We start from the raw sequence: 72089 nt of genomic DNA on the forward strand, positions 1-72089 counted from the left end.
TGCATTATGATTATCTAGCCAACCTTTGAGTCAGGAAGCCCTGGGTTCAAATCTCTAATAGATGTTGGCTGGCTGATCTTTGCCAACTCATTTAACCTCTTGGTGCCCTAGTATAATTCTCTGATTATAAACTGCAGGAGTGGGATAGCCCCCTCTGCCTGTGAAATCCCAGGTCAGGATCAAATAGAATAACAATAATAAAAATTAAATAATGAAGATGGTGATGATGATGATGATGATGATGATGATGATGATGATGATGATGATGATGATGATAGGCTAGTTCCAGTTTCACTTTCTCCAGGGAACCTTCCCAGCCCTCAGTGGTCTCAGACTCCTCTGAATTCTTATGAAGCACTTTAGTCCATATGCTGAATACCCTTCAGTTCCTTCGAGGTTAAATCCCAGAGCCATTTCAAAACAGAATGACCCATGAGTTCCTGACACCAAATGTTTTGGATGGTTGCCCACAGTGTCCTTTTCTCAAAGCTCTTTGAATTCTTGTGAATGTATCAAGGAAAGAAGCTCAATTAGTTGCTAATTTTGTTTTAATATATATCTTTTGATCCTCTCCAACCAAAGAGGGCTGTCCATCTGCCTTGGAAACAGTACCATGTGCCTGCCTTAATGGGTCTCCAGGCAGTCACCCAGGCACCAGCAAGAAGAGGGAAAGGGATGAGTTGGAAGGGGATAAAGAAATGTTGGGGGAAATTTTTCCCAAACACTGAAGCACAAATACAGAGGGTTTCCTCTGAAATGCATTTGGCAATTTATCATGGACTTGCATTTCTTTTCTCTTATAATGACATTTATCTCACCCACTGTCATAACCTGACCTTTTGATGAAGCTTATTCGGCTCTTGGGCTCTTTGCCTCCAAGTGAGCACCCCTTTCTAAAAGCCCACAAACCACTGCCCTAATAAATATGTTCTAGGCTCTGGCCAGGAGCTGAAGTCAAATTGCTAGCATTTAATTTAATTTAATTTGTTGAATTGAATTGACTAAAATGGACATTTTTCCTCCCTCCTCTTCACCTATTGGATTTCTTACTAGCCTTTAAAGCCCACAGCCAAAGCCTCTTCCTCCAAGGAGTCTCTTCTGAGCTCCATATGACTCCATCCCAATCCTAGACAACTCCCCCCTCACCTTGAACTTCATCTAGCATCTCGCTTTGTCTTCTCTCTGATGTAGCTTGGTTATCTGTGCTGATGCCATTTCTCCCTAACTAGGACAGAAAGGCAGCTAGGTAGAATGGTAGAGAAAGTGCCAGACTTGGACCAAGAGATACCTGAGTTCAAATCCTGTTCACCTTACTAGCTGTGTGACCCTGGGCAAGGCATTTACCTCTCTCAGCATTATTTCCCTCATTTGTAAAATCAGGATAATCAGAACTTTTATCTCTGGATTGTAAGGATCAAATGAGATAAATTCTAACTAAATACTATCTAAAAGCTATGGCTGGGAGGAGAAGTAAGAGGAGAAAGATAGTTCCATGAGGACAGAGTCCACATCTTATCTAAACTTTGTGTCTCCCCCAAGATCTAGGGTGCAAATCAACAGACAGCAAGAGCAACATATGTCTTGTTGAATGAATAATGTATGCAGTATGTAAAATACACCTCCATGGATGGGTATATAAGTATGTATATGTTCACACATATATTTCTATGGGAATCAGAAAAAAAGACCTAAATAAGGACAGTAATCACTCTTCCTTGAAGAGGTAAAACTGAGAAGAATCTTGAAGGATAATTAGTGATTAGGTAAGGAAAGATGACAGGAGCAGAAGCAACTTGGAGAAGGACCATGGCATGTGCAGCGGATGGGAGCATGGAGTGTGGCAAACCCTATGACTTGGGCTTAGGAAGGTCTGACCTCTGAACTTACCTTGACACCTATTAATTGTGTGACTAAAAGATAATCTTTGAGTCTCATTTTATCCTCTATAAAATGGGGATAGTAATTCCTAAAGTAAAGGTGGCATGGAGTGATTCCTGAGGACAGAATGAAATAATACTTACAAAGAGTCTTTGGATACTTGAAATGATACATATGACTGTTAATATGGAGGTTCTTTGGTTGTCAGAAAAATGCCTGAGAGAGGGAAAGGAAGAGGGTGAAGGAGAGAGGGAAGGGAAGAGGAAAGTGGAGTGAGAGACAGACAGAAAAAGAAAGAAAAAGAAAGTGAGGAGAGGGAAAGATGGGAAGGGGAAAGTGGAGACAAACAGGGACAGAAAGAGACAGAGACAAAGTGAAAAGGAGAGAGGGAGGAAGGGAAGGGAGAACTGGAGAGCACCAGACAGAGAGAGAGGGAGAGAGAAAGGGAGAAGGAGAGGGGAAGGCAAATAAGGGAAGGAGAAAGTGAAGAGAAAGATAGAAAGAAAAGAAGCCAAGAGCCAGTACATGCAATCAGGTGGTCAGGTTCATAGAGTCCGTGTTCCACGAAGGAATTAAGTTTGGATGATTTAAAGGCCGTTTCTACAGAAACCAATAAATCTAATTTGTCACCAGACAAATAACTGCTCAGTTTGTCTTGCCTGTGTCAATTATTGGCAAGTCACCTTGGCACACTTCCCCCCATTAATAAGCACAAGTGTGAGGGGATGGCTCAGGGCTGGGGCCAACAGAGGACACACATTTGCCATGAAGCAGGGTATCCCTTAAGAAAGGAAGCCCAGCATGCTGGAGAGGAAATATGAGATTTCAAAAGAGGAGTCAAGGGTTCTGGTTTTCTGTGAGTAAGCTATGTGACCATGGGAGAGTCACCTAAGCTCTCTAAAACTCCATTTCCAGTTCCAGTTCCAAGAGCCAAGATGGCAGAGTGATTGGTAATTGCTATCTCCCTCCCCTTGTTGACCTTGACAAGCCCAGAGAATACCTCCCTGGGAAAAATCCTGGAACAGTGGGAGAAGCTAAACGGGTAAACAGGCTCTTAGCCATGAGGCCAGGAAGATTGCTAAGGAGGGTCCCTCTTGCTGTGGCTGAAGGGGACCAGTGCAGGATCAGAGCTATCCCAGACAGCCCCACCTCAATCAATTTGGAGAAGATCCTGAGTCCTGGGGAGGGTGAAGCCAGCAAATGCCAACACCAGGAAACCAGGTGTGCCTCAGAACCCCAGGGGAATTGGGAAGACACTAGAGAAGACAGGTTCACCAACTGCTGAGTTTGCCTATGTTCTAGCTCAGCAGAGGAAACCTCCTGTAGCCAGACCACCCTTCCCCCACACTTAATGAGCTAGCTCCAGGAAAACTTTGGGGAAACCCAAAAAGACCTCACCTGGCCTCTGTTTTCCAACAGCAACAGGTAAGCTGCAGTATTTTAGCTTCTAGCTGAAAGAACCAGAGGCCACAACACACAAAGCCTCAAGTTTTAGGCACAAGAACTGTGGGACAGAGCCCCCTGTGCACCAGATGCAGAGATCTACTTTAAAAGGCAGGAAAAAGAGTGATTATCATGAGTAAGAAGCAAAGCAGAAAAGAAAAGACCACAGAATCTTTCTATGAGGGCAATGACCAAAACAAAAATATAACAGAGGTCAGCATTGAAACCGCAGTCCCAACTGAAGCTTCAGAAGGGAATATGAACTGGTCTGAAAGAGCCCTCTTGGAAGAGATCAGGAAGGATTTTAAAAGCCAAATTAGAGACATAGAAGAAAAACTGACCAATGACTTTAAAAATATGATGAAAGAAATCACAGAAGAATTTAAAAGGACAATTGGACAAATGGAAATGGAAATACAAAACCTAACTAGAGAAAATAAACTCCTTAAAAGGAATAATTGGACATATGGAAAAGGAGATGCAAAAATTAACTGAAGAAAACAATTTGATGAAAATCAGAATTGGTCAAAAAGAAGCTAATGAGTCTATGAAACATCAAGAATCAGTCAAACAGAATCTAAAGAATGAAAAGATAGAAGAAAATGTAAATTATCTAAGTGGAAAAACAACTGACCTGGAAAATAGATACAGGAGAGAGGTCTAAGGTTATTGGTCTACCAGAAAGCCATGATAAAAAAAAGAGCCTGGACAATATCATCCAAGAAATCATCAAGAAAATTGTCCAGAAGTCCTAGATCTAGAGGGCAAAATAGTCATCAAAAGAATCCACTATTCCCCTCCTGAAAGAGACCCCAAACTAAAAACACCAAGGAATATTGTTGCCAAATTCCAGAACTGTTAAGTGAAGGAGAAAATACTACAGGCAGCCAGAAATAAACCATTCAGATATTGGGGAGCTACAATCAGAATCACATAGGACCTTGCAGCTTCTACATTAAAAAAATGAAGGAATTGGAATGTCATATTCCTGAAGGCAAAGGAGCTGGAACTACAACCAAGGATCCAGCAAAGTTCAGCATAATATTTCAGGCAAGGAGATGGACATTCAATGAAATAAGGGATTTCCAGACCTTCCTGTTAAAAAGGTCAGATCTCAAAAGAAAATTTGATCTTCAAATGCAGATCTCAAGAGAGGCATAAAAAGGTAAACAGGGGAAAAGAAAACTTGTTACTCAATTTGGGCAAACTGTTTATCTCCCTAAAAGGAAAATGATACTTGTTCATCTTGAGAATTGTATATCTAAGGGTGAAGCCAAGATGGCGCAGTAGAAAGACACACATACACAGGGTCTCCCCCCACAGCCCATAAAATACCTGTAGAGAAGGACTCTCAACAAATTTTGGAGCAGCAGAAATGGAGAACAACAGAGTGGAGGAGATTTCCAGCCCAGGGTGAACTGAAAGGTCGACAGGAAACGTGGGTTGCACTGGACATGGAGTGGAGCATGGAACCCAGCCCAGCCCAGCCACATGGCATGGCTCACGATCAGCCCTTGTGGGCAGAATCTCCAGTCAAGGAATCCCCAGTCCCAGCAGCAGCAGGTTCGAAGATCCTTCAACCCACAGGTGCCAAAGGTCAGTGACGGGGTTTTTCCAGCTGGCCAGGAAGGGAGAAGGGCCTTCCCATAGCTCTGGCAGCAGGCAGCCACTGCAGACATTTTTGGAGCATAAAAACCCCTGGGGGCACTGAAGAGCTGAGTCTTACCTCAGCCCTGTGTGGAGGCCCTGGGAGAGCTGGTCTTTGTCTCACACTGAATGGCAGCCCTGCCCATGCAGCTTATCTGAAAATCAGCCCCCAGTGCTGACTTGGCAGAACTGTAGCTGTGGAGAGGTAGCTGCTAAGATTCTGGGCACAAAAATCCCTCTCTGCGTCCAGACCAGTACACGCTTGATTGTGCCACATTGGAGGAACTGAGATATTACAGATTCCCAGAGTATACCCTACTCTTGACAAAGGACCCAAAAGTCAAGTAACTGGTTGGGAAAAATGCCCAAAAAAGGGGAAAAAAATAAGGCTATAGAAGGTTACTTTCTTGGTGAACAGATATCTCCTCCCATCCTTTCAGATGAGGAAGAACAATGCTTACCATCAGGGAAAGACATAAAAGTCAAAGCTTGTGTATCCCAAACATCCAAAATAAATATTCAAGGGGCTCAGACCATGGAAGAGCTCAAAAAGGATTTTGAAAATCAAATAAGAGAGGTGGAGAAAAAATTGGGAAGAGAAATAAGAGAGATGCAAGAAAAGCTTGAAAAGTGGGTCAGCACCTTGCTAAAGGAGACCCCAAAAAATGCTGAAGCAAATAACACCTTTAAATATAGGCTAACTCAATTGGCAAAACAGGTTCAAAAATCCAATGAGGAGAAGAATGCTTTAAAAAGCAGAATTAGCCAAATGGAAAAGGAGGTTCAAAAGCTCACTGAAGAAAACAGTTCTTTAAAAATTAGAATGGAACAGATGGAGGCTAATGACTTTATGAGAAACCAAGAAATCACAGAACAAAACCAAAAGAGACTTGTATATCTATTATGAAATATAAAAGGGATATACATAGATAGAGGGAATGGGTATAAAGTAAATTATGTGACGACAAAAATATGATTTAAGCATGCGAAGGTATTGTAACAGGAGATGCAAAAAAGGTGGAAGCCAATATAGTAAATTACATCACAGGAAGAAGTGCAAAATTATATTACAGTAGAGGGAAAGGGGGGAGGGAGATGAGCATTGTTTGAGAGGTACTCTCATCTGATTTGGTTCAAGGAGGGAACAACAGACTTAATTAAGTATATAAATCTAACTAGCTCTATAGGCAGTAGGAGGGGAAGGGGGAAAGAAAGGGTGGGGGAGGATAAAAGGGAGGGAAGAAGTAGTAAGGTTAAAGGGTAGTAAAAGGGAAGGGAGCTGAAAGAAAGGAAGGAAAACTGCAGGAGGTGGTGGTCAAAAATTAAAACTCTGTCGTGGAGGAGAAGAGAGAAGAGAAAACTGAAAGCACAAATGGTGGGAAAGAGGATGGAGGGAAAGACACAGATAGTAATCATAACTGTGAATGTGAATGGGATGAATTCTCCCACAAAACGGAGATGTATAGTAGAATGAATTAAAGGCCATAATCCAACAATATGTTGTTTACCAGAAACACATTTGAAACGGGAGCATACACACAAGTAAAAGGTTAGAGCAGAATATATTGTACTTCAGCTGATGCAAGAAAAGCAGGGGTAGCAATCCTAATGTTAGACAAAGCAAAAGCAGAAATAGATCCAATCAAAAAAGATAAGGAAGGAAACTATATCCTGCTTAAAGGCACCATAGACAATGAAGTAATAGCATTACTAAACATATATGCTCTAGGTGGTATAGCACCCAAATTCTTAAAGGAGAAGTTTAAGGGAGTTACATGACAAAATAGACAACAAAACTATATTAGTAGAGTACTTCAATCTCCCCCTGTCTGAACTTGATAACTTGATAAATCTAACCTCAAAATAAACAAGAAAGAAGTTAAGGAGGTAAGTAAAACTCTGGATAAGGTAGATATGATAGATCTCTGGAGAAAACTGAATTGGGAGAGAAAGGAATATATCTTTTTCTCAGTGGTACATGGCACACATACAAAAATTGACCATGTTCTAGGGCATAAAAACCTCACAATCCAGTGCAGAAAGGCAGAAGTATTCAATGCATCCTTCTCTGATCAAAACGCAATAAAAATTATATGTAATCAAAGGCCATGGAAATATAAACCAATAACTAATTGGAAACTAAACAATCCAATCCTAAAGAATGAGTGGGTTAAATAACAAATTATAGAAACAATCAACAACTTCATTCAAGAGAATGACAAAAATGAGACAACCTACCAAATCTTATGGGTTACTGCAAAAGCAGTTCCTAGAGGAAGCTTTATATCTGAATACCTAGATGAATAAAATAGAGAAACAGGAGATCAATGAATTGGGCATGCAGCTGAAAAAGCTATAAAAAAGAACAAATTGAAAATCTTCAAGTAAATACCAAATTAAAAATACTGAAAACCAAAGGAGAGATTAATAAAATTGAAATTAAGAAAACTTTGAACTAATAAATAAAACTAAGAGTTGGTTTTACGAAAAAAACAATAAAATTAATAAGTCTTTGGTCAATTTGATAAAAAAAAAAAAAAGAAAGAAAGAAAACCAAATTACCAATATCAAAAATGAAAGAGGTGAATTCATCTTCAATGAGTAGGAAGTTATAACAATAATTAGAATTTACTTTGCCCAACTGTATGTCCACAAATTCGACAATGTAAATGAGGTAGATGATTATTTTAAAAAATACAAACTGCCCAGATTAACAGAAGAAGTTGTGTACTTAAATAGCACCATCTCAGAAAATGGAATTGAACAAGCCATCAATGAACTCCCTAGGAAGAAATCTCCAGGGCCAAATAGATTTACAAGTGAATTCTAACATTTAAAGTCCAATTAATTCAAATACTATATAGACTATTTGGGGAAATTGTCAAAGAAGGAGTCCTACCAAATTCTTTTTCTGATACAAATACGGTTCTGATACCTAAATCAGGAAGAGCCAAAACAGAGAAAGAAAATTATAGACCAATTTCTCTAATGAGTATAGATGCAAAATTTTTAAATATTAGCAAAAAGAATACGCAACTGATCATAAGAATAATACATTATGATCAGGTAGGATTTATACCAGGAATGCAGAGCTGGTTCAATATTAGAAAAACTATTAGCATTATTGATCATATAAACAACAAAACTAATAGAAACCACATGATTATCTCGACAGATAGAGAAAAAGCTTTTGACAAAATACAACACCCATTCCTATTGAAAACACTGGAAAGCATAGGAATAAATGGAACGTTCCATAAAATAATAAGTAGTATCTACCTAAAACCATCAGTAAGAGGTATTTGCAATGGGGACAAGCTAGATGCATTTCCTATAAGATCAGAGGTGAAACAAGGATGTCCATTATCATCACTGTTATTCAATATGATATTAGAAATGCTAGCTTTAGCAATAAGAGAAGAAAAAGAAAGTGAAGGAATTAGAATAGGCAAAGAAGAAACTATGTTATCACTCTTTGCAGATGATATGATGATATACTTAGAGAATCCCAGAGAATCAAGTTTAAAAAAACTACTTGAAATAATAAACAACTTTGGCAAAGTTTCAGGTTACAAAATAAACCCACATAAATCATCTGCATTTCTATATATTACGAATAAAGTCTAATAGCAAGAGATAGAAAGAGAAATTCCATTTAAAGCCAGGGTAGACACTATAAAATATCTGGGAGTCTACCTGCCAAAACAAACCCAGGGACTATATGAACACAATTACAAAACACTATTCGCAAAAAGAAGGTCATATCTAAGCAAATGGAAAAACATCAGTTGCTCATGGATAGACTGAGCTAATATAATAAAAATGACAATCCTACTTAAATTAATTTACTTATTCAGTGCCATACCAACCAAACTACCAGATAATTATTTTCTAGAGGTAGAAAAAAAATTATATTAAAATTCATCTGGAAGAACAAAAGGTCCAGAATATCAAAGGAACTAATGAAAAGAAATGCTAGGGAAGGTAGCCTAGCTCTATCAGATCTCAAATTGTATCATAAAGCAGTAATCAACAAACCCACTTGGTACTGGTTAAGAAATAGAAGGGTAGACCAGTGGAATATGTTAGGTACTCAAGATACAGTAGTTAATTAATATAGCAATCCACTGTTTGATAAACCCAAGGACCCCAGCTTCTGGGATAAGAACTTACTGTTTGACAAAAATTGCTGGGAAAACTGGATAACAGCGTGATGAAAACTGGGCATAGATCAATGCCTGACACTGTACACAAGAGTAAAGTCCAAATGGACACATGATCTAGGGATAAAGATTGATACTGTAAACAACTTAGGGGAGTAAGGAATAGTGTATTTGTTAGATTTATGGAGAATGGAGAAATTTATGACCCAAAAAGAGATAGAAAACATTATGAAGTACAAAATGGACAATTTTGAGTACATTAAATTGCAAAGGTTTTGCATAAACAAACCCAATGCAACCAAGATTAGGAGGGAAGCAGAAAACTGGGAAAGAATTTTTGCAACTAGTTTCTGTGATAAAGGCTTCATTTCTAAAATATATAGAGAACTGAATCAAATGTAGAAGAATACAAGTCATTCCCCAGTTGATAAATGGTTAAAGGATATGAACAGGGAATTTTCAGAGGAAGAAATTAAAGCTATCTATAGTCATATGAAAAATGCTCTAAATCACTATAGATTAAAGAGATGCAAATCAAAACAACTCTGAGGTACCACATCACACCTATCAGATTGGCTAACATAACAAAACAGGAAGATGATAAATGTTGGAGAAGATATGGGAGAGTTGGAACACCAATTGATTGTTGGTGGTGCTGTGAGCTGATCCAACTATTCTGGAGTACAATCTGGAACTATTTCCAAAGGGCTACAAAAATGTGCATACCCTTTGACCCAATAATACCACTTCTAGAACTGTATTCCCAAGAGATCATAAAGATGGGAAAGGGTCTGACATGAACAAAAATATTTATAGCAGCTCTCTTTCTGGTGGCTAAAAACTGGAAGTCAAGGGGATGCACATCAGTTGGGGAATGGCTGAACAAGATGTGGTATATGAATGTAATGGAATAGTATTGTGCTATGAGAAACAATGAACAGGAAGACTTCAGAGAAGCCTGGAAAGACTTATATGAACTGATAAAAGGAGCAGAACCAAGAGAATTTTGTGCACAGCAACAACCACAGTGTGTAAGGAATTTTTGTGGTAGACTTAGTACTTCATTGAAATGCATGGACTTAAAAAATTTCCAATGCACTCTTGAGGCAAAACATCTTCCACATCCAGAGAAAGAACTATGGAATTGAATCTCAGATAGAAACAGACCATTTTCTTTTGTATTATGGGTTTTTTTTGTTTTATGATTTTCCCACTCATTTTAATTCTTCTATGCAATATGCATTTAATAAGAATGTACGTGTAGAACCTAAATAAGATTGTACACTGTCTCAGGGAAGGAGCTTAGAGGGAGGGGGGACAGAATGGGAGAGAGTGGGAAAAAAATCTAAGATGTGGAAATGATTGTGAAACACTGAAAACAAATAAAATAATTCAATTTTTAAAAAGAACAAAAGATAAAACTCCATTTCCTCATCTGCCAAAAGGAAGGAAGCATCATCCCTGCACTATTCCATCTTAGAGGAATACTAGAAGACAGAATGACCTCATCAATAGCTGAACATGTCAATTTCCTCCAAAGGGCCCCTTCCTAACACTGAAATCAAGTTAAAGGCTCATGCTTCTAGAGAATTTTAAATTCATCGCAAATGGGATCATAGATTGAGAGCTATAAGTGGCCTCAAAGATCACCAAATCAAAATCCCTCATTGTAGAGAAAAGAAAATAGAGGGTCAGAGAGCATCCTACGCATAGTAAGCATCAGTCACAATTCAAATCCAGATCCTCTGCGTCCCAATTTTGCACCTTAATCATTCAATCTCACTCCCTCTTGTGACAAAGAAAAAGAGAGAGAGAGAGAGAGAGAGAGAGTATTCTGGGTAATTAATAATCAATTCATTAATTAAGCTAGTCAGCAATCAATAAATTGATGGTCATTGGTTTCTCTCAGTAACCAAAGATCCCTAGTGGAGACCCTGAGAGCCTTAAATATTATTTTGAAAGGGAATGCCTCTGACAAGTGAAAGTCAACTCTGATTGGCAGACATTTAATGAAGAGGTGGACTAAAAGTCTTCAATTCCTCCTGCTGAGAACCTGACTTGGTCATGAGACTAAAACACCTCTAGCAATCTGGACAAGGGAACCCATCTCTGCTAACACCATTCTGGTTGCTTTTCTCCTTCATGAGCTGAGTCACCCTAAAGTCTAATGGAGGAGTACATGGACAAGGAATCTTTTCCCCAGGGTAAAGACTCTCCCAGACTAGATTCTGTTTTATAAACTGGTTGATTGGCTGTTGTCCTTCATTCCTGAAGATGGCCAAAATGACATCACCATGATAAAGTGAAATTTCAGTATGTTCGACTGTGGCTGATCAGACCAATATGAGCTCAGAATGCTCTACCACAGGCTGGGCACAGATAGTCGGTGTGAATATTTGGGGTGGATACTCCAATTTTTGCATCCTATGTTTACTTTGTGCTGTCTCGATTCTGCTTTACTCATAGAGCACAGCAACGTTTCTGATATGGGCACTCCATGCTGAGCAATCCTGTGCCAGTGTCTCCCATGTTGCATAGTCAAATGCAAGGTGTTATACACACTAAACAGAAGTTAGAAGGCCTAGAGGCCCTTCTCATCAATGTGTCAAAAGAGGACAAGCTTACAATTCCGGGTGACTTTAATGCTAAAGAAGGCTCAGACTACCAGACTTGGCAGGGTGTCCTAGGAAGGAATGGAGTTGGAAACAGCAACAGCAATGATCATTTACTGCTGAAGACCTGCACAACGTATGACCTCATCACCAACACTGTTTTCCATTTACCTAAACGCAATAAAACTTCATGGATGTACCCTCACAGCAAACACCGGAATCTAATAGACTATGTGATTGTAAGGAGGAGAGACAGACAAGATGTGAGAGTGACAAAGGCAATCTGTGGTGCAGTGTTGGACTGATCATAGACTTATCCTTTCCAAGCTAAATATTCACATTCATCAAAAGTGTCACCCCCAAGGCAAAATGACTATGAGAAGAATTAATGTCAACAAATTAGAGCTCTTATCTGAGCAGGAACAGTTTGTTGTTAACTTGGAGGGAAAGTTGAGTCAACACACAGTTGACCACAGTGAAGCAGAAAAGGAGTGGGCAGCATTCAGAGATTTGGTGTACAGCACTGCATTTGCTCATCTGGGTCAGAACACTCACAAACACCAAAACTATTTGATGAAAATGATGGGGAAATTCAGAAACTGCTAAAGGAAAAATGAGAATTCCACAAGATTTACCAGTAGGATAGTTCATCCACCTCTAAGAAGGCAGCATTTAATTCCATCAAAAGCAAAGTACAAGCAAAGCTTAGAGAGATGCAGGATCCCTGGCTCAGTAAGAAGGCAGATGAAATTCAGTTTTATTATGATAGTAACAATTCAAAGAGCTTTTATGATTCCCTGAAAGCTATTTATGGACCAAAAACCTATGGTGCATCACAAATACACAATGCTGATGGAGTCATATTGATTAGTGATAAGGACATGATCCTAGAGAGATGGGCTGAACACTTCCATAGTATTCTCAACAGACCATCATCAATCAATGCTGAGGTCATTGATCATTTACCTCAGGTTGAAGTCAATTCCTCCTTAGCTGAGCCTCCAACTGAAGAGGTTTTGCAGGCCATTAGGCTCCTTTCATGTGACAAAGCATCTGGTGCTGATTCTCTTCCAGCTGAAATTTACAAGGTAGGGGGACCATTGCTCATACAAAAGCTGACTAAAATTTTCTAGGTTATATGGCAAGAGGAGGTTGTCCCCCAAGAGTTCAAGGATACCTCCATTGTCCATCTCTATAAGGGTAAAGGGAATAGATTTTCCTGCGACAATTACAGGGGTGTCTCTCAGTTATTGCTGACAAAATTCTTGTTAGATTCTTTCTTAATAGACTGATTCTTCACCTGGAAAATGGTCATATACTTGAGAGCCAGTGTGGCTTCAGAAAGGGTTGAGGAGAAATCGATATGGTGCTTGCTGCCTGACAATTCCAGGAGACATGTCAGGAACAGAACAGAGGTCTGTACACAATATTTGTAGATTTGACCAAGGCCTTTGACACTGTTAGTCATAAGGGCTTATGGAAAATTATGTCAAAATTTAGTTGCCCAGAGAAGTTCATCAGTATTGTACATCAGTTTCATGATGGCATGTTTGCCTGGGTTCTGGATAGTGGACAAAGTTCTTGTGCCTTCTCAGTCACCAGTGGAGCGAAACAAGGCTATGTGCTTGCTCCCATGCTTTTTAGTATGATGTTTTCAGCCATGTTGTCAAATGCTTTCAATGAGGATGAATACGCCATCAAGGTCAACTACCACACTGACATTCAATTTGAAAAGGCTACAAGCCAAGACCAAAGTGGAGGGAGTGTTGGTGCAAGATTTTACGTTTGCAGATCATTATGCACTCTATGCAGCCTCTAAAGCTGAGATGCAACAAATTATGAACCAGTTCTCTGTTGCCTGTGCTAATTTTGGCCTAATAATTAACACCAACACAGGTGCTCCATCAGCCACCACCACGCCATCCATATGTGGAACCATCGGTTACAACAAATGGAGAAGTTTTGAATGCTGTGGATAAGTTCACTTACCTTGGCAGTGTGCTTTACAGGGATATACATATTGACAATGAAGTTGATGCACCCATTAGCAGAGATAGCTCAGTGTTTGGGAGGCTCCGAAGAAAAGTGTGGGAGAGAAGAGGTACTAGACTGACTACCAAACTGAAAGTCTGTGGAGCTGTTGTGTTGACCTCATTGTTGTATGCCTGTGAAGCATGGACAGTCTACCAGCACTGCGCCAGGAAACTGAATCACTTCCATTTGAACTGTCTTAGGAAGATTCTGGGGATCACCTGGCAGGATGATACCTGCCAGTACCAGATACTGAAGTCCTTGCTCGAGCTGAACTGTCAAACATTCAAACTATGCTTCAGAGAGCACAACTCCAATGGGCTGGCCAGATTGTTCGAATGCAAAATGTATGCTTTCCAAAAAGACTGTTTTATGGAGAACTCACATGGGGCAGGTGATCAAACGATGGTGAGAAGAAGTGATACAAGGACACTCTTAAGGTTTATCTCAAGCTGCTCTGTTTAGAAGGTAGTAGTGGAAGGGATATAAAGACAGGCTACATGCAGAGTCTTTCTGTTCTCAGTTCAGAAATGTGATTCTAGGCACCTTGGGCCCCCAGGACTCAGCTCCTGAGTGATTTTAGGGAAGTCTCTCTCTTTTTCTGAGTCTGCATCCTAGGAGATGAGGGAAGGTGGTACATGACCTTTAAGCTCCCTTCAAGATAGAACCATCCATACATCTGTGGTCTCTTTGCCAGCTCCAGGACTCAGAAATCTCAGGCAGGAGACAGAGTTGTTCATTATCCATGGTGCCTTTGGCAAGGTCTGATTTCAGCTTCTAACTTCCCTCAGTCTTGTCTGTAACCACCACAGCTTTAACCCCTGAAAGAATGTTGTTTTCTATTGCTTCCGGGGTGGGGAAGAACCCCTTCCCTACTGAAAATAAATGTCCCTTTGATTCTGAAAACTCCCTATGCAATCCACTCATGCTGGTGAGACAATTCATCCTCAGCTTTTCTCAAGCTCCAGGAAATTAATGTTTTCTTTGAGCAGATGATTAACAAAAAGAAATAAAGGTCTTGCAACACTCAGGGGGTTAGATGTTCTCAGAGGGCTGGAATGAACACTTGGAACGGCTTTCATCATTTGAAAAGGTTCCTCACCTCTTCTATGCCATGGACCCCTTGGACAGTCTGGTGATGGCTATAGAGTGACCTCTTCTCAGATGAATGGTTTTACACAATTAAAGGAAATGCCACATTTCAGTCAAAGTTTAGAGAAAATAAGGATGCAATTTTTTCCCATCAAAGTTCACAGATCCTTCGAAATTTATCCCTGGTACCCCTGAGGGGCTGTGGACCCCAAGATTAAAAACTCTTAGTTTAGATAGTCATTACTTAGTTACAAAGAACCTTAGAGATAGAAGGAAATTTAGAGATCATCTGTGGGGTCACACACATACATACATATGTACATACACACACAGATGTCCCAAAGGGCATGAGTCTACTCTATACAGATGATTAGGGACATTCAACAATTAACATTTAACAATTCTCCCTAAGACTCCCTAAGACAGCAGGTCATGGTTCAAGTTGAAGCCCAAGGAATTAAACTGAGGGAAGGGCCAGATGCCTTCTTTGTTCACAGAGCAATCAAAATGAACACTGAAGCATTTGATTAGATATCCTTCCTAGGAGGGTCAGATCTGTGGAAGTCAGCCAAACTAAGGAGCAGGTGCTATAAAATAAGCATCTATAGAGGGCAGTTGGATATACCAATGGATAAAGTACCAAGCCCAGAGTCAGGAAGATTCATCTTTCTGAGTTCAGATCTGGCCTCAGATACTTACTGACCCTAGACAAGTCACTTAACCCTGTTTGCCTCAGTTTCGTTATCCATAAAATAAGCTAGAGAAGGAAATGGCAAACTACTCCAGTATCTTTGCCAAGGAATCCCAAAATTGGGTCACAAAGAGTTGGGTACAACTGAAAAATGCCTAAACCAGAGAGTGTCCAGAGAAAGGTAACCAAAATGGGAAAAATCTTTAAATCAATGACATATAAGCATCAGCTGAAGGACTTGGGGTTTAGCCTGGAGAAGAGAAAACTTGAAGAGTATATGTATACTCTTCAATATTTGAAGCACTACATGTAGAGTAAATGTGTTCTGTTAGACCCAAGGACAGAAACAGAAGAAATAGATGGAAATTGCAAAGAGGTGAATTTAACCTGGTGTCAGGAAACACTTCTTAACAATTAGTGAGGTCCAAGAGGGGAATTAGCTGCCTTGAGAAGTGGAGGGCTCTAACACCTCCAAAGTCTTCAAGCAGACACTGGGACAGCTACTTGCCAGGCGTGCTATGATGAGAATTCCTTTCATGTAAGGGACCCCAGAGAACCTCGGAGGCCCCTTCCAACTCTTGAATTCTGTCATTCAGTGAAATTATATTTTTGAAGAATGAAGCGTAACTGGTATTATCTGTATCTCTTAACTAACCATGCCCATTTGAAGCCTGACTGCCTGTACCACAAAATTCCTACTAAGGTATCACCGTTCACATAGTGGTAGCTTACCCTAATTATAGATAAAGTAACAAGGAGGATAACATTGTGTCCTGAAGAACAGAATGAAGCCTACTAGTCAAAATCCATGGTCTAGCCCATAGCCAAAATAGTTGATGTGAAGAGCACCAGCCCTTAGAATTAGAATCATCATTAGGGTTAAGAAATAATACCCAGAAAGGTCTTCCTTCCAGGATAGTCTGAATGGAGGCCATACTTCCCCCAAATGTGACTTGTATAGAGCCCGAGAGTGACCCAAGCAACTACCCAAGTGATCATTCTCTAAATATCTTTTTCTGCAGTGAGAGGTAAGGGCTTCACTTCTTTCACTTTTGGATCATTTGAACGCAGATCTGTAAATCTGCCAATGGTGGCCCCATATACCACCGCTTTGGCCCTTTCTCTGCCTTTCTCCTCAACTATATAACCACACCACATTCATAGGATATGCTATATGGCAACATAATATTCACAATATATGTTATATTTTCACTATATATACGTATATATGGTAATTTTATTTCAATGATTTCTCAGTATATATCTACCGTATATGTTCAGAAATAGAAATAGATCAGAGAGACAAAGAGACAAACATAGATATAGACACAGAGACACAGAAGTGGAGGCAGAGATAAAGATAGAGATGGAGATGGAGTTTCCCATATATATTTCCATTTCAAAGAGATTTCATTTTAGGGATGTATCCTATATTTTGGAGAAGGAAATGGAAAACCATTCCAGTATCTTTTCCAAGAAAGTCCCAAATGGGGTCATGCAGAATTGGATATAACTGAAATTACTTAACAACAAAATATATTTCCATTTCAAAAAGATCTAATTTTAGGAATATTTCCTATATTTTGCCTATTTTCTAATTAATGTGGCATGACCCATTAGTTCTCATTAATTTGTTAGTGGTAAGCAGACTCTGAAGTGATAAGACATAAAAGCTCCATGGAAGAAAGTGGGGAAAGAAAAGGGTCTGAAGCCTGTGGCATTACTTAGGACCTTGGTGGATCTTGGACAGTAGAAAGGCAACATGGGAAGAACTAAGCACCTGTGTTTGAAGAAAATATTTATGCAAACACCTTTAAGAGAAAACAAAGGTCTAAGGCACATTTCAGTCCCCTTCTCACCAGTGCCTAATTCTTATTATTACTAGCATTTTTTTTCCTTTTATAACTTCAAATGACAAAAATGCTTAGTTTCTTATACCTTCTTTCCTCTGTACCCAAAGTCCTGCTTTGCAAGTGTAGCTTCTTTGGCATAAAATTCTTTCAAATCTGTTTGATCTTCCTGGAGATGAAAACTTTTGTTGGCTTCTCCACTGAGATTCCCTTTTGCAGTTACTCCCAAATAATCAGAGGAAAGCACTCAGGGATTCTTATTTCAACTGAAGCTCCCAACTATGAATATGTCCTCCCCAGAATCCTGCTTAAGCTGAGGTTACCCCCTGGTAACCACTGGAACTCCTGTGTCATTCCTAACTTCCTCTGGTTCAAGCCTTGGGTCATAGCTTCTTAAGTGGGACCACAAAGAACCATAGAGGTTATCTAGTCAAACTTACAAATTACAGTTATCCCTTCTAAATTGCAACTTTCCCCATTGCAGTTTTGATATATTGGGGATCAACATAAGAAACTAAATAGGAATTTGGGGGGAGTTTTGGGGAAGTCATAGACAGCACTCAAAGGCCAACAGATGACACAGAAAAAAATTGAGAAACTCAGAAATTCATAAAATATATCTATAGTGTTGCATAATATCAACCTATTTTATCTTTTAATACCACAGTAATTCAAACTTCTTCTCCGGTATGAAAGGAGGGCCAAAAAATTTTATGTGGATTTTCCAGATCTCAGGGGTGATGTGCCTCTAACTCCTGCCATGCAAAAGGGATAACTATATATGGAAAAGGACCCAACTAGAAACTATCTTTAAAAGAATCCAATAAATCCTTTTTTCCCAAAGAACGTTTTAAGTTAAGTTTAAACAATTTTCAAAGGAACTTTAAAGTGGTTTCATCACTTCATCAGAGAATTGTCTCCCAAACCTAGTGTTAATTAGCATTTTCATCCATGGACAAAGGATCTCAGTTTTCTGAGATCACAGAACATCAGAGTCAAAAATAGAGCTTTCAAGTCCTAATTCCCAGTTCCCCAAGATGACTGTGAGCTGCACACCCTAGAGAGGTTATTATGGGCACACCAAGTTCCTCACCTTTATTGAATGATCTGAACACCTTTTAGTTTTAATGAACCATTCTTTCAAAGGGATTTAGGCCATGCAAAGCCCTTAACTTCTCTAAATACCTCCTGACAATAATAATTTCCCATTCAGAATGTGGCAAGTATGGGGAAATGATCATAATCCAAGAGATCATGATTATTCGGTGCTTACTGGGTGCCAGCTCCGTGCAGAGTGTTAATCATAGATCCCTGGACAAACAACTGCACCTGGGGAACAAAGAGCAGAGGGAGGGGTGAAAGTATTTGCTCTCCCACCACCTACTGGAGCAAGGAGGGGGTAGGCGTGCAAAGGAGACCATTATCGAATGGGCAAAGGGGCGAGGACAGAGGCTGTGAGGAAGAACGCTCTATCCAACATTACTTAACAAAGTGTGATACCCACCAAAATCCTATGCACACCCAGGGCTCAATTAAGACATCTGAGGGGAATGCTAAGTACGAATTAGTGACCTCTCCTTTACTTAAAACAAAATGCAGTACAATGTGAGATGCTGAATTATTAGCTGCTTTAAAAAAAAAAAAAACCACACACAAATTAGTCACTTTAAAGGGACCAACGAGATAATGAAAGTTCTGTTCCATTTCTTAAGGTCCACCCAGTTCTTAGGAATGGAAGGAAGCTTCCAATAAGCTATAATCAGGAAGGTCCACCCTGCCACAAATGGGTCCACTGACCCACTGAAATTCTCACCATTAGCATTACAACTTTAGGTTAAGGCACTGTCTTCAGAAGGTCCCTCTAGGGAAGGAAAGGGAATTTACATCTCTACTGTGGTCTCCTAGAGTGACAACGCCTTATCCAAAGGAGTGACTCTCAAGGTGGGAATTTCAGAAACCAATGCAGTCAAGTGAAATAAAGATGTTTTTAGGGGATCAAGAGCATTTGGCTATGCTTCTCATGAAATGTCAAATGGGACAGTCCTTTTGGGGACTGGAACTCACAGCCACTTGCACAGATGGGGGATGGGAGGGAAATAGACTAAAGACTCTGAAAGGTCTCTTCTGGGTTGATGATTCTCTGGGAGTAGGATGAGTGCTATTAAATGAATTAGCTGTGTTTCTTCTCTATCAACCCCCACTCTAATTGTCCACCCACTTCCTGTCAAACGTCAGGCAGGGAGGGGAAGGAGGTGAAAGTGACACCCTTTTTCCTTTTTGCTGCTCGTTAGTGATTCTAGGTTTGGGGAAGGGGGAGGGGGGAGCGCCTGTCCAAGGGACATCATGGGACAAATGCTGAGGTTGGGGCTGGTCCTTGTTTGTGGAGCATATTTTGGCTTTTCCTGTGTCTTCTCCCAGAAGCATCAGGGACTAGGGATTCCAAAACTATAAACGAGAGATGGGAGAGGGTTGGGAAGCATATCGGATAGCTCCTTAGGTTAGAGTCATGTTTTCATTTTCTTAAGAAGTCTTCACATGCAACTGCCAGCTAAGGAAGGAGAAAATCTGTACAAGGCTCTTGTAATTCATTCAAATCCTTTCTAGTAGAATTCAGGGCAGGAATGCATATAAAATCTCAAGAGGCAAATATTATATGTGTTAAGGTATGTGTATCTATACATATATGTATGTATACACACACACGCATACACTGGGAGGTAGTGGGAGGTCATGTCCTGGCATGGGAAAAGAGCATTGACTTTGGAGTGATTAAAGACCTGAGTTCAAGTCCTGCCTATTTCTTTTAAAAATGAGCTTGTTTCATTTTAAGATGTTGAGGAAGGTTTAGTGAATTGCCCTGGGTTCAGATTCTGCCTTTGCAACCTACTAACTGTGTGACTCTGGCTAAAACATTTAACTTCACTCAGTCTCACTTTATTCATCTTTAAAATGAGGGAGTCGGACTCAGTGGCCTCTAAGGTTTCTTCCAGCTCTAAATTTATGATTGTAGTTGCAGAGATAAGACTCACGACACAAGAAAATTAGAAGACAATGAATATTAAAAATTGTTTTTACATGTAATTGGGGGAAAATAAAATATAAAATATATTAAAAAAGAAAATATTTTTTAAAAAAGAAAATTAGGAAGCAAAAGAGAAATAGGCAGAAGTTTCTAAGAGCCAGCTACAAGCTCCATGTAAGGAAGAATTCCCTCCCAATAAGAGTTGTCCAAATGTGGAAGAGACAGCTCCAGGAAGTAGTGAACTTCCCCTCCCCAGAGGCTGTCAAGCAGAAACTAGATAACTACTTCTTGAGAACCTGGTAAGGAGGATTCCTCTGGGGATGAAGAGAACTTGATGGCCCCTCAGGCCCTTCCAATTATAAGATTTAATGACACTGAAATTCAATTCAATTTTGTTCCATTTAATTTTATTCAAAAAGCACTTACTAAGTTCATGTTATGAGTAGGGCTGTTAATTGGTATGGAACAGAAACCAGCACTGGATGAACAAATGGTTTTCCCCAAGGTGCCAACATTGAGTGGTGGGAATATTTCCTGCCCCCAGGACACCAAATTGTTTTCTTTTAATGCTGTTGGGTGACAATGAAGGACTAAGAGGCACTGAACACCATGGGGGGCAGGGAGGGAGAGATGGAGCCACAACTCAGAGCCTCAGAGGGGAGGAATAACCCCTTCCATCTGGCTTAGGGAATACCCATCCTCTATAGGTCCTGTTGCTGTGACTATCCCCTCTCTGGGCTCTCTTTATTCATTGTCAAGAATATACTAGGCCAGTGGTATCAAACTCCAACAGAGCAGATCCCTGAGGGACACATAGTGACTTAGAAAACTACAAATTAATAATATCTATGTTATATTGCATTTTCACTTGTTTTGTTAAACTTTTCCCAATTATATTTTAATGTGGTTCAGGCAGGTTCTCTCTCTCTCTCTCTCTCTCTCTCTCTCTCTCTCTCTCTCTCTCTCTCTCTCTCTCTCACACACACACACACACACACACACACACACACACATTCATCCCCAGCTACTTACTCTAATTATGTCTTACTCTGTGCAAATTTACAAACTAGTTTCTTTGACCAAGGAACAGGAAAGTCAATTGGAATGATGAGAAAGTGGAGTTCCATGGGACATCCCCTCCTTGACTTCACTAGTTCTGAAAATGCCCTACCCTATCCCCTGGTGCCCTTAGGGTTCTTCAATTCCAACCCCAACCTGAAGCAGGAATCCTTATGAAACATCCTTGAAGCGGTCATCCAGAGTCTGCTGAATGATCTCCCATTCACTATAACCTGAGCACCAGTAATGAGAAATTACTCTGTTTGTTTAATTTTCAGATTCAGCTGAAATCTGCCTCCCTATACCATCCATTTAGGACATAGCTAGTGGGTAGCAAGCCCAAAGCCAGGAACTCTCTACAGACCAAGGGAAACATGTTTCGAAGTAGAAGTGCTCCGTGGTCAGTCGTTTTCCATGGTCCTGCCCATTTGAGACCACAGACCAATCAACTGTATCCCATTATAGAATTTAATAAATTTGATTTCAAATTAACAAGTGGTAGTTTGAGTTGTCTTTCATTTCTTGGTGCGGCTACGGACAGTCAGAGACATTTATACATCCATTTAGAAAGTATTTAGTATTAAAGGACAGCAGAGCTCAATCACCTCTTTAACCTCCAAGCTCCGTGCCAAAGAGCTTTCCTTGGAAAAGATCAAGTTGCCACCATCTTCTAGAAGGCGGGCAGACCTAAAACCACAAGATGGTCTCTAACTGGTATATAGTAATTCTGTTTTAGCAGTGGGTTTAGAAATCATCAAGTCCATCCCTCTCCTTTGGGAAATGAGGACTCAGATCCAGAGAAATGGGATACCTTGTCTAAAGACACACAGCAAATTCCCTTTGGAGACAGGAGCAGAACCCAGGCCTCTTATCTGCCCCAATCACAGCTATCAACTCTGTATGAAACTAGTGCCTTGTGCATTCTCCAAGAATCCCCTGAGGTTATCACCCGCTGGCAGATATACAAGAAGGAAATTCAAAGCGGACTTTGTGCTAAATTGTATTTGCCTTTAAAGGTGAAAAGCAGAACAAGTAAAAATGTTTGAGCAGCTCTGTAGAGAGATACAAACAGTCTCTACATCCAAAAAATGTGAGCTTTCATTTTTTCTTCCTCACTAACCAGCCTCATGACCTTCGGACCAGGCTGCCTAGGCTCAGATCCCGTTTCTACCACTTTCCACTTGGGGGACCTTTAGCAAATCACCCCATCTCTCTAACCCTCAGTTTCCTCATTGGTCAAAAGAGAATTTAGATCAGATTACCTCTAAGGTCCCCTCTAGCTCTATGATCTATCATTCTACAAACGTTTACAGAGATAAGCAAATGCAAAATATAATCAAATTAGATGCAAATATACTTATGCGGGAAGCATTAAGAACTTGGTGGGGAAAGGTCAGAGAGAACTTCGCATGGACTGCAACATTTGGATTTGAACCAAGCTTTGAGCAGAGTTCGGGATGCCAAGAGGTGAAGGCGGGGAGGGAAAAAGGCCTTCTAGGCGTGCAGATACAAAAGGCAACCTACTCAGAGGCAAAGAGACAAAACGTACTGGAAACAGCCGATAGCCTGGATTGTCTGGTCCCCTGGGGCGTAGGAGCAACAGAAATGTGAAATGAGTGGAGAAGAGTAGACAGGCTGAGAAAGCACAGCATGAATGGAAGGATTCATGGGGAAGACTTCCTGGAGGAGGCAGCATTGGATTTAGACTTAAAAGATGTGTAGGAATGTAACTAACCCAGAGGTGGAGTGAGAACATCCCTGAGTTCAAATCTGGCCTCAGACATTTATTAGCTGTGTGACCCTGGACATGTCACTTAAAACACTGTTTGCCTCAGTTTCCCCATCTGTAAAATGATTTGGAGAAGAAATGGCAAACCACTCCAGTATCTCTGCCAAGAAAACCCCAAAGTGGGTCACAAAGAGCTTAACACAACTGAAAACAACTCAACAACAAAATCACCTCTTTCTGAATCTATTTCTTCAGCTGATAATCAGATGATCCCTAGGGGTCTCTGCCATCTCAGAAGCTATGAATTTGTGATCCTGTTACTGGCACCACCACAGGAGAGTTCCATCAGGTGTGTGCTCGTCCTTCATTGCTGAAGAAGGCCCTGTCATCAGAGAAATGATGACATGACTTGCACTTGACTTTGTTTTGAGTGAGGGAGGGCTGTGTAGGTCACCAGCCTCACTTCTCCTCCAGAGCCATCTGAATCCAGTGACCAAATATTCATCAGGATGACTGGAGATGACCCAGGATGAGGCAATTGGGGTGACTTGCCCAAGGTCACACAGCTAGTGAGTGTCAAGCATCTGAGGTGAGATTTGAACTCAGGTCCTCCTGACTCCTGCACTGGTGCTCTATCCACTGCCCCACCTAGCTGCCCTAGTTCTGTCAGGTACCTTGACTCCAAATCCAGAGCTCCTGGCCTCCCGATGAATTTTGCTTTGAAACAAAATGCATCATTGAGGAAGGGGATTATTCTTGTTCCTTTTATTTAAGAAAATAACTTATAATTGAGATGAGGGAAAACAAACCTGTGCCCATACAGGAAGGAGGTAGTGAGCTAAACAATGAATCCAACAGGTCTTGAATCCCTCCCAAAATTCCTTCCTGCTTAATTATTATATAATTATGGATTGAGTTGCAACCTAGACTTTTTGCCCCTGTAGAAACCCCAGTGAAAAGAGTGGAAGGGGCAAGGAGAGTCAATCTTGGATGAAGTTGTATCAGGACAGGGGAAAGTCTGTCCCTCAGAAACTGGCCTCCTCCATTATGCCACTGCCAATAGGGGAACAATACGGGGGCCAGGGGAAAATGGACCTCAAAAAAGAGGTTCCACAATGAGGGGGTCACTTGGAAGGCTGGAAAACCTTTTGCCCAGAGCAAAGTCCCATTCTCCCAGCCTAGTTTCAGTTTTAGGCATGGCTCTGCCTTCAGATCTTTGCTCCACCTGGGAGCTAACCTTGTTCTCACTTCCACTTTTGATCTCTCTGGGGCAGCTAGGTGGTGCAGTAGATAGAGCACCAGTGCAGGAGTCAGGAGAACATGTGTTCAGATCTCACCTCAGACACTTGACACTCACTAGTTATGTGACCTTGGGCAAGTCACTTAACCCCAATTGCCTCATCCTGGGTTATCTCCAGTCATCCTGATGAATATCTGGTCACTGGATTCAGATGGCTCTGGAGGAGAAGTGAGGCTGGTGACCTGCACAGCCCTCACTCACTCAGAACAAAGTCAAGTGCAAGTCATGTCATTATTTCTCTGATGGCATGGTCTTCTTCAGCAATGAAAGACGAACACACTTTTGATCTCTATTTCCCAGAAACATGGGCTGTAGTTAGAAAGTCAAAGGATCTAAGTCCGAATGCTAACTCCACTACTTATTACCTGTATGACCTTGGCAGGTTATTTCCTTTCTCTGCTCCTCAGTTTCTTTATGTGTAAAAAAATGAGAGGGAACCTTAAGGTCACTTCCAGATTAAGTCTGTCTCCCTGGAATGTTCCCCCCAAAGACTGACCTACTTTTTTTTTCCCCTTCCCTCCAAATCTGTCTCAAAACTCACCTTCTCCAGCAAGCTTTCCCCAATTAACCTGGCTGGCCTTCCCCTTCTCTGAGTCCAATTTCTAATCTCATTTCACCCGAAAAACCTTTATCGTTTCGTTCTCGATGTGATATCATGGAAAGAACTCACGGGATTTAGAGTCATATGCCTGCATTTAAAAAAAAAAAACTATCTGTGAGATCTAGGGCAAATCATTTCCCTTCTCCAGACCTCACTTTCCCTTTAGTCTTTGCCAACTGTAACTCCTAGGATCATTACTTTTCCCTGTGAACACTGACATGCTGGAAAATGTAGAGGTGAACACATTTTAACTCCAGTCTTTCAAAACAAACTCACCTCTTTACTGCCGGGAAAAAATTTGTAAGCATCCCTTGTTTGACAACATTGTGGGGGAGTTTATTTTGGTTTTCTCAGCAAGTAAATTATTATAAACAATTTATCCCTCACAGACACATGGCCCCAGGCCCACCCACACAAGCAAACACACACACAATCTGTGGGTAACAGATACGTGAATAACTTCAGGCCATGGATAAAATCAGAACATTTCTCAGCCCTAGTTCTCAGTCTTCAAAGGTTCTTGGATGCCTTCTTCCTCATTGGCTGCAGCAGCCCCAGAACACAGCCCTGTTAATGGGAATCATCTTATCCACTCTTAATTCTTGCTAAGACTGCTCCTTCAAATTTTCCTCCCCAAAGCTATTAAAGCAGGGACTGAGGCACAGGTGTAACAGTTCTACCTCTTTACCTGTGCGTTCTAGTGATGGAACCACAATACAAAAAAACCATCACTTAGCCTACACTTAACCATCATCCCATCACTATTATCACCTTCATCATCATTGTCATCACCACCATCATCATCATTAACATTTATCTAGCATCTCAAGGTTTGCAAAGCACTTTACATGTTATGTCATTTTATCTTCATGACTACCCTGGGAGGTAAGTGCCATTATTATACCCATTTTGCAGAGCAGAAAACAGAGGCACAGATGTTCTCTCACTTTACCCTTACAAGAGCCCTGAGAGGTAGGTGTTATCCCCATTTTACAGAAGAGAAATAAGAGACACAGAAAGTAACCTGCCCAAGGTTACACAGTAATTTGTCCAAAGCAGAATTTGAACTCAGATCTTCCTAACTCCAGATCCAGCTCTCTATATCCTGCATTACTGTTCATCCTTTTCCATTTAGCTGCCTGCCATAAGAGCAAATATTATAGCTGTAAGTCACCTTAATAATCAAATCCGTCCCCATAATATTACAGATGAGGAAACTGAGGCTAGGAGAGGTTAATGATTTGTCCAAGGTTACTCAATAATAAGAGTCTGCTCTCTAATTAGCACAGTGGCTAGAGAGCTGAACTTGAAATAAAAAAGACAGGAGTTCAAATCTTGCCTCAAGAACTTACTAGCCATGTGATCCCAGGTGAGTCATTTGATCTCTGCCTCAATTTCCCCATCTGTAAATCAGGATAATAATAATATCTATCTCATAGGATTATTGTGAGGATTAACTGAAGCAAAATATACAAAGCACTTTGCATATTTCAATGTGCTATAAAAATGCTAGATATTACTATTATCATTCCTTGTAATTTGGTCATTTTCAGTCATGTCTTACTTTTTGTGATCCCACTTGAGGTTTTCTTAACAAAGATACTAGAATGGTTTGTCATTTTCATCTCCAGCTCATTTGATAGATGAGGAAACTGAGGCAAACAGGGTTAGGTGACTTGCCCATTGTTACACAGCTAGTAAGCGTCTGGGGCTAGATTTGAACTCATGAAGGTGACTCTTCTTGATTTCAGGCTTAGTACTCTATCCACTATGCCACCTAGCGCTATCATCATCATTATACAGCACTTTCTCTTTCAGACAAGTGCTAAATCACCTCATTTGGAGTTAATCCTTTTCAATAGCAACTCTCCTTTCTAAAACCAACCAATCAGCATAAGTTTCTTTGTTCTCCCCTACTACCCATAGACAGACACAGAATAACAGATGTCCTACTATGAATCTGTTTTCCCCAGAACCACAGAGATGAGATGCTGCTCTCTGAACCTAGAAGGGTAGGTTGGTAGGGAGATACTGACTCAAATAAGCATAAAATAGGGCAAATTTGTCCAACCTTGAAGATAAGGAGATCCCTGGTGTGTGTGTGTGTGTGTGTGTGTGTGTGTGTGTGTGTGTGTGTGTGTGTGTATGCCAGGCCAAACTTCCTAACAATAAGAACTATCCATAAGGGCAATGGAGTGCTTCAGGAAGGAGTAGTTTCCCTGTCATTGAGAGTCTTAAAACAAAGGTTTAATAATCACGTGTTGGGGATGTGGTGCAACTGATTCTTGTTCAACCAAGAGTTGGCCCAGATGGCTACCAAGGTCCCTTCCACTCCTGGGAGTCAGTGGTCCTGCAATTCTTTGATTCCCATTTTATAGATGTGGAAATCCAGATTCTGGGAAGCCAGTGATTCACCCAGAATCACACAATGCCTGGAAACAAAAAACAAATTCCTATCCGCCTGACCCTGAGCTCAGCATTCTTTTCCGTAAAGTCCCTACAAGTGACACACAAACTCTGGGTTAAATTTTTGCTTAATCCTGGGTTATTTTAAGCCTTGGAAGTGCTGCTGATTATTCAAAATTCAATTAAGACATCCAACACACCCCCTAGGGAAATGGGGTTTAAGCTGATCTCCATATATTAATTTGGTTTTATGAGGTCACATCATTCAACCAGCTGGGTTTCGATTATATCTTAAAGAGAAAGCAGAGTAAGGCCAAGAAAACTTGGTTTGCTTTGAATGAATCTATGCAAGGAGAGAAAAGCAAAAATCTCTGGTCTCATCGTGAAGTGATCACCTGCCAAAAATGAGAAAACACATTTCTCCTGGACCTTTTCTAAGACTTGACCAGCATCTACATGTAAACACATCACATAACATACACCAGTACTGGAAGTACAGCCCCCTTCGTGGTATAGATAAGCTTAGTCTAAGACAAGGAAACTCATATCTATCTCTGGCATTTATTTGTGGCTGGGAGTTTCAGACCTAAGTTTCATTGGTATATATGGCTCAAGGGGCTGAAATTTCCTCTACTAATGAAGATTAAAAGGCACAGCTAAGATGGCACAGTGGGTAGAGTGCCAGGCCTGGAGTCAGGAAGACTCATCTTCCCGATTTCATATCTGGCCTCAGACATTTACTACAGGGCACTTAACCCTGTTTGACTCAGTTTTCTCATCGGTAAAATGAGCTGGAGAAGAAAATGGCAAATCCTTCCAGGATCTTTGCCCACAAAACCCCAAATGGGGTCACAAAGAGTCAAACCCAACTGGAAAATGACTGAACAAATGAAGATTAACAGCTCATCTGAAATTCAATTGATTAATCAATCATCATTTATCAAATGCCTACTATAAACCAGGTACTCTGCTCAGGGCTAGTTTAGAGTCCCAGAGCGTTGTTTCAAGATACTAAGTTTTTAGTGATTTGTAGGTTAAGCAGATCATATGGATCAAAGAAGGGTCTGAGCCAAGATTTTCTGCACTCTCAGACTGGCCTTATATCCCTTCTGCCATTTTTCCTCTCAAGGCTCAACTTAAAATGCCAACTCCCTCATGAAATTTTTCTTGATCACTCACTGGTAAGACCCAAGGGTATGCTGGATAGCTCTCTAATAATAATGAGGATGATAAAGATAAATGTACGCACAACACACTCCTGTGCGTTATCAATATTTTTCCATCACTTTAAGTCTAGACAATAAAAATGTCAAGTTCTGATTTATAGTATTTGCTGATTTCTGAGGCGTAAGTGCTCACAATGAAAATTTAACAATCAGCTCTTCTAAACCAATTGAAGCCGGCTCCAATCAGCTCTAGAGTATTTCTGTCTACACACTTTGCTTTGTGCCTCTCTGATGGAATAATTTGTTAATTCTGTGCAGCGTAGCTGCGTGTGCGTGTAGCATCACCCTACTATACTCTTAAATTCTATATGGGCCAGCATTGTTTCTTATCTAAACTTAGTATTTGGGCCAGCACCCAGTACACTGTACTGGACACAAGAGGAGTGTTTGTTGAATTGGATTGGAGTGCCCCAAACTGAAATGAATTTCTTACCACCTCTCCTGGACACGCCCACCCTGCGCCTTGGAAGCATTTGATGACTATAATCTGCGTAGGTCTATGCATTTCTCAAAGACAGGGACTCTGTCTCCCAGAAATACCTGCGTGGGTACTATTTTCTCATCCCCCTTCTCCCTCCCTTTGAAGGTTTCTCAGGTTGGGGGTGAGAGAGACTCTTAATGATCTGACTCTTCAGACAGAGCTTAGGAAAATTAGATTTAGAAGGAACATTAGAGACTATTTTGTACAACTTTCCCCACACTGATTTAGCCATTTGTTGTTCTTAAAATACATTTATGGAGCCTAACATAGTCTCAAGCACCCCAGGGATCACTGGATTGGAGAAATTTTGAAGTCAAATGGAAAAAAAAATTATGTCTCAGTCTAACTATTCATGTAAGAAAAATTAAATGGGATGAAAAATGCCTGTTGTCCAGATGACAATATTCAGTTATATGAATACCCAAAATCATTAATATAGCAATAAATATGGCAGCTAGATGGCACAGACAATAGAGTACCAGGCCTGGACTCAGGAAGACATCTTTCTGAATTGAAATCTGGCTTCAGACACTTACTTAGCTGTGTGACCCTGGGCAAGTCACTTCACCCTATTTACTTCAGTTTTTCTATCTATAAAATGAGCTAGAGAAGGGAATGACAAACCACTCCAGTATCTTTGCCAAGAAAAGCCCTAATGGGATTATGAAAAGTCAGACAGTACTGAAAACAACTGAACAACAACAAATCCATAGATTTATCTTAGACAAATAGTGCAGATGCACGATCAAGCTGCATGATACTGGGGAGCTTGTTCAACCTCTGTCTCCTCAATTCTCCCAGCTACAAAATAGAAATAATAGCCCATTTAGTAGGGTTGTTGTGAGGATCAAATGAGATAATATTATTAAAAGCAATTAGCACAGAGCTTTAAGTAGTCACTTAATAAATGCTAATTTTCTTCTCCTGCCTTTCCTTTAAGTGGGCCCAGAATGGAATAGGAGAAAGAGAGAGCAAACTAAATTACACTGAGAAAATTTCAGTGTCTCTAAGGACCCAAAACTTTTTCCTAAAAGAAAATCCCACCTTGTAATTCCAATGTCCTAGATGTGCTAGATCATTGTGAATTATGAAACACCACAGCCTCTAGTGAATCAAACCTGCAGGTCACCTTGCTTTGAAAAGACACACCTTAGACATTAATGAGATTTAATAAACTCCATATAATGAACTACATGGACAGAATTGTAAAAGGCATCAACCATGAGACACTGACTGGGAAAAGAAAGTGGCTTGGTCATGCATTAAGAATGAGGAAAGACTGGTGGAGAGCCACATGTTCTATGGATATCCATGCCATGTCAAGGACTTTAGTAGAAGGTACCAGCATGTTAGCTGGATCCCTCAGGGGTGATTATTTTTCTGGAGGATATAGACGATAATTATAATGGAGAAACAAGGGTAGATGAGCTGAGAATCACAGCAGTGGTGATCATAGAACCATCCAAGTATTGAAATGTTTCATACTGGAAAACTGACACATGAAATAAGTATTTGTAATGCATTAAATATTTAACATTTTAAAGGGAATGTTGGCCTCGCATAAAAAGTGCTTCCTGGAGCCCTTTTCCTTTTGGGCAGGAAGCCAGGGTTCATGGGATTACAAAGCTGAAACTGGGAGGGGCCTCAAAGTTCAGCTAATCCAACCACCTCATTTTACAAAGCAGGATCAGTGGCCAGAAAGATGAAATTGCTTGCCCAGAGTCACACAGCTAGCAAACAGCAGATTTGGTATTTAAGCCTACGTCCCCTGATTCCAAATCCAGTACGTTCTCCAATATAAGTATAGTTTGGGAGATAGTGACCTAATCTAACCCGTATTGTACAAATGGCCAGCCACATCAATTAAGGGAAAGAAAGAAAAAATTAATTTTAAAAAAATCTGAGAGAGAGAGAGAGAAGGGAGGGGAGGGGAGGAAGGAAAGAAGGGAAGGAAAAAGGAAGGGAGGGAGAGAGGGAAGGAAGCAGAATTTTAACTGCCTTCCACCTAGTAAACCTAGTAAAAATCCTAATATAATTTCACCAACATAATTTCCTCAAATTCCACCAGCCATCCAAATCATAACCTATGACTGAGCAGATGAAGCCATAACTGGCAAATGCAAAAGTCCGCCCTTCACTTATGATTCCAGCTATGGGTGCTTCTTCTATCCTACCACCACCCAAAGCATGAAGGTAAAAAGTGAAAATTGATACCCTCCTGGATCTTCCACATAACTGGGATATCAATACCATCTGGTGCCAAGTTTGCTACCAGATCACATAGGATGAACCTTCTCATCCTGTTCTCTTCCCATTCTTTAGGAGGGAGTTCTCTTTACCCTCTCTGTTTCAATCTCCACTCATTTTTCTTCATTTATATATATTGACCTTTCATCTTTCCCACTCCGGGTTCATGGGTAAGTGTGTTTCTAGGGAAGATTTTTTTAGGGAGAGGAAGGAGAAATGGGAGATTGGATTAATTAGTGGTTCCCAAATTATACTCTGACACAACCTAGTTTTCTTTTGTACAAAGAAATGTACAAATGAAGTCCTGAAAAATTCTTGATGGTATTGACACTTTCCATTCCAAAATATTAAGTACACAATTGCCAAAGAATCCTAAGTATATATCAAAGCATCATATTCCTTACGATTGCCAATTTTCCATATGAAAAGAGGCTTAATTTGCTCTCTTTGGCCCCTAAATTCTCCCTGCCTTCCCTTTATCACACCCTCCACATGTTTTCCTTTATCGTACAGTATGGTATATACAGCCCAAACTTATTACTGGAATCTCTTCCTGTGACTGGGTCTCAGAATCTGTGCACATTCCAGGCATATAGTAGAAATGTCATAAATGTTTGTTGACAGAATGGCTGATGTTTCACATTATGTGTTTGCATTCACAGGATTCCAAACTTGGAGCCAGGAAAGGCTGAATTCAAATTCTGTATCAGATACTGACTAACTATGTGATCCTTGGGAAAATCATTTAACTCTTCTGGGACTCATTTGCTTTTATTCATGATCAAGTAGGTTACACTTGATGCCTTCTAAAATCCCTTCAACCCTAAATGTATGCTCCTATTATCCTATGAGTGTGTGTGTGTGTGTGTGTGTGTGTGTGTGTGAGAAGGTCAGGTCCTGGCTTCAAATCTCTACTCTGAAGGCTCCTTGTTGGGTGACCTAGGCAACTCTCTTAACCTCTATAGTCTTCAGCTTCCTCATCTATAAAATGGAGATAACAAAACAAACCTCACAGGATTGTTTTGAAAGACAAATGAGATCATGTATATAAAATGTTCAGCAAAACTTAAGATGCTATATAAATGTGGAATGTTGTCATTGTGTTACCTGACCTTATATGCAGGGGCTTCAGTTTCCTCCTTTGTTAAATTGTGGAGTGAGGAAGCAAGGATATGACCTCTAAGGAAATTTCTAGCTCAAAATCTCATGATTCCATTTATCTGTGTCTGTACATATGGTGAAGCATCTGGGTAACCCAGTAGATAGTGCACTGGACCTGGAGTCGGGAAGACCTGAGTTCAAATCTGGTCTCAGACACTGACTAGCTGTGTGTCTCTGGGCAAGTCACTTAACCCTGTTTGCTTCATTTCCTCATCTGTAAAACGAGCTGGAGAAGGAAATGGCAAACCACTCTGGTATCTGTGCCAAGAAAACCCAAATGGGGTCACAGAGACAGATAGAAATGAACAACCACAACATACTCATATTACAGATTCACGGACCCTGAAAATTAGAAACAAGCTCAGATTGTACCTAGCCCAACCCATAGCAGCCAGTAATTTCTTCTACAGATAATCCATTCCCAAAGTCATCCAGTCTTTTCTTACAGGTCATATGTTTGAGCGTTTCCACATGTTCATGTGTCTCCATGTGTTGGCATGTATTTCTATGTAGCAGAGTTATGAAATGGTTACACTTACATGTAGCTTGTATGGGTATGGGGGGAATGCACTTGTCAAAAACCTTGCCAAACCCCCTCCCCTCTGCCTGCTGCTTGATTCATTACCTTACTTATTCTCATCTCGGGTTCCAAGACAGTCAAGGAATATGTTCTAATATTTCTTCATTAATTACTAAAGTTTCAGACTATCTCTAAATAATTATCAATTAGTTCTGGTTCCTCACTCCATTTTATTAAATATTATGTATTAAACAAACTAAAGAAACTTTTTCCTCATAAGCTCTTATGGATGATCAGTAGATACAGATATATATATATGTAGATATAGATACAGATATAAATAGATATAGATATTGAGAAAATTCTCAAAATATAGATACAGACATTCCCTAGACTTCCTTGGCTTAAATGAACATCAAGGCTAATGAGTATGTAATTTACTAACAGTGTAACAAGCAATAAAGCAAAGGAAAACAATGATTTACAATCATTTGCTCGCTCTTGAGAAAGATCTCAGCCAGAATCACATCTACATCGCTGCTTCTCAGTTCTGGAAACTCAATCCCATCATTCAGCAATTGCAGGATGGCAACTGTTTTTGAGAATTCTTTACAAAATAAGAGTTAAACTCAATGTCTTAGGAAAGGTTTCTCAGTCCTTTTTCTCAATATCCCACACAGCCTCTCTCTAGATAACCCAGTTGTCTAAAGACAATCTAGAATCAGTTACTCAAGTTTCTTTCCCTTCCCACGGTCTCTGTGGGAGAAGCTATTGAAGTTGTTGAGCATGTATGTCATAACTAAAATGGTGGTGACTAGAACTTTCTCTTAGGATCCTGAAACATAGATGATACTGATACCACTTAAATTCCTTCAGCAAATAAAAACAACTAAGCCTAGGGCTTTATTAGCAGAAATAATGGATCTAAAAAAGGAAGATACTACATGGCTGAGCTTCTCCCAGCAGCTGCAAAACAGATGGACTCTTCCCCAGTTCAGTCCTACCTTGTTCCTCCAATCATCTTTGACCTTCCCAATAGCTCTATCTCTTCCATGATGTGGCATCGAAGGCCTCTCCCACCATAGAGCCTGAGAGGGAAAATCTTGTCCTATGGAAACCAGTCCCATTGAATTTGTCTTTAAAAATTGATCTGAGAGCATCTTTCAAGTTTCTTTCCTTGGATTCCAAAACTGCTAGTTATGCCATTAGGCATCTATCACTCCGCATGCATGAGTACATCATTGTGAATTAGTGTGTGGATGTGTTGGTTTCTGTCTGTGTCTCTCCAAGTGTTTGCACTTGGGTGTGAGTGAGTGTCTGTACACATGCGTGCATCTCTCATAGTGTTTGCTCTTGAGGGTGTATGTGTACATATGTCAAAGCATCTCTCTAGACTTCAGTTTCCTCAGCTATAAAAGAGAGAGTTGGGCTAGTGTTCTCAAAAGTATGTAATATATAATATTAATATGTAATCTCAAGTATTGTTATGTACGTACATCTATTTTTCCCTATTCATGTCACACACAGGGGAGTACATGTTTCTATGCATGGACATGCAGGAGGGTGGTGATTAGGGTGAAAAAATTAGAAAGATGGAGTTCTGGGCCTCTTCCTCCCCCACAGCCTCTAGCATGACCTGCAGATGTTTTCCCTGAACCTTGCTTGGGGAGTCTTGGTTCCCTCTGTTCTTCAGTTGTTGCTCCCAGAGTGACCCTGGGCCCATTGGGACAACTGACCTCAATTTTCCCTCCCAGATCCTGTCTTTTGGCCCTGGAGGGGAAGCCCTAATGGGTTGTGAACATTGCTATGTGGGCTGGTTTCTTTGGGAGAGCCTAAGGCATTGATCGTATCCCATGGCTTCCCTTTTTCCATGACAATGCAGCCCTGTACTCTATCTCAACAAATGGGAGATGGGGTGAGAAAGGAAGGTCTCCTCTTCCCCTTTTGACAACCTGAGATAGGACTCATATTGATCAATCAATTAACAAGTATTTATTAGGCTTTGCTACATGCTAAAGACTGTACTAGGCAGGGGGGACACCAATCAAAACTCATCCCTACTAACAGTGAGTTTGCATACTAATGATGGAGACAAATTCATACACACTTACACACACATGCATACAGCCATGTGTGTATATGTGTGTATATATGTGCATATTTATGTGTTTATACATATATTATATATACCCACACATACATATATGTAATATCCCAAGTGTAAATATATAATCTACATATGTATGAATACATATATATTATATATGCACATACATATATGTAATGTCCCAACTGTAATATACACACATATTTACGTGTGTGTGTGTGTGTGTGTGTGTGAAGTACTTAGATCCATGCTGAAAGTGTTGCTTAAGCTTCAGTTCAAAGGGTTAAATTGATTCTCCAACACAGAGATAAGGAGAGAGTGCATACCAGGGATGGGGATCCTCCAGGACAAAGGCAATAGGAAGGGAGATAGCAGCAAATAGCCACAGCTCCATGGTGTGCTATAGATGATGAACCAAAAAAGGAAACTTTCAGAAAAGGAGAATCAAGAGAAAGCAGTGTCACAAAAGCCCAGGGAGAAGAGGGTAGCCCAGAATGACTGGTCAACAGTGTCAAATATAGCAGATAGGTCAAGAAAAACAAGGATTGAGAAAATATTATCAGATTTGGCAATCTCAGTAACTTTGTTCCAAGTTATGTTATTATTTGGATAATTGATAACTTTAGAGACAAGCAGTTTCAGATGAGTTATGGGATGGGAATCCAAACGGCAAAGGAATGAGGATTGAGAAGAATGCAAGCAGAGACAGTGAGTGTAGATGATTTTTTAAATTAGTTTGGTTGAGAAAGGGGTGGCTAGCACCCTAGCTGGAGGGAATAGTAGTTAACGTTTAGTGAAGATGTTTTAGGCTAGAGTCTTGGCCATGTTTGAAAGCAGCTGGGAAGAAGAGAGGGAGAGAGGAGGAGAGGAGAAGGAGAAAAGGGGGAGATGATTTAGGAAACAATTTGATGAAGACATCAGGAGTGGATAGGATTAAGTGAACATGTAGAGGGCAAAGGGATCTTTTATGAAAAGAGTCACTTTATGAGAAAAGGTAAGATTGGCAAGAAGAAAGATCATATTGAAGTCATTAATTTATTTCACTAAAGTTTATTCATCACTTTCTCTCTGTATGACTTGAACATGTCACAGACTTTCTAAGCCTCAATTTCCTCATCTGTTAAATGAAGATATTGGACTGGCTGGTCCTCTGCTAGCTCCAAATTCCACAGTGCTTCAAAATCAAACCAGTTGCAAAGACATAGCAATTCTACTTGTCCAACATCTCTTAACATTCCCTCCCTCTTCCCACACAGAGAAGAAGAAGGAGAAGGAGGAGGAGGAGGAGGAGGAGGAGGAGGAGGAGGAGGAGGAGGAGGAGAAGAAGAAGAAGAAGAAGAAGAAGAAGAAGAAGAAGAAGAAGAAGAAGAAAGAGAAGGAGAATAAGGAGGAGGAGGAGAAAAATGAGGAGGAGGAGAAGAAGAATGAGGAGGAGAAGGAGAAGAAGAAGAAGAAGAAGAAGAAGAAGAAGAAGAAGAAGAAGAAGAAGAAGAAGAAGAAGAAAGAAAGAAAGAAAGAAAGAAAGAAAGAAAGAAAGAAAGAAAGAAAGAAAGAGAGAGAAAGAAAAAGAAAGAAAGAAAGAAAGAAAGAAAGAAAGAAAGAAAGAAAGAAAGAAAGAAAGAAAGAAAGAAAGAAAGAAAGAAAGGAAGGAAGAAAGAAAGAAAGAAAGAAAGAAGAAATATGACACTTTACGGTTTGCAAATCACTTTCTGTACATTATCTCACGTGGTGTTCACAATACCCAGGGAAATAGACGATGTTATTATCCCCATTTTACAGCTGAGGAAACTGAACCAAATAGAGGCTTACTCAGAATCACATAACTGGTAAATGCCTGGACTGGGTTTGAACTCAGATATTCCTTACTCTTTACTTATTTACTTACTTATTTACCTACCTTACTTCCTTACTTCAGGCCCAAGGCTCTATCCACTGCACCACCTAGCTACCTTTATTGCAATAAGCCCCTAAATGGTCCTCTTGTTTCCATCTGTGCCCTCTCCAATCCATCTTCCACATAGAAAATACTAATATTAATATAATGAGGTCCAGATGCAATCATCTGACCTGATTAGATAGTTTCACTGCCTCTCTGTTGCCTACAGGATAAACTTCAAACTCCTAAGGCCAGGAGTCAAAGGCCCTCTGTCATCTGGTACCCATCTACTTTTTCAGTCTTAGCTGACCTTACCCACCTTTGCACACTCTACGTTGCAGTCAACCTGAACTATAAGGTATTGTCTACACTTGCTCTGCTGCCACCATGTATTTTCTCCAGAGACTCTCCATGCCTGAAATACACACCCTCATCATCTCCATTGTATTTTCCTTCAAAATCCAGTTTAAGTGCCATCATAAAATCTTCTCTAATCCCCCCAGCTGAAAATAGTCATCACTTTTTCATTGCTCCTAATATTTTCATTTGTATCACACCCCATGTCCTTCTCCTTGCCCTTCAGTAGACTACAAATTATGTGGGCAAAAACTATGTAGTATTTCCCCATTCAATAAGTATGTATTGAATGATTACTGTACTCCAGGTAGTTTCCCACATCTGCACCTTTCCTCACACTCTTTCTTTCCTCCCTCACCACTTTCTGTTGACATCCTACCTCTATCTCAAAGCCAAACTAAAAATGGCACCTGTGATCCAATCTGATTCAACAAGAATTTATTAAGTCTACCAGAAAAATTCCTCACACACTGTGGTTGTTGATGTGTACAAAGTTCTCCTGGTTCTGATCCTTTCACTCAGCATCAGTTCATTTAAGTCCTTCCAGGCCTCTCTGAAGTCTTCCTGTTCATTGTTTCTTATAGCACGATAGTATGCCATTACATTCATATACCACAACTTGTTCAGCCATTCCCCAATTGATGGGCATCTCCTTGATTTTCAGGTTTTGGCCACCACAGAGAAAGTTGCTATAAATATTTTTGTATACGTATGACCCTTTCCCATTTTTATGATTTCTTTGGGATATGGTCCTAGCAGCAATATTGCTGAATCAAAAGGTGTGCACATTTTTGTAGCCCTTTGGGCATAGTTCCAAATTGCTCTCCAGAATGGTTGGATCAGCTCACAGCTCCACCAACAATGAATTAGTGATCCAAATCTCCCATATCTTCTCCAACATTTATCATCTTCCTGTTTTGTCATGTCAGTATGATAGGTGTGATGTGGTACCTCAGAGATGTTTTGATTTGCATCTCTCTAATCTACAGTGATTTAGAGCACTTTTCATATGATTATAGATAGCTTTAATTTCTTCCTCTGAAAACTTCTTGTTCATATCTTTTGACAGTTTATCAATTGGGGAATGACTAGTATTCTACATTTGACTCAGTTATGTATATACATATATATATATATTTAAAATGAGACCTTTATCACAGACACTAGTTGCAAAAATTCTTTCCCAGTTTTCTGCTTCCTTCCTAATCCTGGTTGCATTGGGTTTGTTTGTGCAAAAGCTTTTCAATTTTCTGTAATCAAAATTATCCATTTTGCACTTAATAATGTTCTCTATCTCTAGTTCAGTCAAAAGTTTCTCCATAAATCTGACAAATACACTATTCCTTGCTCCCCCAATTTGTTTATAGTATCAACCTTTATACCTAGATCATGTATCTATTTGGACTTTATTCTTGTGTATGGTGTCAGACGTTGGTCTGTTCCCAGTTTCCATCACACTGTTATCCAGTTTTCTCAGGAATTTTTGTCAAACAGTGAGTTCTTATCCCAGAAACTGGGGTCCTTGGGTTTATCAAACAGTGGATTGCTATTTTCTTTGCCTACTGTGTCTTGAGTACCTAACCTATTCCACTGGTCTATTCTTCTGTTTCTTAGCCAGTACCAAGTGGTTTTGATGATGGCTGCTTTATAATGAAATTTGAGATCTGTTGGTGCTAGGCCACCTTCCCTAGCATTTCTTTTCATTAGCTTCTTTCACATTTTGAAACTTTTGGTCTCCCAGGTGAATTTTGATATTACTTTTTCTAGCTCTAGAAAACAATCATCTGGTAGTTTGATTGATATGGTACTGAACAAGTACATTAATTTAAGTAAGATTGTCATTTTTATTATATTAGCTAGGCCTACACAAGAGCAACTGATGTTTTTCCACTTACTTAGAGCTGTCTTTATTTATGCGAAAATCCTTTCACAGAAATGAAAGGACCTAAAAGATTCCCAATGGACTTTTGAAGCAAAATGCCTTCCATATCCAGAGAAAGAACTATGGAATTGGGTGGTCAAATGAAGCAGACCATTTTCTCTTATGGTATGTTTTGTTTTGTATTCATGGTTTCTCCCATTCATTTCAATTCTTCTATGCAACATGACTAAGGTAAAAATGTATTTAATAAGAAAAAAACAAGGATTTATTAAGCATATACTATACTCTGTATATTTGATGAGCCTCTCATCTATGCTTTCATCCAAGTCACTGATTGAGGGTCAACCACAGATTTGGGGGGACCTCCTCCTATCCTGTTGATGTTTACTCATTACAGAATATTCTTTGGCCATTCTGGATCCAATTAATTGTTCTCTCACGTAGCCTATGTCTATCTTTGCCACAAGGATAACATGATTTATTTTTCTTCATCCCCCCTCTCCCTCCTTTGCCTTTGTCCTTCTCTCCCCCCTTCCCATTCTTTCCACTCTATCAAATCCCTCTCTCTTCTCCACCTCTCCAACCAGTTCCTGTTCCTATTCCTTATCCCTCTTCTTCCCATCTGCCTTCTTTCCCCTTCATCTCCTCCTGCTGCCATCTATATTCCTCCTGCTCTGCTCAAATGGTCTCTTGGAAAACAATGAATGTCTTTCTCTCACCAAACTATAATAAACTTATTGCTGACTTGCTGTACCAGGCATCCCATTAATGATAAGTTTTCACTCATATTAAGCATCTTTTAAGAGAGGCTATATTGGTAGATCAAAGGATTTCAGGGAAATCAAAGAGAGCTCTCATAAGAAAAATGTGTGTACCCCTAGTCTAAACAAGTTAGGACAGATGGTTGTCAGATGACTGTTTCTCCTCCTGAAAAACTCCAGAGATAGAGTCACAGTGCCCTGCCTCAGTCAACCATTTGAATGTTTTGATGACTAATGTGTCTATTGAAGTTTGTACTTTTCAGTCTTTTCACAGTACATTCTAACATTCAATCATCACACAAAAAAATTTATGAAATAACAAGGATTTTATTATCTGCATTTTAGATCAATAAATTGAGGCCCAAAAAGATTAAGTCTCTCTCCAAGGTTACACAGTGAGACAGGAGAAGACCTGGAACTAGAATTTAAGTATCATGTTTATAGGGTTCCCTGTCATACTTCTGTGGAATTGATCCCTATGAGATAAGAAGTCAAATGAACAAGCAATTGCTATGTTCTCAGCACTATATTAAGCATTTATGGTGCAAAGGAAGTAAAAGGACAGTTTCTGCTTCTAATAGGAGAGACAGTATTGAAGGAAGGAAGGAAGAGAAGAGAAGAGGAAGGAAGAGGAGAGGAGGAGAAAAGGGGAGGAGGGGAGAGGAGGGGAGGGGAGAGGGAGAAGAGGGAGGGGGAGGGGGGAGAGGAGAACAGAACAGAACATAAGAGACCCAGAAAAGTGAATAGAGGGTTATCCTCTAAAAGAAATACATAGATGATAGATAGGTAGATAGATAGATAGACAGATGGATAGATAGATAGACAGACAGACAGATAGATAGATAGATAGATTTTTCAGAGTACATGGAAGTGAGTCTGTGAATAGAAAGTGTCCACAACAGGGGTGAATCAAGCAAGACTTCCTGGAATAAGTAGGATTTAAGGTGAGTCCTAAAGAAAGTCAGGGAAACTAGGAGGCACACATGAGGAGGCCAAGCATTCTATGAATGGGAGATAGTCAGTGCAAAGAACAAGGGATGCTCCAGAAACCCTTCTTTATGTTCAGATTGGTCAACTACTTTCTTCTCTGCTCATCCCTAAGAAAGATTTAAGAGAAACTAGTTGGATATTCTGGGAAACATTTGGCTGTAACTTTCAGGGACAATATACAAGTAAGGTTGATATAGGGGTGTGTGTGTGTGTGTGTGTGTGTGTGTGTGTGTGTGTGTGTGTGTGTGTGTGTGTGTGTGTGTGTGTGAGGAAAAGTGAGCAGATGCTCCTTTACCATTAACTGGGGAGTTAGGTTACTTGTCCAGTCATATAGTTAATATATATCAAAGGTAAGACTTAGAGCCAGATCTTCCTGCCTCTAAGAGCAGCTTCTATCTACTTTATCATGTTGCTTCTCAAGCCTCACATCGATAGAATTATAATTACTAATTTTATCATCATGATTTTCCTCAGTTTACATTGATGAATCTCATCTCCTCAGTAGGCAGCCTGAGGGCAGGGTCTTCATGTTTCCCTTGTACTCTCTCCAGTACTTCAGACAGGATCAGGCACACAGTAAGTGCTCACTAAAACACAGTAAAGATTTTTGAGCTGAATTGAAGTGATCAAAATGTTCTCTCTGGAGTCACATTCATACTTGCAGGTAGATAAGTGGTATCACCAGATCACTAGACTAGGAGACAGGAATACCTCAATTCAAATCCTACTACAGACACTTACTGTTTAACCCTGGGCAAGTCATTTGACTTCTCTTGGTTTCTTCATCTGTAAACAGGGGATAGTAATAGTGCCTACCTCTCAAGGCTATTGTGAAGACCAAGTGAAATCATGTATATGAAGCACCTTGCAAACCTTAGAGTGCTAGATAAATGCTGGTAATTATTTTATTAGTTTGCTCAATGGTCTTGTATTAAATGAAAGGTGGTAATGCAAACTTCTGCCCAAAATAACACTCAATGCTTGACAGCCAGGTGGTGCAGTAGATAGAGTGCCAGCCTTGGAGTCAGGAAGATATATCTTCATAAGTTCAAATCTGGTCTCAGACATTTATTAGCTGTGCAACTATGGGCAAACCCTTAACCCTTTTTGCCTCAGTTTCCTCATCTGTAAAGTAATCTGGAGAAGAAAATGACAAATCACTACAGTATCCTTGCCAAGAAAACCCCAAATGGGGTCACAAAATGTCATACATGCCTGAAATGACAGAATAACAAAAATAACCAGTTTATACAAGGAATACAAAGATATTCAGGGTTTCTTTATAATTGAACCATTCTCCAAAATGCAAAGGTGAGTGACCAGAGGTCCAGATGTCACGTCCTCATTTATTTGGAATAACTTCAGCCATAAAGTATAAGATCCTTTAGTCAAATTACATTAAGCAAGAAGCATTTATTAAGTACCTACTATGTGCCAGAAACTGTGCTAAGTGCTAAAGATACAAAAAAAGGCAAAAGATACTCTCTGTTCTCAAAGAGCTCACAGTCTAATGGAGGAGATAATATGCAAACAACTTCATGCAGCTAAGCTATTCGCAGGATGAACTGAGGATAATCAACAGAAAGAAGGCACTAAAATATTAAGAAAGATTGAGAAAGGCTTTTTGTAGAAAGCAAGATGTAAGTTGGGACTTGAAGGAATCCAGGAAAACCGGGAGATGGAAAGAAGAGCAAAGAACATTGGATTTCTGTTATTGCTGTTGTGGTGGTGGTTGTTATTTGTTTTTTAACACAACACAGCACTGGTACATAGTAGGTACTTTAAAAAATATGTTGATTGACTAGCCCTTTTCCAGATAAGTAGGTCATCCTGAGGATACCTGCATCTCTAATGTTGATTCATGTATTTGCACCATCAGTTAATCTGTGGTTGACTGCACACATATCTGAACATTAATAGGTTCCATCCCAGGAATAAATTACTTGGAAGAGACAGGAGACACCATCTCTGCCATAAGGGAGATGACAGCCAATATTTTTACTGAAATGTTGGAGGAGAAAAGATTTGAGTTGCATTTTAGCTCACTTTCCTAAACTCTACTTTGCTGTTATTTTCTATTAATGCTCGCTGCTGGTGCCCACGACAGTGCTCACTCTGCTCAAGGTTACTCTTTTGTAGTACCCTATGCCAGTCCCTGCTGTGCTGGCAAGTATTAGTAGCCTCTTCCCTCTTGTGTCCAGCACCATCTAGTCTTTCTCTTTTACATTTAACGTTGAGTCTAAGTTTTACTTAGATACTAATTATCATATTAAAAGGTGCATTTATTCCTATGTGTTCCTAACCTGCTTTTCAAACAATTGGATCCCATCTTTGGGCCAGAATTTCACCTGCGTGGTGTCAGGGTTTAGCTATGGCTTTTATATTGCTTACCATTTTACAGATATGAGCAAACTGTTTGGTGATATTTGTGTGAGAGATCATTGTCCTAACAAATATGGCTGGCTATGCAAATAGGCACTCTTGGAATGGTGGAAGAAGTCTTATTGCCTACTTAGTGGGTGACAGGTATTCATATGCCTTCCTATAAGAAACTGTGGTGTGGCTACTGAAATTCAAGGCTTATAAAGAGAAAATTGGGGACTAGGATATTAGCAAAATTGGGAGTAGATGACCCTAGAGGAGAAAGTTTGCCAGAGATAAAGGAAGGAAGGAAGGAAGGAAGGAAGGAAGGAAGGAAGGAAGGAAGGAAGGAAGGAAGAAAGAAAGAAAGAAAGAAAGAAAGAAAGAAAGAAAGAAAGAAAGAAAGAAAGAAAGAAAGAAAGAAAGAAAGAAAGAGCTATACTGATGCTGAAGGTTGTCTAATTCAGCACTTCTTAAACTATGGGTCATGACCCCATATGGTGTCATGTAACTGAATATGGGGGTCATGAAAAATTTGGCAACAACTAAAGGTTTCTGGATGCACAATGATCAAAATTAAATTAAATTAAAATTTTAATTTAAATTAATTAATAATTTAATTAAAAATCTAATGCATAATGAATCCTAGGTGCTTCTGGCAGCACTTGAAATAATGTGATTCTCAGTGTCAGTGTCTTAAGCTGAGGCATTTTGTAGCACAAGGGAGAAAATACTCTTCCTGGAGTTAGGAAGATCTGAATCTAAATTTGACCTTAGGTGCTTACTAACTATGTGACCCTAGGTTATTTCCTTAACCTCTGCCTGCCTTAGTTTCCCTAACTGTAAAACAGAGATAATAATATCACCTCCCTCCTAAAATTGTTATGAAGATCCAATGAGATAATATTTGAAAAATTTAAAAGTGCTTAGTACAAGGGCTGGCATATAGTAGATTCTATGTAAATGTTTATTTGCTTCCTTAAGCATTGACTAGGCTAATTCTACTGGGATAACCTCTTTCCACTCACCCAACCACCACCACAGTTGAGTCTTTTCTTACGTAGATTATTGCCATAGTCTTCTAACTGCCTCATCACTCCCCTTTTTAATCCAAAGAGCCAAAATGGTATTCCCAAGCCTCAGGTCTGACAATGTCACTCCCTCTTTAAATATTTTAGTAGCTTCTTATTGCTTCCAAGATAGAATATAGACTCTAATCTAGCTTTAAAACCTTTCACAATCCATGAGCAGCCTACCTTGCTGCCTCCTAATGCTCTCCTTCCTGCTATGTTCCGGTTAAACTGTGCTGCTCACTGTTCCCCAAACTTGACATCTGATCTGCCTCCATTTGTGATCACAAAGCATCCCTCAGGCCTGGAATATCCACGTACCTCACTTCTGTCTCTTCAGATCTTTCATATCTTTCAAGGTTTAGTTCAGGTGCCATCTCCTCTGAGAATACTTCCCTAATAGCTCTGGATTCTAGTGTTCTCTCCCTTTAAATACCTAGTAGTCATCCAAGAGATTGTACAATTCTTGAGGGAAAACACTCTTTTGTTTTTGTTTTTAAAACCCTAGCACCCACCACAAAGCTTGGTACATTGTAGGTGACTGTGATGTTTGTTAAACTGAATGAGAGAAAAAAGACAGAGAAATAACAGCTAGAGAAACAGCTGAACTAGCTACCTAGCAGTCAGGAAGAGGGCATGGCCAACCAGTCAAACCAAGTCTCCAAAGAGAACTGAGAAACTGGCATGGGATTTCATAGGATTTGGAGCTGAAAGGAACCTCAACAATCCACCATTACAACCTCCTCACTTTTCAGATGAAGACACTGAGACCCAGAGAAGTTCTGTGACTTACTCAAGGTCACACAGAGCACAATTCCTAAAGCAAAACTGGTACTTGAAACTAGATCCCTTTATTCTAAATCCTATTTTCTTTAGAGACTCAGTCTGATGTGAATTAGAAAGAGCCCCAGATATGAAGAGAAAAGACCTGAGTTCAAGTCCTGACTGCTACTTAGTACTTACTAACTTAGATGTTGTCTTTTATCCAGACTTTCACAAAATGGAGGGAGTTGGATTCAGACTTCTTAGGGATCTTCATCTCTAAATCTATGATACTACAATCACTTCTAGCCATCTACCACTTGCCTTGTCACTGAATACCTGTCTGCCTCACTATACCCTCCAATTTTGCACTCTTAGACATAGTAATTATATCATTTCTACTGGAAAGGAGGTATCAATCAACTATCCAATATATCAAGTCATCACTCTTTGATGTCCTAGTTCAAAGCTTCCTTCCCTAGCCACTCTTCCTCCATATGAGAGGTCTCCACCATTAGAATGTGGAACATTAGAATGTAAGCTTCTTGAAGACAGGGACTGTCTCTCCCTCACTCTGTCTCTATCTCTGCTCTCTCTCTCTCCCACTCTCACTCCCCTTCCTCTCCTTCCCTCCTCTCTTTCTCCCCTTCTTATATCTTCAGTGCTTAGCAGAGTACCTGTCATATAGTAAGCACTTAATAAATTTTTTTTTCATTTATTTAATCCACCACCAAGTGATGATTGGAGAAGTTTTGGTGACTTTGAAAAGAGCAGTTTCATTTGGGGAGTGGGTTCAAAAACAAGATTGTAAGAACATGAGTGGGTGGTGAGGGCAGACCATTAGTTATGTAGAACACTTCATTGGACTGGCCTGACTGAGGAAGAAGTAGTGAGCCAGGAAGTGATTCACTAGTTCCCCTGGAAGAGATTGGCCACAGCTGTGCAAACCTGCTGCTCACTGATGCCATAATGCACAGAGAGACCACCTGCTTTCCAGCGAGTGGCAAGGATTGATCTGCCTTCCACTGGGGCCATTTGCTTCATTATGCAGTAGCTACATATGCCTTCTCCAGGGTGCTGAAATGAACTATATAGACAGAACTATGTAGGAGCTGGAAGGACTGTCTGTAGGTGGATTACCAAGCAGCTAGTCCAATTACCACCCCATCAACCTGTATCTGTCTTAAAACTGGGGCTCACCATTTATCTGCCTGTCTTGTTGGCATCAAGGATGATATGAGATGCCAAGATGGGCAAAGTGAAGGAGAGTGACTCACTCTGCTCAAGACAACCTCAACTCACTGCTGGCACCGTCAAGAAAATTACAGGAATGGAATCATTGAATATAAAGGGTTGTTTCCTCCAAATCACCTCTCTCACCTCCAAATTACAGAGAAAGAAACTGAGGTACCCAGATCTGAAGTGATGGAATTACTATGGAGCTTTGAAGTTTCTATCCTATAAATAATAACAATAACAACTGATATTTATAGAATATTTTAATGTTTGCAAAACACTTTCCAAGCAATCAGGGTGGCATAGTGGAGAGTGGAGAATCCCATACTTGCAGTCAGAAAGACATGGGTTCAAATCTCACCCTTGATACCTAACAACTATGTGATTTTGGCCAAATGACAACTCATCTGAGCTTCAGTTTTCTCATTTATAATATGCAGATAATGTCCACAGTACCTACATCACAAGGTTACTGTGAAGCCAAATAAAATAATAACTGGCATTTACATGACACTTTAAAGTTTAGAGAACACCTTACAAACATTATCTGATCACAGTGCATGATCCCCCCATTGGTTGCACACAATATTTCACCATATCTATTATTGTGATGATGAGAATCCTATCTTATTTAATAGTGTGTATCCCTTGTCTGTTTCTAAGTCAGAAGAAATTAAACCAATTAACTAAATGTTCAAAACAACAAGAGCAAAACACCATAAATCTCTCTACATTCCCACACCATAAGGAGGCTTCTTGATGAGCTGAAAATGAACTGGGAGGTTGAAAATGGACCAGTGAGCCCAGTCTAGAAAGCCATCCCAGGTGGGTAAATAACAATTCAGTTTGAGGATTTCTTAAAGTAAGGTGCTGCATTCGTCTGGGGTCAGACTATCAAGATACAGCCAATCTGTGGGGACAGAGGATTACACTACAAGGCTAAGGGGTTACTTCAACCCAGGACTAGACTGAGTTCTTTCATGTATATTCCTTTTCTGATCAGTTCTTATCAAATACTTGGATGCCTACTCTTGGTTGGATGCTGACCCCACCCTCTTTCTCCCCTCTGCTAAATGTAAACCTGAGCATCCTTTCCACTTTGATCCTTGCACCCACCACCCTTTTTCTAAGAGTCATTGATCTGGGATCATCTCCTTTGCCATTGCTCTTCAATATTCTTGGGCCTTGCCAACTACCCTGCTGCTTTGCTTTCCAGACCCTAAGTGTGACCTGATCTTTCAAATTGTCAGGAACCTGAACCCTGCTTTTTGTATTATCTCTCCCCTTCCCCATTAGATTATAAGTTCTTTGGCAACTAGGGGCAGCTAAGTGGTGCAGTGGATAGAGCACCAGTGCAGGAGTCAGGAGGATCTGAGTTCAAATATCATCTCAGACACTTGACACTCACTAGGTGTGTGACCTTGGGCAAGTCACTTAACCCCAACTACCTCATGCTGGGTCATCTCCAGTCATCCTGATGAATATCTGGTCACTGGATTCAGATGGCTCTGGAGGTCATGAGGCTGGTGACCTGCACAGCCCTCCCTCACTCAAAACAAAGTCAAGTTCAAGTCATGTCATTATTTCTCTGATGGCATGGTCTTCTTTGACAATGAAGGACGAACACACATAAGTTCTTTGGACAGGGACTGTCTTGCTTTTTATTCGTGACCTCAGTACTTGGCACACAATAAGTCCTTAATAAATGCTCTATGATTTCATCCCATTTCTAGGTGTTACTGCCATATATACCATGATGTTCTATTTTACTTTACAAATAAATTCTAGTAAACGCACTCTTGTGGTCTGGACAGTAAGGAGCTGACTAGAAAGAAGGAAGTGAGTGTTAAAACCAGAGAAGCAAAAAAAAATTAATGATGACCTAGAATAAAAAATTAGGTATCACAGATAGCAAATCACTCTATTGAGGTGGTAGACCCAATTCAAAGACTCAGGCAAAGCAATAATTATGTAAGAGCCTATAGCTAGGTGCTGGGCTAATAATTAAAGGAACTGAGGAAGGTTAATGGGAACAGGGTTAGAATGGACCTGAGACCATCTCATCTAATTCCTTTATTTTATACATGATTAAGCTGAGGTACAGAGACATTAAGAAGTTATCCCAGGTTCCAGAGTTAATAAGTATCAGAAGCAGGATTTGAACTCAGGTTTGAGAGAAGCTGGTGGCACAATGGAAAGAGTGATAGGTCTCTAGTTAGGAAAAACTGAGTTTAAATCTGTCCTCAAACACTTACTAGATGTTTGACCCTGGGCAAGTCACTTAACCCTGTTTGCCTCAGTTCCCTCATCTGTAAAATTCATTAGAGAAGGAAATGGCAAACCACTCCAGTATCTTTACAAGAAAACCCCAGATGGGGTCACAAAGAGTCAGACAGGTCCAAAATGACTAAACAACAATTTCTTGATGCTTAGTCCGGACATCTACACATTACACCTCTTAGCTGGCACTTTTGCTCAGTAAAGGTGAAAGGTGAAAGCCCCTGGATCCAAACACAGATCTGTTAGACCAACTTTAAGCAAAAGAATTGATGCCCTTGGAGGCTGGCTAGAAGTCTACATGGCTAAAGGCCCAGAGTTGAATCTGGTCTGAGTCTATGAGTCTCAAGAAAGACTAGAGGAAGGGAGGGCTAGGTCTTGCTGGTTTGGTTCTCAAGAGATAGAGGGCATGACCCTGCATGAGCTCCAGGCTAGTCTGGCTCACCAAATGCCTGAGAATGATTCTGAGACCCTACCCTCTCCACCCCTGCCTCCACATCTAGCTGTCCTAGCATCGTATGATATGAGTGAATCACGACATAGAAGGCACTTTTCCTGACTTTTCCTATTGAAGATGAAGCAGGCAAATGAGCTGTAGTAATATGACCTCCCATTGCTGGTCTTTCCCCTTTTCAAACTCTAAGATTTGTCCTAGTCACCATAAAATTCTTGGGTTTGTTTTATTGACCAAGGAAGATGCTGGGCTCCTGAGGCACTAGTGCTTGTGTTTTTGAAAGACTAGTATCTTTATCTGACCTTCTTTCCCCTCTTACACATACCATACACATATATAGAGAGAGGAACATATACATGTACACACATGCACATGCACCAATAGCCCCTGAAATGACCATATGTTCACTTGATATAAGTTTTATATGCATTAAGTGTACATGCTGTTTCCCCTGGCAAAATGTAAACTTTGTTTTGGAGGTAGGTAGTTTCCTTTTTGTCTTTGTATTTCTAACCCCCAGCACAGGGACTGGCCCAAGGTAGAAATCTAAATGTGTGATCGATTAACTCGTGTATGATCTGATATATCAAATGTTCTTACTGTGTTCACTCAGAGGATGTAAAGCTAAAAGGAACGTTTTATGGTCAACTAATCCAATTCTATAATTTTGCAAATAAGGAAACAGACTAAGAGAGGGGATGTAACTTGCCCAAGGTCACATTGTTAATCTTAGCAACTGGATTTGAACCCAAGTCCTCTGACTCCAAAGCCCATGCTCCTTGGATTTGCATATTTTTCATGAAGAAAGTGTGATATGATTATTTCCCAATGGAATACATTCTACTTTCCAGACAAACTAAATTTCTTAACTATGCAAGACTGGAAGATCTAAGTGGCTTCTACTGCTATAACAAGTCCTGAAGATCATGTCTTTGGTTTATTTTAAAAGGTCCAGTAAAGGAGATCAACTTTGTGTTTTCCCATCTGACCAGGGGCTCTCTGAGAGCAGCACCTATTTCTGCCCTATCGGACTAGCGACTTCATGAATGCAGGGCTCATTTCCCCCATCAGATAAGGAGCTCCCTGAGGGTAAGGTTCATAATCAATTGCCATTTAAGCCCTCCAAACCCTTGTTCTCCCAAGCAGAAGACACACCCCACCCCCATCTTTTACTCGAAGTTCTCAGGGGAAATGAATCAGTCACTTCCTCACACTCAGGACACACCCAGTATTGCATCTCCAGCATTCAACTCATTAGCGGTGTTCACTTACAAGCTAGGGAAGTTTGCAGAAGTGAGCATGCCAACTAAATGAGAATGGTGTTTACAGAAATTGTCCAGCTGTTTAATTTCTCTCTTCTAGAAACTGCCTTCTCTCCTGACTGATCACAAATGCGTGTCAGGGCCCCAGGTCCTGAGAACAATAGAAGAACATAAATCCAAGTCTTTGGACAGAGAATGCATTCCCTCCTTAGCTGCCTCCTCCCCACACTCCTAAACCAGTAGCAATCACCCTTTTCTAGTTGGGATGTTATTGCACCAGCTGAAACCAAGTAGCTACTTTTTTTCAAATTCTTTCCATGTATAATCTTTGATCAGAGTGTTGCTGAGGTGGAGGGGTAAGGTTTGAAGTGAAATCTGGTGATGGGTACGTGTCTTGGGGGTGGAGGTAGAAGTGATATAACTAGATAGGAGGGGCTTCAGTTCAGATCCTGCCTCTGACATTTGCTTGTGATGGAAGAAAAGTTCCTCAGTCTTCCTTGACCTCAACTCCCTCATCTATAAAACAAGATTCCTCCCGACTCTAGAGCTATGATTCTCCGATTCCATGATTCTCATTTGGGAGGCCAAAGGACGCCATGTAACCCAGCCCAAACCTAGAAAGGGTTATATTCTCCACCACCAACAACATGAGACCTCTATTTGAGTGCTTCCAAAGGGAAGGAAGCGCCTGCCTCCAGACACAAGGCATTCAACTTTGACACAGCTCAAAAGGTTAGCAGGCTTTTCACCACATCAAGCCTAAATCTGCCTCCTTGAAGTGTCCATTTTTCCTGATTCTATCTACTGAAGCCAAGTGGAGCAAATGTAATCCATCTTCCACAGGAGACTGTTACCTTGCCCCCTCCTCCAATTTTTCTCTTCCTTAGGATGAATATTCCCAGTCTCTTTAGTGGATCCCCGTTTCATGACATGACATATTATGGCACGTGCACTTAGATGGCTAGAGTTTTCAACCCCTAGAGTTCAGAGCTTGGAGTCAGAAGGACCTAAATTCAAATCCAATCTAAACATTTCCTAGCTCTGTGACCCTGGCTTGTCATTTAAATGCTCTCAACCTCAGTGTCCTTATCTGTAAAATAAAGAGTAATAATGGAACTTACCTCACAAAGTTATTGTGAGGAGCAAATGAATTAACACATGTAAAGTGCTTTAAAAATCTTACAGTAGTACGTAAATTCTAGATAGTATTTACCACTCTTTTCATTATCATTGTTATTATAAAGTCTAGCATGTGCAACGTCCATGCTGCAGTAAAGCCATCTCAGCAGATGGGCTAAGGTAGATTGAGGGCAGCCAACAAGCCTCAAGCTCATCGGTGAGCTAGGGGTATGTCGACCCTAAGCAAGTGCAAAGTTTCCCTCACAATGGGCAGAGGAGAACAATCTGTTCCAATAATCCAGTCCATACTTGAAAAAGAATCTTCATACGACACACCAACCAGTTGTCATCTTAATAACTCCAGCTAATAAATTCAAAGGAGAAGGAACCTACTACTCTATTCCATGTGGGACAGCTCGAATCACTAGGGAATGTTTCAAATTTCAGACCCAAATTTGCTCCTTTATATCTCATCTGATTTTCTTGAGTTTTCCTTCTGGGCTCAAAGAAAACACAACTAATCCTTCCTCCACTTGACAGTCCTTCAAATACTTGAATATAACTATCACATCTCCCTAAGTCTCCTCCTCTCTAGTTCTAAGCATGCTCAGATCCTTCAACCAATCCCCACATGATATGAACTAAAAGCCTTTCACAATCCCCAAGGCTCTTCTCCGTGAACGGATTACTTACTTCCTTTAATATTTTAATTCAAAATTAAAATAAAATTTAAATTTAAAATAAAATAAAATTTAAGTTTAGTATTTACTTAAAATTTAAATAAATTTTAACTTATTTATTTTTAACATTTTTTTATTTTGAATTCCAAATTCCCTCCCTCCAGCCCCTCCTTCACCTATTGGGAAGGTAAACAAAGGATATCAATAATACATGCAAAATCATGCAAAATATATTTCTGTATTAATCATGTTTTAAAAAGGGGAAGTATACTTCCATTTGTATTCAGAGTTCATCAGTTCTCTCTGGAGGTGGATAGGATTTTTAATTATAAATCCTTCGGAATTGTATAGGATAATTATATCATTCAGAGTAGCTAAGTGTCACCATTGATCATCATTACAATACTGCTGTTACTATGGTTCTGTTTACTTCTCTTTTCAATAAGTTTGTATAAAGGTTTTTTTTTTTTTCTGGAACCATCCTTTTGCCATTTCTTATAGCACAATAGTGTTCCATCATAACTGTATACAACTTGTACATCTACTCCCTGATTTTGGGGCAGCCCCTCAGTTTCCAGTTCTTTGCCACCACACGAAGAGTTGCTGTAAATATTGTAGTACAGATTAGGTCCTTTTCCCTTTTCTTTGTTCTCTGAGATAGAGACCTAGCAGTGGTATCACTGAGTCAAAGGGTACACACAGCTTTCTAGCCCTTTGGGCATATTCCAAATTGTTCTCCAGAATGGTTGGACTAAATCACAACTCTGTCAAAAGAGTATTAGTGTCTCTGTTTTTCTATATCACTCTTTCCCATCAAGTTAAGTGACTCTGATAGCTGCAAAGTGGTACTTCAGAGTTGTTTTGACTTGTATTTCTCTAACCAATAGTGATTTAAAGCATCTTTCATATGACTATAGATAGCTTTGATTTGACCATTTATCATTTGGAGAATGTCTCTTATTTTAACAAATTTTCCTCAGTTCCCTATATATTTGAGAAATGAAGCCTTTATCAGAGAAATCTGCAGTAAAATTGTTTTCCCATTTTCCTGCTTTCCTTCTAATTTTGGCTGCTTTGGTTTTGTTTGGGCAAAACTTTAATTTCATCAAATCAAAATTCTCTATTTTACTTCCCATAATCCTCTCTACCTTTTGTTTGGTCATAAACTTTTCCCATCTCCGTAGGTCTGAGGGACAAACTATTCCTTATTGTCTTAATTTGCTTATGCTTTCATCCTTTATGTCTAAACCATATTCTTGGTTTATGTCTAAACCATTATCTTGGTATATGATGTGTGGTCTTGGCCTACGCCTAGTTTTTGCTGATCTGCTTTCTAGTTTTCCCAGTAGTTTTTGTCATATAATGAGTCCTTGTCCCCAAAATCTTGGATCTTTAGGTATATCAAATACTAGATTACTGTGGTCATTTACTACTGTTTATTTTATACCTAATCTATTTCACTGATCCCAAGTGTCCCTTCCCTAGACATGCTCTAGCTTATTATCAAAGCCCTTCTCAGACCATTTGACCCACAACTGGATGCAATATTCCAAATAAGAGAGTACAAAAGCATGGCCTCCTCATTCTTGGAAACTATGTCTCTCTTAATCAAGCCCAAGGTCACACTTCCATTGTTGGTTTCTATTTCATCAATCAATTCATTTCATAATGAGTTCACTAAATTCCCTAGATTTTTTTTTCAAACAAACTCCTATGTAATCATACCTCCTCCATCTTATTCTTATGAATTAATTTTGTGTAAGACTTGATCCTCAAGTCCATTTCATCTCATATTAGATTCAGCCCAATGTTCCAGCCTGTTGAGATCTTTAGGGATCCTAATGCTGTCACCCAATACAATAGCTATTCCTTCCAGATTTGCATCAATTAAATTTCTGAAGTCTTAGTTTACTCAATTATAAAATACGGATGATGATTTTAATTTCACTTAACTGTTTTCCTTCATTATAAGTGATTTCTCATAAAATGGAAGCAATTTATAAGTGTATAATGTAAAACCAAAACATCAGTAAAACTGAAAGTGAACCCCAAAAAGATAACACCAATATTATTATCACCTCAGAGGGTCCTTGTAAGGATTAAGTAAGATTTGTTGAGAGAATTTATTTGCTTTGTATCTATTTTGCACTTCTCTGTGTCATTGTTATTCCTACCCTTCACTGAAATATAGTGTAAATCCCTTGAGGTTAGGGACAATATTGTTTTGATTTTTGTATCCCCACCTCCTAGAACAGAGCATAACGCATAGTAGCAGCTTACTAAATGCTTATTGAAACAAATGAAATGGAAAGGAATGGTTTATGTGGCAGCATTTTGTAACAATGAAACACTATAAAATTATAAAATAACAGTTATTTTGTTCAGCATCCATACATTGACTAAAAAAAGACTTAAAAAGAGTATATGGGAATAGGGTGGGCTTTTCAAAATCTTTTCATCACATAGTGTAAGCAGTCACCAGTTCTATGTTTTGGATTGTCCCTGACATTCTCATCTCCTCCACACTCTGAAAGCAATAAATAAGTGGTCAGTTCATGTAGACTAGCCCTCCAATAGTTTCTGAATTGTTTTCTTTCCTTACCAGGAATTTCCCTACTGTGAAAGCAGCTCCCAGAAATGGGTAAAGATCTTTGAAGGTAGGTTTTTATAGAATTCCAGATTAGGTTTGCTTATGAGCACCAGAAAAAGGTCAAGCACCTTAAAATTATGGAATCTATAGTTGGAAGTAAACTTGGAGACCATCTAGCCCAAAAACCATATTTTACGGAGAAGGAAACTGAGGCCCAGAAGGACCTTCCAAAGTCTTGTGAGACAATAAAAGCAGAGCAAGAATTCCAATCTAGTCCCCCTTGATTCCAAATCCTGTGCTTTTCTCACTATGCCTCACCTGCCTTAAAGATCAATTCAAGTTCCTCATTTTGCCAGTGCATCAAGAGTGGTTAAATGACTTGTCCTGGGTGAAACAACTAGTTGTGGCAGAGCCTAGATTAGAACCTAGGTCCAAGATTCCCAGACTAATCAAGTGCTCTACCAATTTTAGGAAGGCAACACAACACTGTTTAGTATAGTACACAGCACATAGCGTTTCATAAATGCTTGATTGATTGACAGACAAGACCTGTGATTTCATTGATCTAGGGGAGTTTCTAGATATAAGAACTCCATTAATAATGTAGGTCAGCATCTTCAATGCCACTTAGAGTCAGAGAAAGTTGTCCAGAGCCCTAAGAGATTAAGTGACTTGTCCAGGATCACACAGCCTTTTTGATTCAGAGTCCATTGTTTTTGGCTCTGAGGCCAGCTCTGTATCCACCATATCACACCTGAATGACAAACTGGATGAAGAGCCAGATCTACCATCAGCCAGCCTGGCCTGAAATCCCATCTCTGTTACTTACTAGCTGTGTAATTTGTGGCAAATCGCTACACCTGTCTGAAAGTCTGAGTTCGTCTGAAAGAAGGATAGATGAAACGAACTCTAAGGCCCTTCCTATCTAAATCCTATAATCCTAAAGCCCATCTGCTTTCCAGAATAACTCTGACACCTCCATGAAGGCTTGGGTCATACTAACATGAAATGCCACTTGAATTGTACCTCCATTAACAAAATCTCTGGGAAGGAATTTGGTTAACAGTGATTTACATTGGATGCTCTCTAAATCTAGTTCTAAATCAATGGAGCTAGTAGGGAAGGGCAACAGAGCTTCTTTTAACAAAATCAGTCTGGGCAAGCACAAGAAGGATTATATTTGTTCTATTTCGCCCCATGGACAGGACAGTACCAGTGGATGGAAAATACAGAGACACAAACTTGAGCTTGATGTCAGGAAGAACTTCCTAACAATTAAGACTTTACAAAAGTTGTCTCCTGGGGAAGGTGATGAGTACACCTCCCTGGACATCTTCAACTAGAAGCTGAAAGATCTTTTGTTAGATGGGTTGCAGAGAACATCCTTTCGGGGGAAGGGTTAGGGGTTGGACTAGATGAGATACCTTCCAATTCTGAGATTCTGGGATTTTGTGAGGTTGGGGGAAGCTCTGGTCTCTTCTGCAATGGCAGTTTGGGAAGAGGTGGGAGTAGCCTTGTCCCAGGTATGTGGATCTCCCAGGCAGATCAGGGACATGGCTTGGCTAAGGGAAGGTAGAACTTTGGGGGTTCCTAGTGAAAGATCACCTGTGAGTGGGAGAGGAGGCAGTCTTTGATATAGCTACAGGCAATCTACCCCCACATGGAGGAACTGACCTGATAGGAGCTTTGAGACTTGGAGACACTAATTTCCAAGGGCCACAGAATCTGAGAATTTAAAAGCTGGAAAGATCTTTAAGGATCAACTCAACCAACCTCATCATGTCCACGATGAAGATTAAGAGGCCAATACAAATGACTGGTCTAAGGTTATCCAGGTAGTTAGTAATGAGAACCAGGATTTGTCTCCAAATCCAGGTCTCTCTCATTGGACCACACCATCTCCAATCCACGTTACCTACACAGGAGGGAGAGTAGATCAAGAGTCAAAGGATTTGGCATCAAATCTAGGCTCTGTCAAGTTTTAGCCAAATGACCTTAAGTCAGCCCCTCCCCTCTTTGGATCTATCTCCTTCTCTATAAAATAAGCTGACTGAATTGGTTGTTCTATAGGGTTCCTCCCATTTCTAAATCCATGAACTTATTAGAGAAGGGCAAGACAGAGACAACCAAACTTCTCAAATCTTTTTGCTTCTCTTTGCCAAGGAGAATGAGCTTTTACTCTGTAAACGAAAGAGCAAAACCAACCAATAGGGGGTTGATCCCCAAAATAAGAAAGAATAACATGAAAGGGCATTTGGCTGCCCTCAATGAATTCACGTCACATGGCCCAGGTGAACTGCATCCTCAGACTGTATAAAAACTAGCCAATGAACCAGTAATAGCATCAGTGAGATCATCAACAATGGGAGAGGGTCAGCAGGGTGGGAGAAGAGCAAATGTTCCCATTTTTAAGAAAGAGCGAGAAAAAAGAGAATGCAGTTTGTAAACTCTAGGCCAAAAGCTTGACTTAGTTAATGAGGATGTTTTTTTAGAACAAATATAAAAGATGGTTGTTGCTCATCTTTTGTTTTCAAAAAGGACCGATGACATGGGCTTGTACATGAATTGGATGTGAGTAAGGCGGAGTTGTTCAAAGTTATCAACCTCATTCTCTATTCCAAAGTCACTGAAGTCCAGTGGCAGGACAAAATTCAGGACAACTGGTGATGGCCTTGGATGCAGTGGAGTACCTTGGCATCTTTGATGCCCAACAAAGCTCTAAGTGCTCTACAGTGCCTGATTCTGCCACCTTGGTGGACATTGAAACAAATTGTTCTCATATGCCCATTCCACCAGGGAAAGTCTTCACATGCTTGGGCTAGACATCCCCATAACTCACCAATTGGTTTGAGGCCCATCAATTACCCTCAACTCAATTTAGCCTGTCTGGCAAGATGGTTTTGACTGGGGTGTGACCACTGCACATGCTACAGTTTCTTGGAGCCACAGGTGAGAGTTGGGTGATAGGTGGCCCCCAAAGATAGATGAGCATCCCTCATACCAAAGATGCTAGCTAGACCCCCAGAATTTGATTGTAAGTCCTCTGACTCCTAATCTAGTCTTCTAACTGAGCCATGCTCTCCTTTCAGTGTGCTCAAAGTCTGGGTTTCTCTGCAGGCCAAGTTCTACCTGAAAGATCTATTCAAGGATAAGAACTGAAGCACCAAGCCAAGGGTTCCCCAAAAAGAGGTATCCAAGGAGCATAACTGAGAAACTCAAAGAAATGACCAGAAAAGAAAAAAAAACAGTGGTCTGATCACAGCCTATAATCAGGATTTCTCTACAAAGTGCCCCTTGACCTGTGGGTTCTTCTGGACAACTGCTGCCTCTTTGTACCTCCATGGAGCTGTAGCTAGCATCTCTGGCTGCCAAGACCAAAACCATAAGGACACTTTGGATCACAGGACACAAGTCCCCATTGAGAGAGAGAGATACTAGGATAGCTCCAAGCCACATAAATCCATTGCCTGAATGAGAACCCCTTCTGCAATACAACAGACAAGGACTTATCCAACCTCTGGTCAGAGAACTAATTATCTCCCGTGGAAATCTCATTGACTTTGTGATAGCTCTCATCATTACAGTGCTCTCACTCACACTACATCAGTTTCTGTCCTCTACTTCTCCTGGGTCAGCCTTCTGGGGCTAAGCTATTGTTGTTACTGTTTGTTTGTCAGGGAGGTGATGCCATGACATGCAAGTGGATTTAAGTGAGGCAGGACTTTGCAGAATCACCAGCTTCACTCTCCTCTGAAGCCATCTGGGTCCACTGAAATATAGATTAGGATGGAAATAGCCCCAGTGCAGTGGGAGACCTTGGTCTTTTTAAGATAAGGTAGGTCTCAATTTGACTGAGGAAGCACTCATTCAATGATTAAGGCCAGGTAAGAAATGAAGCAGAGAATGGCCTCTTTACCTAGTCAAAAAAGCAAATCAATCTGGGAGGGAAAAACCCCCAGGATCAAGCAAAAGGCTCTCTTCCATATGACAGCCTTTGTTTTCAAATGCTACCTGACGTGACATGTACCAGCCAAGTGACTGGGGACAAGCCACTCTCTGAATCTCAGTTTCTTAATCTGTAAAATGAAGGAGTTAAACTAGATGACACTCAAGGTGCCTTCCCACTCTCAGACTGTGATTCTTTCTGTCTTGTGGATGTGTGATCTTGGGCAAGTCACTTAAAAGTCTCTGGACCTCCCACTCCTCACCTATAAAAGGAGAAGTTTAGATAAGGATGTCCCTTCTAGTGCTAAACTTGTGCAGGAAACATTTGATGACTGATCTGATATCCCTCCTAAGTGTCCTCTCCTCCATAGGTTTAACAGTCCCAGTTCCTTCATTTTTGTTTTTGTATCCTTAGGGGGGCAGCTAGGTGGTGCAGTAGATAAAGCACCAGTGCAGGATTCAGGAGGACCTGAGTTCAAATCTCACCTCAGACACTTGACACTCACTAACTGTGTGACCTTGGGCAAGTTACTTAACCCCAACTGCCTCATCCTGGGTCATCTCCAGTCATCCTGATGAATATCTGGTCCCTGGATTCAGATGGCTCTGGAGGAAAAGTGAGACTGGTGACCTGCACAGCCCTCCCTCACTCAAAACACAGTCAAGTGCAAGTCATGTCATCATTTCTCTGATGGCATGGTCTTCTTCAGCCGTTGAAGGACAAACAAACACTCACTGTATCCCCAAGCCATAGCACAGTTCCTGGCACATGGAAGAAACTTAACAGAGGTGGGAGGAAGGGAGGGAGGGAGAAGAAAGGAAAGGGAAGGGAAGGGAAGGAGGAAAGAGAGAGGGAGGAACAAACAAATGGATAATCCCATCCTCATGTGACATAATCCTCTGAATGCTCCTCTGAAGCATCTCTCTGGATACTTTCCAGGGTACTAGAGACAGCTAGGTGATTCAGTGGATAAACTCCTGGACCTGGAGTTTTAAGTCCCAAAGACTTAAATTCAAATCTAGCCCCAGTTACTTCCTAACTGTGTGACCCTCAGTTTCCTCATCTTTAAAATAAGGTTAACAGCCTCCTCTTTGTGAGGATAAAACAAGATATTATTGTACAGCATTCTATAAACCTCAAAGTTCTCTAGAACGAATTGCTCTTATAATTCCCCGGAGCTGGAGGCAGGGGCAGCTGGCCTCTCCCCTCCCTCATTCCAAAAGCAATGCTTCTCTTAATCCACTCTGAAACCAAATTTGTTTTCTCACTTGCCCCATCTTGATGCTGACTCACGTTATCCTTACAGCCACCCAAATCCCCAGATCCTTCGTACAAAAATTGCTTTCTAGTCACATAGCCACCTTTCTCTTCTTGGGGAGTTTTTTTCTCACTCAAGCACAAGATCTTACATTTCTCCCTATCAAATGTTATCGTCTTTGCTTGCAGCCAGCATTCCAACCTGTCAGGATCTTTTCCGCATGCCGATTCTATCATCTGGCATGCCTCCCAGGCTCCCAACTTGGGTCATCCACGAACCTAATAAACAGAAATGTCTGCTGTTATCAAGTCATTGGGGAAAATGTTCAACAAGGCAGGGCCAAGCCCTGAGCTCAGTGGCCCTTCACCTCCTGCAGGTGGACAGGGAGCCATCATCCAATGGCTCCATTCAGCTATGCTTCTCTTAACAGCAGCCCAAGCAGGAGGGTCTCTACCTGAGATCTTCCTTGTAAACCTTTAAGCCAAAGGTTCTTGTCCCTAAGTCAGGGACCTCCAATGGCTTCCCAGACAAATTTTGGGGCATCCAAAGACATGGGTTTGAAAGGATTTGCTTTAATGTAATTTGTTTCCTTTTAATGCATTTAAAATTACGATTCTGAGACAGGATCTATTGGCTTCACCAGACTTCAGCCCAAGGGGCCCACAACACAAAAAACGTTAAGTACCTTTGCTTTAAACATTATATTAAGGCCCCATTTTTGCTGATTTCTCCCTACCAGACTAGAATTTTCAAGATGGTAGAGATTATGTACAGCACAGTGTTCTGCATATAATTAAGAATTAATTAAATGTTTGTGGAATTTGAGTTTCATGAAAAATATGTGGGCCATTCTAAATGCATCAAAGGAAGAAAGGGGCTATGTGGTACAGGTAGGAAGAATGCCCAGTGAAAAGAACAATAATAACTCTGGAGTCAGAGGTCCTGGGTTCAAATCCTACCTTTGATGCTCCCTAAATGACCTTGAACAACTCATTGGGTTTCAGTTTCCTCATCTGTAAAATGAGAACATTAGATTTGTGGTTCTTGGTCTAAAGTCTGTGAATTTTTTAAAGAAATCTTTTGAAAGAAAATATTAATTTTAAAATAAATGAAGTATAAAAAGAAATATTTTGAGAACTGCATTTTAATATAATTGATCTCCTTTGCATCCCATGTATTTATTTTATGCATCTAAAAACATTATGCTGAAGAGTACATAGACTTCACCAGATTGCCCAGGGGTCCCATGATGGAAAAAAAAAGTTTAGAACCTCTGGATTAGGTGGTCTCTGAGCTCCCTCCTACCTCAATGGTCCTAAATTTCTGGTGATCCCTTCTCACTAGGATGCAGGCTCTGAGCTTTGCCTCCAGCTGTGGGGACAAAATATACTGGCTGAGTCACACTGTTACCCAATTAGTTCCCCTTGGGACCTAGGATGCATGTCTCACAGAATCATCCAAACAAGTTGAAAGAGGCTTCCATGGCAATTGAGTCAAGTTGCACAAGAAAGGTGAATCTCCTCTAAGGTATTATAATGGTGTTAAGGGGACAGTGAAGAGAAACGGACCCAAGCTAAGGCTGAGGGTCAGTCCATGGCTTCCAAAGCTAGCTTCAGTCTGTCTTCATCCTGAAAGCACAAAGCTCACTTATCTCAGCCTAATTTGCCTGGGCCCTTGGCTTCATTAGTAGCTTGCACCAACCAACAGAGGGGACCTGCTGCCAGCCAAAAGAAAGCCCCATACCTGCTGTGTAGATTCCACCTCTCTTTCTCCCCTATTTAAATGCAGGTGTGGGGAAGGCAGGCACTTCCATCCCCAGTCCATCAAGAACTGTCAGCTGTCTCAGTCTGGGCACACGAGCCTAGACAAAGAGAACAAATGGGAATTAGAGACTCCACCACTGAGGCAAGAGGGACTGAGCCTGCCTGCCATGAGCTCTGCAAGAGTCATTAATATCCACTTCCCATCTGTGCTGAGGCCACGTAAGATCCCCACTGCACCAGGAGAAAGAAATGAGCCAAGGCAGAGGCAGCCACTTCCAAGGTCTCAAGTTGTCCAATGTGTGTGTGTGTTTGTGTGTGTGTATGCATGTGTGCAGGTGCGTACTTGTGTGAACATGTGTGTATGCATGTATTGCATGTATATGTACTTCTATGCATGCTCACATATGTGCATGTGTATGCATTGTATTGCATGTTGCATGCATGTGTGAGTGTGGACATGCATGTACATGCTTATGTGCATGTGCGTGTCTGTGTCTGTATGTGTGTGTGTGTGTTTGTGTATCCAGTGTCAGCCCAGGAGAAAATATCTATCTTCAATGCTTTCTGTGTCCTCCTTCCCCCTCATCAACAGTACCCCCGTCCCAAAATTCAAGAAAGAAAAATTTAAAACTTGAAGGGTGAGATCACCTGATCAGAGATTTAGAGATAGGAAGAAAATTGGAGGCTGTGGAACCCACTACAACTTTTTACAGATGAAAAAACTGAGGAATAGGAGGATCAAGTGACATCAAAGATCATTCAGAATCAAAAACAGGATTGGAACACAGGTCCTCTGAATTTAGTCAGTATTCTTTCTCCTGTGCTTTATATACATATTTCAGCAGGAGCAGCACTGGCATTTGTATTTTGTAGAGCACTTTACATTTGATCCGCACGATAATGCAAGGGTATTTATTCTACAAATATTTTTAGTCCCCATTTTTTAGATAAGGACTGTTGTTCAGTCATGTCTGACTCTGACTCTGTGATCCCATTTGAGGTTTTCTTGGCAAAGATACTGGAGTGGTTTGCCATTTCCTTTTCCAGCTCATTTTATAGATGAGAAAACTGAGGAACCCATGGTTAAGTGACTTGCTCAGGGTGACACAACTAGTTAGTGTCTGCTGCCAGATTTGAACTCAGGAAGATGCTTCTTCCTAGCTCCAAGCCTGGCCCTCTATCCTCTGAACCAACTAGCTATAAGATGTTGAGCCCCAGAATGTCTAAATGACTTTCCTAAAGTCACCTAACTGATGAAATTGCAGGCAGGATTCAAACCCAGATCTTGCTGATTCCCAATAGGGTGTTATTTCTGACACACCTATAGGCTTCCCTTCCTAACAAAATCTGCTCTCAGGAAAGGATCTAAAACTGACTTACAGAGAAGTAGAGCTGAAGTAAGGGTAGCTGTTACCAGCCAAGGAATAGTGTTCATTGAAAAGAATGGAAGCTCTTTGAGGGCAGGGATGGATTTTGTTTTAACTTGGTACCCCCAGTTCTTGGCACATGGCAAATGCTTCATAAATGCTTACTGATGGTTGGATTAATTGAGCCCAACCTTCGAGGGACAGAGGACACAATGTACAGAACTGCTATGGCTGATCAGAGATGAGCTGTTTTCCCAGGATGTGTATCTAAACCATTAGACAGTCAAGTGAACAAACATTTATTAAGAATCTACTACATGCTAGGTACTGGGCTAAGCCCTAGAAGGACAGTATGGTAAGATGTATTAACCCTATTAATCATCATTCAGGTAGCGACACAAGAAATCACTAGAAGAAAACTATCAAAAGAATGTAATTTTGCTAACTTGGAAGGAAAGAGAGGAGAGGAGAGGAGAGGAGAGGAGAGGAGAGGAGAGGAGAGGAGAGGAGAGGAGAGGAGAGGAAAGAAAGAAAGAATCCTGTAATTTGATCTGTAACATTCTTCCCAGTTGGTTTCCAAACTACTTTTGCAAGTATATCTCACATGATTCCCCTTTGCAGTATGCTGTGTGCCAGCCAGACGGGCCTGTCTGCTGTTCCCTAAGCTTAGGATGCCATATCTCTCTTTGTGCCCTTACCCAAGCCATCCCCCAGGGATGGAATGAGCTTCCTGTTCACCGTCCCTTTCTGGGGCTTGGCTCCTTTACAGGTTCAGCTCAGGTGCTGAGTCCTCAGGGAAGTCTTTCTCTTTTCTCAGATTAGCATTCCTATTGATTTATCAGTCTGCAGGCTATGGCCACCCTCCTCCTTCCATTCAGTTTAATTCAGCTCAGAAAACATCTCTTAAGCATTTACTATGGGCTGGCCAGATACTCTACTGGATTATAAATTCTTTGAGACTTAAATTCCTTGTGCTGTTTTCCATTTTGTCTTTGTGTTCCCAGCATATGCCTGGCACATCACAGACATTCAATAAAAACTTGAGATATTTAATAGGAGAAAAGATAGTTATTTGGATTTGGAATCCAAAGGTTTGAGCTGGAATCCCAGCTTTGCTATTTATGCCTCTGTGACCTTAGGAAAATCTCTTAATATCTCTGTAGCTCTGTCTCCTCATCAACAAAATGAGGGAGTTGGAACTGAGGGCCTTGAAGGTACCTTCCAACCCTAAACCTATGGTCTACAATGCCAGATGGGAGTTGAATTCATAGGAAATTATGAAGTCACCAAGAGATGACCAAGAGAAGAGAGAGAGATCCCTGGAATACACTTATACATTAGGACTGGGCATGGGATTTCACTGGCATCTGGAACTTCCAGAGCAGGAAATCCCTTTTATGAGTACAAGTCTGCACCTTCTCTAAGATACACAGTCTTAACAATGAAGCTGCTAACTCCCATCCACTGAGCAATGTTTTGGACTTTGAGAATCCCCAAAATTAGCAAGTCTCAGAAGCAATATTTAAACACAGGTCCATCGAAATCTTGGGCCATGGTCATGTCATACTGTCTCCCTTCCCTCTCGACCCACATGGTGATCTTACTCAGTCCCATGGTTTCATGTACCACCTCCATGAGGAACTATTCCTCCAGTACTAACCACAGGACAATAAGATTGCAAGTTAGAAGGGACCTTAAAGATTATCTAATCCAACCCATTCATCTGACTAATGAGAGAACTACAGCCCAAAGAGGTCAAGCAATTTTCCCAAGGTCACACAGGTAAGAAAGTGGTAGAACCAGGATTCTGACCCATGTCATTCAATTGTAGAATCATTGATTCAAATTATGTAAGAATCTTAGCAGGCATCAGGTCCAACCCCATTTAATAGATGAGAAAACTAAAGCCCAATGAGATTCAGTAACTTCCTCAGTGTCACACAGTGGCAGAGATGGGTTTCAAACCCAAGTCCTCTAACTCTGAATCCATAATTCTTTCCACTGTGCCAGACTGCCTGAGCTCTTGCACACTTGCATTACATACTCCCAGTTAGATATCCTTCTGAATATTCCATCACTTCATGGTTGACCATTTCTAAAAACCAAAGTCATTATATTTCCCTTGTGGGATACTCTCCTTCCCCTGACTTCCTAATCTCATTCAATGGCACAGCACTCTTCCAATCAATAATCCAATGCCTTCCTAGTCATCTTGGGCCATTTTTTCCCTCTCCTCCATATATCTAATTCCTCCTGATCCTTTATTTATACAATTAGTCTCCTAGTGCCATTAATTCTATCTCTATGAGTTCTCATATGTGTCTTAGTACAAAAGATAATTTTGAAGAAAGAATCATCTAAATGTATTGATGATCAGACATGGAGTAGAAGACGAGACAGGGATCAAAGATAACTAAGGTCTTCAGACTGGCAGAATAGTGGTGCCAGGGAAGTCAGGAGGAGATTGTTCAATATGAAGGGAAGACAACAAGTCTCATTTGGACACAAGTTGTTGCAGAATCCAGCTCTCCTGCCCTTTTCTATTCTCAAATTCCCTTCCCACACCCCCCCAACATTGTCACGTTTTCTCAAACAATGATGAAGTTCTGCTGTTGAAACTTGGTCCTTTAGGAATATCCTTCTGCTATCCCAACCCACACATTAGCACTACTCACCCAAACAGCTATGATATCCAATCACAGAAGTGTGCCTGAGCCATAGGGACAGAAATAATTCTGGGCCATGGTACTCTTCCTGATTGGTGACTGATGGATACACCATCCTCATCAACCCTTTGTGCTCCAAGATGATCCAAGAGTTTGAAGGGAAAAGCAGCTTAAAACTTAACAATATCTAACAGCTGGTAAGTTTTCCTCAGTGTGGATACACTGTGTATACAACCATGACCAGGAGTCCAAAAAAACTAGGTTCCAATCCCACCTCTGACACTTACCAGCTCTGAAGCTGTGAGTAAATCATTTCCTTTCTCTGACTCTCAACTTCCTCATCTGCAAAATGGAGAGAAGCCTGATACCAAGTAGACATTAGTCTACCTTATAGGGTCTCAGTGAAGCTCAAAGCAGATTTTTGTAAAATGATTTCCAAACTCTATAACTTTACAAATGGTGGCCATTAATGTCTTTATATAGGAAGATGGGGTAGCTAGGTGATTTCATAGTGCATAGAGCACTCAACTTGGAATCAGGAAAACATCTTCATGAGTTCAATTCTGGTCTCAGGCACTTCCTAACTGTCTTACCCTAGGCAAGTCATTTAACCCAATTTGCCTTAGTTTCCTCATCTGTGAAATGAGTTAAAAAAGGAAATGGCAAACCACTTTGCTATTGCCAACTCTATGATTGTTGGTGCTCACATACATGTGTGTGTGTGCGCATTTTATTCACTTGTATGTGTATGTATGTCTTATTAACTCATCTTCATTCTCTGCCTGGGATTAGTCAATTTTCCCCCAACAGATAAAAATCTTGGAGAAGTTTATTGTCCTTCATCCTTCTCCCTCCCAGCTGGGATGGACAGAGAACATATTTCTTTCATGGGAGAAGGGGAGGGAAAAAAAAAAAAACCTTTGCTGCTAAGGACAAGAGAGATCACCCTCCCTCTCCCCCCTTCCCACAGTAGAGTAGAGGAAAGATGGGAGGGAGGCGACATTGTGAAAATAAATGGCAGTAGTTTGCTCATTAGCTTAACTTGCCAATGATGGGGGGAGGGCGGAGGGAACAATGTTAAGTACCCCTCCAAATCAGCAGTCATTGTCTGGCGAAAATTCAAGCCTTGTCCTAGGGACTGTGGAGAAACTACTCAAGATAGCTGGGGAGAGGAGGCATGAGCCTTTGACGGATGAGAACAACCCTGCCCAGCTAACAGGTTCCTAACAGTATTATTCCCAGCCTGCTTAACTCCAGGCAGTATCATAGGCTTTGTTTTCTGAGAACAGGTGAACAGGGTCAACTATAAGTGTAGGCAAAGCAGATGGCCAGCTACATGAGCTAACATGAAAAACCTCCAAAAAAGATACAGGTTCAGATCCTGACTTATTAACTGTGTGACCTTAGATAAGTCACTTCCATCTCTAGAAGTCTGTAAATGAGAGGGTTTAGTTATATAATCTCTAAAGTCCCTTCTGCCTCAAAAGCCTTTAAGATCTGGGAAGGGAAGGGAGGGGAGGGAAAGGGAGGGAAAGGGAGGGGAGGGGAGGGGAGGGGAGGGAAAAACAGGATGCTACTCACTACCCTCACATCCTCTACTAGACCTTTAATTCTGCCTCTGAGAGTCTCCTTTCGGAATCCTTCCTCTTGGTATACCTTAGAAAAGAAGGAATAACCAAGATTGAAGAGAACCTTAAATCTAACCCTCTGCTCATAGTATGGATTGATTGATACATTTCGCTGAGGAAGCAAAGATTATTTCATTTTGTTGTTGTTGTTGTTGCATCTCAAGTACTTGAAACATTGCTTGGCATGTAGTAAGAACTTGACAAATGATTGCTAATTGATTGTCCCAGTGAAGGAATGTCTCAAGGTTTGGGGAAAATTCCATGTGATTACAGAATTCTCACATTTCAGAGAGGAGTCTTCAATGACAACCCACACCTGAACAAGAATACTGTCTCCAATAAAGCCAGCAAGTTGTCACTAGCCTCTGCTTGCAGATTTCCAATTAAAAAGAACCCACTACTTCCCAAGGCAGCTCCCACCACTTTGGAAAAAACTCCAATTACTAAGGAATCATTTGACTGTCTTTGAAACTTCTACCCAGGGTGCTAGTTCTACCCTCCAGGGCTAAACAAGACAAGTCTGACCCATTTTCCTGCTGACTATTCTTCAGATAGACAGCTATCATCCCTACCACTCTTCTTCCTTGTTCTGTCTTGGCTTAACTTCTCTGTTGGGCTACCAGTCCTTATATGGGATCCACAAGTAACAGGAAGCTTAGTACTCACCACATATCCATAATAAAGGAAGCAATGTGGAACAAAGAATTGAAATGAATCAAGATAGAAAGTGATGCCTTCTAGAAGGTATTTTCATTTGGGACTCCCCTAGGAGCTTGACATGACTGACACTACTGAACAGTAATGATATGTCTTATCTGTGGATTTCCAGGTGTAAATGCTTACATTGAAAACTTAATGATCAGGGTTAGGGCTAGCTCCAGCACACCTGTGGTTTTTGTTCTTGCTTGTTCTCCCTCTAAATCCAAAAAACTCCTCCAGATTGAGAAAACCTAGGGCCCTTAGGCCAGGCAGCTGGTGGTGGTTAGTTGAAAGAGAAAGCCACAAAAATGTTGTTTAGGGAGTGAAATTTTACAATGGCCATTAAGCGAAAGTGAGAAGTACTTTCTAACTCTAAATCAGAGAAGCGCTTTGGACCAGGAACAGGAAGTGGAGAATTAAAAGTAAACAATGCCTGAAGGAACTCCTCACTTGACTAACCTCTGAACTAATAGAGACAAAACCTTTCCTTTAGAGAGGAAAAGCCTTCCAGGCAAGGCCAAAGCTCAGGGGAAAAAATGACATACTCTCCTGGGAAGAAAGAAACAGCTACAGGGATTCTTCCAAACTGATATTGTGTGTGAGGATCTGTCTTTGTAAAAGAATAGATGCCAAGCCTCTGGACTTTATACAAAAATAAACAAACAGATGGATGCATGGATGGTTGGATGGATGGATGAATAGGTGAATGAATGAATGAAATAATTTTTTTTTAAAACAGAGCAGAGCGCTCTCCTTTCTTCCATACAAGGAAATGGTAGTAGGCACGTTGACTTCAACTGAAGCCAAACACTACAGGAAACTCCACAATATTATCCCCGTGGAGCCACACCTAGCAATGACCTTAGGATTAAAAGAACCAAGAGAGGTCAACATCTGAATGTGCACCCCACAGAAGCAGTGGGGAGATATCTGGGCCAAGGGGAAGAGCACAATGAACTTTCCAGTGTCAGATGCATAAATTACCCTCCTAGATATACACCTGGACCACATATCTTCTCTACCAGTGTGCCCCTCTATACATGTGCCCTGGCCACATGGGTGTGCCTCTGGATGCAGTCCCTGCTCACACAGGTTCCCTGCATAGACCCCTCCACATAGAGCCTGTAAGACATTTCCCCAATCATCTGCCTCCCTACACATGCTTCATCATTATATCCACTCTTACCATTGATCAGGGTTTAGAAGAGAAATACTCTGATGCTGCTTCTCATGTCAACAAATGCCTTTGTTTTGATCTTCGCTTGTTTAGGCAGCATAGAGAACTTTACATAATGCTAAACTTGGAATCAGGAAGACCTGAGTTCAAATCCTACCTCATAGACACTTGCTAGCTGTATGACCTTGGGAAATCACAACTTCTTACAACTTCAGTTTCATCTATAAAAAAAGAGCAGGTGGAATGGATGGCCCTTGAGATCCTTTTCTACAATCCCAAGAACTGATTATGTATGTCCTCTTTCTGATAAACAAATATAGTGAGGTTTCTAGTGGACACAGACCCCCAAGTAGCCTTGAACTAGAGATAGCCTTGTCTGGGGGCAATCGGGAATCCTTGGCACAACACTTCACTAAAAAGAGCATCACATCATGGTCACTCTTCTCTAAATGCTCTCTCATTCATCAAAGTCCTTCTAAGAATGTGACTTCCAGATATGAACAATACTCCAGCTGAGGTCTGAGCAGGACTGAGTAGCCCAGGACTATCATCTTCTTCTGAGAAACTCTGCCCTGTTCTGTGCATTTCCTCTGGAGATGATCTGAGATGTTAGTGAACACATGGGTTCCCCCTCCAGTCTCCAAGCAAAGACTGGATGACACCTTGTAGAGTATCTTCTAGTGAGAATCTTTGCTCCTGTACTGATTGGACTGACCAGCAGACATGCCTTCTGACTCTCAAGTTTAAAGATTCTGTAAGATGGAAGAGGAAAGAGCTTTAAATGGTGTTTTTGGTTTTTGTTTCTTTTGAAGCAGAGGAGTGTTATATGATGCTTCCTGGTCAGTGAGTCTCTGCCTCTGGGAAGCCCCTGGGATGAAGAACAGAACAGATAGCATTGCCTGAAAGGTCAGATCTTGGATCCAACCCCCTCCATCTCAAAGAGGACCTCAGGGGAGGTGACACTCTCCTCCTTCCTTTCCTGCCCCAGATAGAAAACATGCACTGCCCAGTGATCCAGAAAGTTCCTGTTCTTCATGGCCCCTTGCACTGGGGACTGATACCGGATGTTATTTTTGAGCCCTTCCCAAAGAACAAGGACCGTGGACAGCAAATTCAATCAAATTGAGAACCAGCTGAGCACGGACGAGGAGAGGGCGTCTGCCCAGTGAAGACTTGGGTTTGCTGAGAAATGAGCCCTCCTCCCCTTCTTTCTCCCTTAGGCTGTGTTTTCTCCCATTGCTCAGGCAGCCAGTCTTGTCTCTGTCTTCTGGACAGAGGTGATGACTCACCTCTCTCTGGCTCAAGTTGGAATTAGAGGATTTTCAAACGTTAGAACTGGGAGGGACAGCAGAGATCATTTAGTCCAATTTACAGCTGAGGAAAATGAAGTCCTGGGAAGGAGCCCAAGTCATATGGTGATTTAATGGCTGATCTGGGATTTGAACCCAGGCCCCATGACCCCCAGATTGCCTATCTCTCCACTATTCCATACTCACTCAGGCTGCACAGACCAACCCACACTTTTCTTCTACAGATCCCAAATGAACCTGAGGGACTCAGGGAAGTCATAGATTAGAAATGGAAGGGACCTTGCCAGCCATGTAATCCATCCCCTTCATTTTACAGAATTGTTAAGTGACTTGCCTAATAACTCACAGCTAATAAAAGACAGAGGTGAAATTTGAACTCAAGTCTTCCAGTATCAGAGTTCTGGAGGAAAATGGACCATAAAAGAAGCTGATGAGAGTACAGGGGATATGAGCTGCCACAAACAAAAATGGAAGTAACTCACTGAAGCTTGGAGATTTTCAATGAGACAACAAAGAGGAGGAGAAAGAATGCAGGATTTAGTTTGAGGCACTAAGTTCAAAGCTCATCTCTGACACTTAGGCAAGTTAATCATTATCCTCATCGGCAAAATGAAGAGGATTGTATGTATCCCATAGTTTCCGCTTCGGACCTATAATCCTATTACTTGGCTTTGGATTCTGGCTTGACTACTCACTCTATGTGTATCACTGAATAAGTTGCTTGTCTTCTCTGAGTCTCAGCTCCCTCATCTATGAAATGGGCAGGCTGGAGGGAAAACAAAGGACTAACCTCCTCTCCAGCTGTAAATCTGTGATCCTTGTCCTCAATAAGTTTAAAACTGAATTATTGTTTCAAGTTTTTCTATTAAGTTGATTCCGCATGACAATTCAACATCATACACTCAGAGTTCTCTGTATAACTGTGTTTTCTTTTTCAGGGGAGGGGAGCCTGTGTCCTCGAGGTCACATGTGGCCCTCTAGGTCCTCAAGTGTGGCCCTTTGACTTCACGAAGTTTGGATTCATTCAAAGGGCTGAACTTCAGGACCTAGAGGGCCACATGGGTTGGAGGCTGCAGGTTCCCCACCCCTGAGTCATAGACTGTAAGATCCTTGAGGATATGAACCCTGTCTGCTGTGGGGGGTGGGGCGGATTTCCCTCCCCACCCTCATACCTAATATAGGGCTCTTCACACAGGAGCTTCTTAATTAAAGTGGACAGAATACCCTGTTCATGCACTGAGAAATAGAAGAACTGAAATCTGGTTCTCATCGCACTGTGTGACCTTGGGCCAGTGACTTAGCATCTCTGGCTCGACTTCCTCTGTCTCTCTA

The sequence above is a fragment of the Notamacropus eugenii genome, chromosome 1 (assembly GCF_028372415.1).
Source record: "Notamacropus eugenii isolate mMacEug1 chromosome 1, mMacEug1.pri_v2, whole genome shotgun sequence".
NCBI classification, from domain to species: Eukaryota; Metazoa; Chordata; class Mammalia; order Diprotodontia; family Macropodidae; genus Notamacropus; species Notamacropus eugenii.